Source organism: Pan troglodytes, chromosome 15, assembly GCF_028858775.2.
Source record: "Pan troglodytes isolate AG18354 chromosome 15, NHGRI_mPanTro3-v2.0_pri, whole genome shotgun sequence".
Taxonomy (NCBI): Eukaryota; Metazoa; Chordata; class Mammalia; order Primates; family Hominidae; genus Pan; species Pan troglodytes.
Genome location: NC_072413.2, coordinates 84,316,712 through 84,388,800, shown reverse-complemented (window position 1 = coordinate 84,388,800; position 72,089 = coordinate 84,316,712). Strand labels below are relative to the sequence as shown.

The 72,089-nt window shown below is 36.6% G+C and overlaps 1 long non-coding RNA gene across 1 annotated transcript; it reads right to left on the bottom strand.

Moving 5' to 3' along the window:
- Positions 1–36,923: 36,923 nt before the first annotated feature.
- On the bottom strand, positions 36,924–63,263 carry LOC107968322 (uncharacterized). Its single transcript, XR_001709421.4, has 5 exons — positions 63,198–63,263; positions 62,454–62,579; positions 58,403–58,477; positions 38,650–38,771; positions 36,924–36,998 (listed from the first exon to the last, which is right to left on the bottom strand). It is a non-coding gene; the product is annotated as an uncharacterized LOC107968322 (long non-coding RNA).
- Positions 63,264–72,089: the final 8,826 nt, after the last annotated feature.

Here is a 72,089-nt window from a genome sequence, read left to right as displayed (position 1 = left end):
TCTAACTCCCGACCTCAGATGATCCCCCCACCTCGGCCTCCCAAAGTGCTGGGATTACAGGTGTGAGCCACCGCGCCCAGCCTCTTTTGTTTATAAATTACCCAGCATCAGGTATTCCTTTACAGAAACACAAAAATGAACAAAGATGCAAAGCTTTATTGTGTCATTCCCAGCAAAAACTAGGAATACAAAGATTTGCATCTGTTACTGATGATTAAGAACCACTGAGAACACATATGGATTATAATGATGACTTCAAACAAACAGGAAAAAATAAACCTTAATGGCAAGTTTGATAAATTTTTTTTCCAGAAATTTTAAATTCAGAGAACTAATGTTTAGGAACATGCACATATTAACTTGTTGATTTTTTTTTTATTTCCTCACTGTAGTTTAACTAATGCTAAATTTTATTCAGGAACCCACCATGTCTGTAAATAACTTCTTAAATTAATCTTTTAAATTAATATATTGTTTTATAAGTCTTTCCTGGCTGTGATGTAAGTCAAATGCAAATATTTCTGATAGCTGCAGGTCCTATTAAATAGCCAAGAGCTAATAAAAATGTCATGAGGCTTAACACACCTCTGACTTGTATATCCTCATCACTCCCACTAGATTTTGGTGGCCTTAAATTAAATTAAGAATTAAATAAAACATAGAAGGAAAGAGGGAGAGAGGGAGAGAAAGAAAGATAGATCAAGGATTGAGAGAGATAGAGTGTATATGTGTTTGAGTTTACATTTGGGAGGTAGAAAATTTCTTCTCACCAAGTTTTAAGCCAACTTAAATGGTGGAACAATTTGTAAATTATGGAATTCAAATCAAATAAAAAGTTTTAATATTAGTTCAGACAAGTATTTTTCATGAACAATGTACTCAAATAATGTTAATTTTATTTTGAAGTTTTCTGGAGGTTTTTCATTTAAGATGATGGAATGAGGTGGTATGTTTCAGCTCCCCAACTTAGCCACAAACCCAAATGATGACAGATTAAAATAAAATAAATAAACACATGAGCTAAAGTAGAAGAAAGAGGAGGAATTGGAAAATAAGAAGAAGGAAGAGAAAATGATAGAGAATAAGAGGAAAGAAAGGAGGAAGAGAAGAAAGAAGAAAAGAAGAAGGGGAGCATGTAAGTCTTAAATTGGAAAGAGAGTTCGAAGCTGGAATAATCAACAAATACTATTGGTTTAGACTTGCTAAAGAACTGGGCTTGAAAAGTTAGCACCCATACTGATGTAAAGAAGAAGAGATGTCATTTTTATGGCTGGGAAGTTGGAATTTAATTTCCTTCAGATACCCCAGTTATACATATGGTTTCTGTAGACTGTTAGAAAGTAGTTTTAAAAATGCCACTTAATGGCCCAAAGAATGAGAAAGAAAGTTTGCCAATTGATTGCGGATCTGTGTGAGTGTGTGTGTGTGTGTGTGTGTGCGCGCGCGTGTATGTAGAGGGGGTATTAGTTGTTTCATGATATTGGAAAACTAAGTGCACACCTCTCCCAGAGTGGGGTGTGAGTTTATATAGAGACATACCTCATTTCATTGTGTTTTGCTTTATTGTGCTTCCCGGATATTGTGTTTCTTTACAAATTGAAGGTTGATGGCACCCCTGAGTGGGCCATGTCTATCAACACCAACAGGTTGTGCTCGCTTTGTGTCTCTGTGTCATATTTTAAAAATTCTCACACTTTTTCAGACGTTTTCATTATCATTGTATCTGTTATGATGATGTGGGATCAGTGATGTTTGATGTTACTCTTATAACTGTTTTGGAGTACCACAAACCATATTCATATAAGACAGGAAACTTAATAAATTTGATGTGTGTGTGCTGACTTCTCTGCTGACCAGCCATTCCCCCAGCTCCCTTACCTCAGGCCTTCCTATTCCATGAGGCAAAACAATATTAAAATCAGGCCAGTTAATAAGTCTACAATGGAGTCTATGTGTTCAAGTGAAAGACAGAGTTTCACATTTTTCACTTTAAATCAAAAGCTAGAAATCATTAAGCTTAGTGAAGAAGGCATGTCGAAAGACAAGACTGGCCAAAAGCTAGACCTCTTGTGTTAAAAGTTAGCCAATTTGTGACTATAAAGGAAAAGGTATTGAAGGAAATTAGAAGTGTTACTCCAGTGACCACACAAATGACAAGCAAGTAGAAGAGCTTTGTTGCTGATAGGGAACAAGTTTTAGTAGTTTGGATAAAAGAATAAAACAGCCCACAGCCTTCCTCCCTTAAGCAAAAGCCTAATCCAGAGCAAGACCCTAAATCTCTGAAATTCTACAAAGGCTCAGAGAGGTAAGAAAGCTGCAGAATAAAAATTTAAAGCTCTCAGAGGTGGGCTTATGAGGTTTAAGTAAATAAGCCATTTTCATAACATGAAAATGCAAGGTGAAGCAGCAAGTGCTGATGTAGAAACTGCTGCAAGTTATCCAGAAGATCTAGCTAAGAATGGTGATGAAAGTAGCTGCACTCAGTGACAGATTTTCAAGTTAGATAAAACAGCTTTATATTGGAAGAAGATGCCGTATAGTAGGTTTATAGCTAGAAAGAAGTAAATACCTGGCTTCAAAGAAGTAAATACCAGGCTTCAAGAAGTAAATATGTGGCTTCAAAGCTTCAAAGGACAGGCTGACTCTCTTGTCAGCGTTAGAAGTGGAGTCACATCTTTAGACCCCACTTCTAATTCTAAGATATGACTGAATTGATGCAATCAACATAAAACTTGAATGGATGAGGAGTTGCTTCTTATAGATCAGCCAAAAAAGCAGTATTTTTTTCGAGATGGAAGCTACCCCTCATGAACATGCTGGGAGCATTGCTGAAAAGACAACAAAGGATTTAGAATATTATGTAAACGTACTTGATAAAGCAGCATCAGGATTTGAGAAGATTAACCCCAAATTTGAAAGAAGTTCTACTGTGTGTAAAATGCTATCAACCAGCATTTCATGCTACAGAGAAATTATTCAGGAAAGGAAGAGTCAACTAATGTGCAAACTTTATTGTTCTCTTATTATGAGACATTGGCAGAACCACCCCAACTTTCAGCAGCCATCACTATAATCACTCAGTGGTTATCAGCATCAAGACAAAACCCTTAAACAGCAACAAATTACAACTTGCTGAAGTCTTAGGTGGTTGTTAGCATTTCTTGGCAATAAAGTATTTCAAATTAAGATATGTACATTTTTTAGAATAGTGCTGACACAGGATCCTTAGGGTGTTCCTTCATCAGCCGGAAACCTCTGTGGCCAGTGGCACCTCTGCTTGGGTTTTGCTGGCACCCACTGGGCTCGCTCCACCCACTTCGCCCAGCAGGCTGCATTCGGCTTGTGCTACCAGCCTGGATCTGATGCCTGCCAAGGGTGAGCCAGGAGCAGGGTGGCTAGGGGTGTGTGAGCAAGCAAGTGTGGGTTCTGGCCCCTGCATATAGCCAGGTACACCAGCTACAGCTAGGCAGGCAGCTCCAGGTGCCAGCATAAGCACTAGCTCTGTGCAAGGTTGCGGCTGGACCAGACATACTGCCAGAGGCTTTCACTGCGGGCACCTATGTCTGGACAAGGGGAACACAATGTTGCCCGAAAGCTCTGAGATTCTAGAAACCGCAGAGCTCCAAAGAGGGTTTTATAGCATGTCACGGTCATGGCTCCGGAAGCCCCAAGTTCTGGGCTCCAGAAGGGCTGCAGCTCTTCTCTCCTTCTCATTGCCCCAACATGCCAAGCAGGGGGTGTGTTTCAGCCTTTTTTGTGTTACCATTCTTTCCGTCCTGCTATTCAGTGGGTCCTGAGTCCTTGTCTCATGTCCAAGAAGAATGAGGTATGCAGAAAACTGGAGGGTGAGCAAGATGGAGAGGAGCTTCACTGAGTGACAGATCAGCTCTCAGGAGACCTGAAGTGGGTAGCTGCTTTCCACAGGCAGGTCGTCCTGATGAGTGCAGAGACCTGAAGTGAGTAAGTTATCCACAGGCAAATCATCCCAACGAGTGTAGAGGAGACCTGAAGTCTGTGGCTCCTTTCAGCAGGCAGATTGTCCTAAGAGTGTCTGAGTCTGGCTGAGTCCAGGATTTTTCTTGGCTCAAAAGGGAGGAAGTGCATTCTGATTGGTCCATGTGCAACCATGGGTTAGCCTGGAAAAAGCACCATAGATTCTCACTCCTGGTCGTGGACTCCACCCAGAACTGGCAGCCTGGCCCCAAGGCTTCTGGCCATCCCTGGCTTGAAGGTGGGATTTCACAAGGGACCCATCCCTTCCTGCCTAGGAAGCTGTCCGCCTCCTGCCATCTCAATATGTCATCTATGGTGCCCAGGCTGTTTGCATTGAGGGGCACCTGCAGGCTCATGCTGAGCCGCCCTCAGCCCACTGGCCTCCCTCCCGTGCTTGTCAGTAATCAAAGTCTGGAGGGGACCAAGGCAGCAGGGGGATCACATGCCAGCATCACTCTGAGCTTGTGCACACCTGGCCAGGTCATGGCAGTGTCTGGGCTCAGCCACAACTTTGCTCTGCACTGGGGCAGGCACTGAAAGCCAAGAGAGGCCAGGGAGCAGGAGCAGGCACTTCAAGCCTGCAGGGGCAGGGGCTTCTCAGGCTCCCGAGGGCACAGGGATGCCAGAGTCCAGACCCACTGCTGGCCATCTGTAGCTGTGCCCAGGATCATGGGGCTCCCACCCCATCAACTCAGTAAAGGATGAGGATCCTGCCTGTTCCTGGCCCCCACCAGCTCTGTGTAGTGCATGGCCTCGGCTGAGCCTCCCCTGCTGCAGCTGGCATCCTCACAGCAGCCACTCCAGATGTGCCACCACTGCCATCAGTACTGTTGCACACTTAATAGACTATAGTATAAACATGAGTGTTACGTGCATTTGGAAACCAAAAAAAATGTGTGATTTATTTTATTGTGATATTCACTTTTTTTGCAATGGTCTACAACCAAACCTGCGATTCCCCCCAGATGTGCCTGTAATATGTGAGTACATGGGTATCACCTAAATGAAAATAAATAAATAAATAAATAGATAATAGATAATTGATATAGTTAGATAGATAGATAAATGATTGATAGATAGATAGATAGATAGATAGATAGATAAAGATTTACTCAGAACCTAGGAAAAAAGCAATAAATAAACATTGTCGGGCTGCTCGCGGTGACTCACACTTGTAATCCCAGCACTTCGAGAGGCTGAGGCAGGCGGATTACCTGATTTCAGGAGTTCGAAATCAGCCTGGCCAAGATCATGAAACCCCGTCTCTACTAAAAATACAAAAATTTGCCAGGTGTGGTGGTGTACACCTGCAGTCCTAGCTACTTGGGAGGCTGAGGCAGGAGAATTGCTTAAATCCAGGAGGCAGAGTTTGCAGAGAGCCGAGATCATGCCATTACACTCCAGCTTGGGTGACAGAGTGAGACTTCATCTCAAAAAAAAAAGAAAGAAATATACATTGTCTAAAGGTATGCCCACTAATGGCAGATGTAAGCATATGAAAACAGCAATCAAGGTGAGCTCATAATTTTATAAAATAAACATAATCTGATATAATAATCATTAGCAGATTAAATAAACAGAAAAATTTATCCTGGAAAAGTTTGAAATAACAGAAAAATCTTTAAAAGTTTAAAAATGTGTTAAAATAATGTGTTTAAAATTATATGCAAATACTATAAATGAAAATAAACAAACTATAACTTTTTACACGTTAAAAATAGAGTCTTTACTATTGAAATTGAATGGGTGGTGAAAACATCATTTCAAGCACAAAGCAGAAGACAAAATTTGTTACACAGGAGATATGTATCTGTGTAATATTTTCCAGAATGCAAGACAGTTATAAACAGAAGATATGAAAAAAGAAATGAGTAGACCTGGAGAATAAATTATAAGATCCAATATATATCTGTTAGGAATTTAAGAATAAGAGAATAGAGAAAATAGTTAAGAAATAATGCTCAAGGAAATATAAAACGATAAAACAAAAGAAGTGGCAGGTCACATACCCTGAGATTAAACATATCACTTTAAGAACTACAGAGGAAGCAAATTCACAAAACCACATCCAGACATGTTGGAATGAAACTAAAAATACCAAAAATAAAATAAAATAAAAATCCTAAGTGACACCAAAGAAAAAAAGATGAGTATCAAACAACACAGATATATCATTAGCAAAATGTTGATGTCAAAGACCCAGTTATTTTCCACCTAACACAAAATGAGATGGTTAACTATTATAAATAATACTTGAAAAAATACTAAAGGCTTGCTATGGCTTTAATGTGTTCCCTCCAAAATTTAGGTGTTAAGACTTAATGGCCAATGTGATGATATTAAGACATGGGGTTTTTATGAAGTGATTAGGTCATTAGGATTCCTTTCCTCATGGATAGAATTAAGACGCTCGTGAAAGAGGCTTCATGCAGTGTTGGACTGCCTATACCTTCCGCCTTCTGTCATGTGAAGACACAGCTTTCCTTTCCACGGCAGCAAGGTGCCTCTTGGAAGCTGAGAGCAGCCCTTGCCAGATAACCAAACTTGATCTTGGACTTCTCAACCTATAGAACTATGAGAAATAAATTTCTATTATGTGTAAATTGCCCAGTCTCAGGTATTCTGTTACAGCAGCACAAAACAGACTAAAAGTTTCAACTTCAGAAAGTGGGGAAATAAATCCAGAAAAAAAGATATACAATTTTGGACAAAAAAATTATTAAACAATAATGAACCTAAGTAACCATTCATGGTAATATCCAAATCATTTTAAAAATCACAATTAATTTTCTGTGGATAAAGAATCCAAAGTGACTAAAACACTGAACAAAAATGACTTGGGTGATGTGAAGGAATATAATATTTACAATGTTTCAACAAAACTTATTTTGTTCTGGAGAAACTTCGAGATATTAACAACTTTTGAACTTTGTTTCAAGTGTACTTGTCAAAGATTTAATGGTAACTAATAAAGTAGAATGTGTAAGACACAATTTATTAGTTGTGAAGTGTGTATTAAGAAACTGAATAATTTGACCAATGAAGTGACCAAAGTTTATAGAAATAACTAAAGGAGGCATTTGAAAATGCTCCATCTAAAAATCAAACAATCAAAATACATAGGTGAAACTATATAAATGGTTAGAATAATTGTAAGTAGATAAAAGCACCAATTTTACAAATTATTTTTCTAATCTTCAGGAAATAAGTTTTGATATATATATCATATATATTCCTTGAAGATTAGATAAATAATTCATAATAATTGTTAATTCATAACAACATATATATATAGTATCTTAAGCAAGAAAAGTAAGGATCTTAGCAAATTTTAACCTCACTTTTTACATGTCTTTAATTTATTAATATTTTATTTAGATTTTTGCAATTATATTTATAAAAAAGACATAATTTTTATTTTAATGTCCTTTCTAGGGTTTGATATAAAGATTGTTTAAGCTAATGTAAACAGATGAGAATTATTTTCTCTTTTTATATTAGACAAAAGATTTTGCATTTAATTAATTTTCCTTTCTTAAATATCAGAAGAATTTGCCAGTTAAATCACCTGAATATAGAGATTATTGTGGCATTTTTAAAAAAATAATGGATTCAATATTTTTAACACAGGTAATACTGTTAACGATTTGCCTATTTATTCTTTCAGTTTTTGTGTCTTTTAAAAATGTGTTTACTTCATTCAAATTATTAGATTAATAGACATAATTTTTTAATATTCTATTTTTATTTCTAATGTATTTAAGATATGTAATTATGTCTCTTTTAAATTTCTGATATTAGAAATTTGTTAACTTTTTGGTTTTCTTCTTGATTTAATTTGCAAAGTTTATATTTAATTAATTTTTTTTCAGAAATCAAATTTTGTTGTTGATTTCCTCTACCGTACATTTGCTTTTAAATTCAGTAATGTTTACTTTTATATTTATTATTTCCTTTCTTTCTTTTTTTTTAAACAAATCTGTCTTTAAGCTGGTCCAGTATCACTTTACCTCCAACTGCTCCACAAAAATAACTCCTGAGAAGTTCTGCAGGACCTCCGCTTTGCGCCTAAAACTCTTGTCATTTCCTGAGTGATAAGGGTGCTGGTATCATGTTACATAGAGCTCCTAAATCCTTGGAAATTTCCTGAGTGATCGCATCTTTTGTTCTATGAGGTGACTCTTGGCAGGTTCCTGGATAGTTTCCGATGGGGACTGGTTACCAGAGACAGGAGGTCATGATTAGAAGCTTGGAACTTTCAGCACCACCCTGCACCTGTCCCTGCCTTCAGAGGGGAGAGGGGCGCTGAAGATTATATTGATAATTCATCATATATACATGATGAAGCTTACATCCATAAACTATGTGGTTTAGACAGATTCTAGATTGGTGAATACAACCATTTGCCAGAAGGGTGGCAGCCCCCAAACTCCATAGGGACAGAAGCTTCTGCACACAGGGCGCCTCTGGACCTCACTCTATGTACCTCTTCATTTGGCTATTTTTATTTTTTATAATATTATTTATAATAAACAGGCAAATGTAAGTAAATGTTTCCCGGAGTTTTATGAACCATTTTAGCAAATTATTGAACCAGAGGGTGGGGAGTGTGGGAAGCCCCAACTTTGTAGCCAAGTCAGACAGAAGTATGGGTATCCTGAGGACCCAATACTTGCAACTGGCATCTGAAGTGGAAACTTTCTTTCAGGACTATATTATTAATCCTGTGTAGTTTGACATTAAATCCAGATACTAACTGTTAGAATCCAATTAAATTATAGGACATTCAGTTGGAGTCTGGAGAGTGAGAGAACTGGGTGTTATGGGGAGAAAATACTCATACATTTGGTGTCAAAAGTTTTATGAGTAGAGAAAAAGTTTTCTTTTACTAATTCATAGAAAATAATATTTGTATATTGGTATTAAATACCGTGATCTTGATCTTGAACTTATTTGTTTTAACAGTTTTCTTGTGAATTTTCTTGGAATTTTTACATACAGTATCAGGTCATATGATAATAAAAGCAATCTTAGCTTTTCCTTTTCAATCCGAATCCCTTTTATTTCATCATCTTTTATTGCTGCTGCCCATTTGTCTGTTTGCCCAATTGCACTGCCTAGATTTCCAGGCCTATATTAGTATCTATTGATGTCTTTTTTCCCCTTAGTGATAGAATTAATAGTTGCCTCATGGAATGGGAAGTTGTGAGAACAGACATCCTTGCCTTTTTCTGATTTTAAAAGGAAGCATATGGTCTTTCACCAAACTTATGAGGATATTGTACAATTTTTGTAGATATCCTTTATTGGTTTAAAGAAGACTCCTTCTATTCTTGGTGTGCTAAATGTTATAATAAAAAATCATGCTGAAAACTGGGCTTTTCAGATAACATTTTGCAGCAACTTTATATTCTGATTCATTTTATCAGAGTAGATATTTCTTTTTTCTTTTTTCTTTTCAATTGACATTTATTAATTGTACATATTTATGGAGTTCAGTGTAATATTTGATACAGGTATACAATTGTAATGATCAAATTAGGGTAATTAGAATATCAGTCACTATAAATTGATTGTTTTTTTGTGCTGGCAACATTCAAAATTTACTCAGCCATCTAATTGAAAATATACAATAAATTGTCATTAATACAGTCATCCTGAAGTGCTATAAAACACTACTTTTACTTTTTAAAAATTTGTTTAGCAACTTGTTTGGACTAATTTGTGGCTTGTGTGGTGACTGATGCCTCTGCTCTGTTTTTGTTTTTGTTTTTGTTTGTTCGTTTGTTTTATTTAATTTGTGTTTTTATGTTTAAGGTTGGCTTCCTTTTGGAAGTTCTTGAATCAGTATGGCTTAGTCATATCCAATGCTGGTTTAGAGGCTGTACTTAAACCTCAGTAGAGGCTGTACTTATTGGGGTATTAAGTAAGGCTTTCAAATTTTGCCAATGGATCTTGGTAGTTTGGCGAATACATTCAACGTTTGGTAGTTTATAAGTCTATCCCAGGTTATACTTTTAAGGAGAATTCAGTAGCTCATTAGCACCCCTCCAATGTCTCCTGTCTGCACACAGCACTGTGTATGCAGACTTTCTGGCAGTGAAGTGTCATGCTATGCCCTGCACTTTGAGGTTGAACTTCTGGAACACAGAGCTGGGATGGGGTAGAATAGAGCAGCCCCAGACAACAATTCCACTGTACTTCACTATTTTTATTGAGGCTCAGTAGGTTTTCTTAAATTTGTGTATCTTATTTATCATATAATATCTGTCAATTTGCAGAATACTTAAATGGTTATCTTTGAAAATTTGTCCATTTTGTCATTGCTTTTGGGGAAAAGAATTTGTCAATTTTTTCAATTTGCCATTCTATAAATCCTACATTATTCTTTTAAAGCTGTTTTAGACTGATATTGTGTTTTTCTATATTGTTTCCTGGTATGAAATAGAAGTGTTCTTTGTAATTTATCAGTCATATTTAAATTCCAACCGTTGCATACATTGTAGTATCTACGTTGGCCACAGCATTTTCTTTTATAACAAGATATATTTAATTTAATAAAAATATATTTAAGTTCATTTTTCCTCACACACTTTGTATATAGAAATATGCCCAAACTCCTTTGACTTAATTTCAAGGTAACTTCACAATTTCTTTGGCTAAAAATGTCCAATTTCTCTTAATCAAAAAATGCACAGAGGACATCTATATAAACAATATATATAAGACAATTCATCAGACTATCCAAATTTGGAGTGTTAAGATAAATATCACAGTTTTTCAATGAAAACTGGAATTTTTTTTACCAGCCTCATCATTTTTCTAGTAAAATTTCTATCTTTGAAAAATGTGATATGAAGCTTGAGAGAAGTATGTCTTTAATAATCAAATGTATTAACATAACATTATTTTTTGCGAATATGGGTAGAGAGATATTATCTTATGATTCTATGGCAAAGGTTTGTTATATACAAATAGGAGTATAGCACAGTTCTGCCTGGAACTCTAATTTCTTGACTGATAAAAGAAATCTCATCATAATAATCTCAAGAATTCTGGTTGCTACCTAATAAAGATTGATGTTACCCCGTTATATTTGGTGTCACTCAAAATAGATTTACACTGACATTTTTTTTCTTGGCTTTATTTTTCCTTAACTAAAATTCTATGCCATTGTCAGAATTGGTAATGTTCAGATTCGCAGGAATTTGAGGTTAAAATGGTTTCAGTAAGTGACTGAGAATTTTACAACTAAAAATTTTGTTCAAGTTTAGTTTTCAAGTTTAATTGCCAAATTATTCAATCACCCAGTTATTCAGTCATCCAGTTCTTCATGCCATTTTTGATTATGTATAACTTTGGAAAACTAATAAATTGAAGAAAACTTTATATTTAAAATTAAATATGGAACTATCTGGTTCATTTGAGGACACATAAAATAATTGAAATCATTCTGGAAGGCATTTTGTCTTTAGAGCTTCCCTTTAAGCCTGCAGATAACAGTCTCTGCCTATTCTGAGGTTGTCTACACATGTTGACAACAGTCCAATTTTGCTACCATCTCCAGTAGACTTCTTAATTAAGCTGTCAATCCTGTCAATAATAGTTCACAGTTGTTTTAGAAGTGAGACTTTCAGTTTCTCAAAATTACTTCTTCAAAGATGAAAGAGGTTAATGTGCCTATGTTTTGTAAAGTGTAATTCCAGATTTTTTCACATATTGTATTTACTTATTTCAAATTGTCTTCTTAAAAATAGATTGTCTAACTGCAGAAACTGAGGGACAAGAAGTTAAATAAGCCATCTGAGGCCTAATAAATTTTCCAACTGGCATTTGAATTCACGCTTATCTGATTGCCAAACCCACATTATCCCTGTTTTCATGTTGCATTATAAGGATTAGTTGAGCTTCTACTGGGTTTAAGTACGTATGGTGGACTTTCTAGGTTTCCCTGTGTAGATCTCCTAGTCCATCATTGAAATAAACATTCAGATTAAAAATGATCTGAACTTATTTGTCTACTCACCTTCAAAATATACATTTATAAAGCCTGTGGAACTTTATACCTTGCCAGATTAATTTTAACAAAAGTTGGAACTATTTGTAATTATTTCAGAGTCGGATTACTCTGATTATTGTTTTATTCACTCACTTGTTTTCTTTGAAAACTGCTTGCCAGCAGTGATATGCCACCTTTATAAGTTTTTATTCTATTGCCTAGATTATATTGATAGTAACAACTTTTTCCCTGTTTGTCTGTATAGGCATATTACCCCAGGCATTCATTCTGGATTTAAAATTATAAGGATCTATAATTTTACACTAAATAAAAGATCATTCTAAAATAAATCTGTTTCCATTTGGAGTAGTAAAACCAAAGGCTTGTGTTTCAGCTTTACAATAAAATGCAGATTTCCCGTTAAGTGGAACATCCTACCTTTCAAAAGGCTGAATAAGATAATATTTAGAAAGTCATTCCAGTCAGTTAATTAGGGCAGGGGGTGAAGTTCAATACAAAAATACTGTTGGATGTATTGCATTTTTATTTGATTCTGAGCAGGATTCATTTTCACCTAATTTGCCAGCATGTCGCTCATTATTTTATTCTTAGATAAACAAGTGACTAGAGGCATGTTGAGCCAATTATTCTGATTCTGTTCCTGAATTGGCATTGATACAGTAGCTGAATGGAAATGGTCTCATGCTTGCTGACGCATTAATAGTGATCAAAATGAAAAAAAAAAACAAATCCTGTTATAGTCATACTTCTTTGTTTTTATGCTTTAGACTAATGTATTTGATCAGCTCCCTGCTGCATGTTGTTTTTCCTTTTTGGAATCTAGGTAGGTAGGATGAAAGTAGATTCCAAAAATGAAAAGCAACATAAAATAGTTTCATATGAAACTCAGCATCGTAACTGTGAGTTATATTGGATGCTGAGTTTTGGCACAGATAGGACAAAAACTTTTTGGTGATTGTGCACTGGTTCTGTATTTCCACTAATAAATACACTTAATGCTTGGAACAACATTCTAACTTCAGCATATTGTGACTTCTTTTTTTGGTGAGAGGAGGAAGTCTTCAGACTTGATATGTTCCATCAACAAGCCATATCCTCATGAGCTTTAATGGTCAAGTGCCTGATGATGACTGTCTTGTAGACAAAGGTTTAAAACTAAATTTTCACATTGAAGTTAAGAACTCAAGCCCTGGAGTAAGACAGACCTGGGTTTAGTCACAACTGTTCCACTTAGTAGATGTGTTAACTTGGACACATCACTTAAACTTCATATATGGTTTTTCATCGCTAAAAAAAGGATAATATTAGTCATTTGTATAGGGTTGTTGTGAGAATTAAATGAGATGTTTCACAGTATATATCATCAAATGAATCTTCTTGTTTCCTCTGTTATATCATACTTTGATTATAGTCATTTGAATCTTGTTTTGTTCTTGACATCAAACACCATTTTGATTCAATCAATCATGGGATTCAGCCCCCTCGTGATCAAGCAGCACTTTGAGTCTGTCCCAATTTTGTGTTCATTTTCCCTGAAAATGGGGCCCTGTGTTGCCTCCCCAGTATTCCTAGAGATCCCATTTCTACTTCTTTCCAACTTCTTAGGTGCTGTTCCCATAAGCGTTTCCCAATGCATGCAAATCATCATCTCAGAGTCAGCAGCCTGGGGAGATGACCTAAGACAATCCCCACCTTATAGCTTGAATCCCTACAGACTCTTTTATAATCATTATCTACCTGCTCAGAGCTATATTTATTCCTGACTTTTGCGGATCTTTAACAACAGATCTAGTGCTTCAGGACATCTATTAATTAATGCATCCATTACCAATCAATCTTAACATTTGTTCTAAATGATTTGTATGTACTGTTTCACTTAATCCTTATTATAATTCTATGAGGTGGGTGCTATTCTTTTCCCCTTTTCCAGATCAGAATGCTAAGGCAGAGGAGCCAGGATTTAAAATTTAATCTTCAAGCCTCTGACTTCAGAGGTGGTACTCTTCACCCCGCTCTATCTCTGTGAAAACCAAGCTGACTGCCTCCTCAGAATTCCCACAGGTCTCCTATTTTCAGACTCTTTGAGTGTTTCCCATGTCTCCAGTTGAAAAACTCTCTGAAGTACCACTCCTAGGCTCCCCTGAAGAAACTGGCTGAGGCTGAGACTTTATCTCCCTTGGCTTCTTTACTCCCTTCATTCCACACCCTTATGGGTCTCTGCAGAGAGTTCTTGCTCAGTAAATCACTTGCACACAGTGCTCATATCAGGCTCTGCTTCTGGCAAACACAAACTAAGCACAAAACGTTAATTACTAGAGAGAGATTTTGAGAGAAAGTAGAAGACCTCAGTGTGTGAATTGTGATGTTCTTTTTAACATGTGATAAACATCTCTACAGATGGAGGTGATGAGGAAGTGTATGTGGGGCTTGTGGAAACTGACCAATAAAATGACACAGTGGGAGAAATCCAATAGAAACAACTATTTCTGAACGCTTGAGAATATGCACATGAGGTTGACTATCTTATGTATAACAGAATTTCATTCAATGAATTTCACAATTTTCTTTCACTCTGCTCAATAGCTTGATGAACAGTTGCAACAACAACAAAATCTCTCAGTAGGTAGTAGGCAGAGACTCAGAATGTAATTCACATTTTGAAGGCATAGAAATAGAAAACTTTTAAACCTAAACTATCTTAATGTTGATAAAATCCCATCACATGCTATACACTTTCTTATTTAATTTTCATTGAAGAAGCAAATAAAAGTGGAAGAAACTGAGGTATAGTCAAGAAATAGTGTATAAATTTGTTTGATTGAAAAGGTACTTTCAATACAGAAATACTGAGAAATGAAGGTAGGAAATGACACTTCTTCCCTGATTTCAGAGGAGTATAAATATCCAGTTAAGGAGTTTTGAATTCTCTTTGAGGTTTTACTAAATCTATTTTAGTTTGAAAGTGACAATGAAGAAAGAAGATTAATTGTGGGTCATATAGTTTTAAGGATATTAGGTTAAGTGAATTTTTCAGTAATTTCAATGGAAAATTATAAAGGCCTCTCCTATACTAATGCTACATGGGTAAAAAAAGGCAAGCTATATTTTGAAGGAAAAGAACTATCAAATTAAACAAAAATTTCAATTAAATATATGCACACACTTAACAAACACTACTGAGCATCTCCTATAAACAAAATTCCATGATTACAATAAATGAATGGGTATCTATTCTTGCTGTCTCAAGGATGTTGAAATCTAGTTGGATAAAGGAAGAAAGCTTACAAATGTAATAAAATATGTTTTCTTATTTTTAAGAGTTTTGCACTTTTACTATTCTTGCCTTTCCCTCTCTTTTCTCCTTCCACACCCTTATGGGACTCCCTAAGATCGCTTCCGTAATAGATAAGTTACAAACAAGTCATCTACTTCATCCCAGGCCCTGCTTCTGACAAACACAAGCTAAACTCAAAGTGTTAGTTGTTATAGAAGAATTTTGAGGGAAGTTAGAGGACCTGAATAGTGAAGAAAATATCAGATATCATATAATTTCGACCAGAATTTCAAGAAAAGGGGGAAACATTTGTTTTAATCACACCTAAGATAAATTAGCAATAATGTATTTTTTTCTATCTTTATTTTTTATTTTATTTTGTTTCAAGTTTTATTTTAGATTCAAGGGATACGTGTGCAGGTTTCTTACATGGGTATATTGCAAAATGCTGAAATTTGAAGTACAAATGATCCCATCACCAAGGTACTGAGTGTAGTACCCAACAGTTTTTCAACCCTTGCCCCTTCCTCCCTCCCCACCTCTAGTAGTCTCCAGTTTCTATCGTTGCCATTTTTATGTCCACGAGTACCTGATGTTTGGGTCCCATTTATAAGTGAGAACATGGTATTTGGTTTTCTGTTCCGGTGTTAATTCACGTAGGATAATGGCCTCCAGCTGCATCCATGTTGCTGCAAAGAACATGATTTAGTTCTTACTTACGGCTGTGTAGTATTCCATGGTATATATATACACCACATTTCCTTTATCCAATCCACCACTGATGGGCTCTTAGGTTGATTTCACGTCTTTGTTCCTGTGAATGGTGCTGCAAAGAACATGACAGTGTGAATTTTTTTTGGTAGAACGATCTGTTTCCTTTTGGATGTATACCGCATAAAAGGATTGCGAGGTTGAAAGGTAGTTCTCTTTTATTTAAGAAATTTCCAAACTGCTTTCCACAGTGGCTAAACTAATTTACATTCCCATCAACAGTGTATAACTTCTTTTTCTCCACAGCCTTGCCAGAATCTGTTATCTTTTGGCTTTTTATTAATAGCCATTCTGACTGGTGTGAGATGGTATCTCACTATGGTTTTGATTTGCATTTTTCTTATGATTAGTAATGTTGAATATTTTTTCATATGCTTGTTAGCCGCTAGTATGTCTTCTGTTGAGAAGTATCTGTTCATGGTTTTGGTCATTTTTTAACGGGGTGATTTGGTTTTTGCTTGTTGAGTTGTTTAAGGAACTTATACATTCTGGATATTAGATCTTTGTTGGATGCATAGTTTGTGAATATTTTCTCCAAATCTGTAGATTGTCTGTTTATTAATAGTTAGTTTGCTGTGTGGAAGCTCTTTCATTTAATTAGGTCCCACTTGTCAATTTTTGTTTTGTTCAATTGCTTCTGAGGACTTAGTCATAAATCCTTTCCTAAAGCTGATGTCTAATATAGAGTTTCCAGGATTATCTTTCAATAGTGTTATAGTTTGAGGTTTCACATTTAAATCTTTAATCTATCTTGAGTAATGTTTGGATGTGGTAACAGGTAGGGGGTCTACTTTCATTCTTCTGCATATGGCTAGCCAATTATCACAGCATCATTTATTGACTAGGGAGTGCCTTCCCCATTGCTTATTTTTGTCGACTTTGTTGAAGATGAGATGGCTATAGATGTGCAGCTTTATTTCTGAGTTTTCTCTTCTGTTGCATTGGTCTGTTTGACTGATTTTGTATGAGTACCATGCTGTCTTGGTTACAGTAACCTAGTAGTATAGTTTGAAGTCAGGTGATGTGATTCCTCCAGCTTTATTCTTTTTGTTTGGGATTGCTTTGGCTATTTAGGCTCTTTATTGGTTCAATGTGAATTTTAGAAAGGGTTTTATAATTCTTTGAAAAATAATATTGGTAGTTTGATAGAAATAGCATTGAATCCATAGGTTGCTTTGGGCAGTATGGTCATTTTTATGATATTGACTCCTCCAATCCATGAACATGGAATGTTTTTACATCTGTTCATGTCATCTATGATTTCTTTTAGTGGTGTTTTATAGTTCTCTTTGTAGAGTTCTTTCACCTCCTGAGTTAGATGTTCCCTTGGGTATTGTATTTTCTTATATTTTTGTTGCTATTTTAAATAGGATGTGTTGTTGATTTGGCTCTCAGCTTGAACATTATTAGTGTGTAGAAATACTACTGATTTTTATACATTGATTTTGTATCCTGAAACTTTACTGAGGTCAAAAATAATGTCTTAATATCAAATAACCACTCAAAACTCAAATATCTAATTGTCTCATGAGTATAAGTTTTTTTAAATCAGTCTATGTGAAATCCACACATATAATTGTTTGATGTTTCTTTAAGTCTCTCTCATAAGCCCTGCCTAGTTTCTTTCTTTCTTGTGGTTTATTTATTGAAGATACTGGGTTGTTTGCCTTGTACATTTTCTGTGCTCTATATATTGTTGATTATATTCCTCTGCTGCAGAGTAATGTGTTCCTCTGTGAATTGGTAGCTGTTTATAGAGGCTTGATGAGAATCTGTTTTGTTTCTTCTTTTGTCAAGACTGCTTCATTTGAAGGTTTTGCTGTTAGGAAGCACACAATGCCCAACTGTCTCTCGTTTTTATATTAACAGTAGTTGATGATCAGTGCCAAGATTTAATAGTTCATACAAAAGTTGCAAAATGATTATTTCTAATTTTATGATATCTTCTTTATCAGATAAAAACATCTATAAGGAGAAAACTCCCTTCATCTAATGTTTAGCCTATCAATTGTATAGATAGTATCAAAACAGCAATATAAATGCTTGTTTTTTTTATTACCAGTTTGAAAATAATGAGCATGTTTTGTAGTATTTCCCAATGATGAATGATTTCTTTTTCTCATTTTGTTGTCATTATGAATTCGAGTATATAATCATATTTCATTTCTTTCATTCCATAACATTTATTGTTCTTATTAATGTTCAGATTGTCTCTTCTTTGGCCAAGGATGTCTTCTTCAAATTGACTCTCAAGTACTTTTTGATAACATGCTTAATTTATGATCTGATAAGATGTACCAGGTACATTTCCTGTCTTGGACCTGGAATCATCTATTTCTTCAAGAAGTCCTGTCTTTCTTCCCTGGGTCCATTTAACTTTTAAACCCTTTCTTGTGTTCTTTCCAATCTCCTCAAAATTAAACATTTTCTCTTACATGTGACCAGTGACTCAGCACTTATAAAAACAGTGACTTTTCTTTGGTAATTCTTTAGAATATTTTAAATTATTTTTGAAATATCCTTTGAAACTTTTTTCCTTTGAAGTATTTTGGTATCTCTACCAGTGATACTTCTCTTTTTTTTCATTTTATTCTTTCTGTTACCTTTTTTTTCCTGATATAATAAGCAGAATTAACATATACACATAAACATATGGGATATATATATACACAAAAATGCACATATGTTTATGGGAATATATATATATTTATATATAAATATATGTTTATGGGAATATATATATTTATATATATAAATGTATGTTTATGGGAATATATATATTTATATATATAAATATATGTTTATGGGAATATATATATATATTTATACCCTAAAATAAATCTATCATCTATCTCTATATATAATATATGTAATATATTTAAGAAATCAAGATATGTATATGCTATATATAAGAAATATATACAGAATGATTTATTTTAGGGTATATATATATATATATATATCCTGACTTATTTTATGGTATATCCTTTAGGGTATATACCTTTTAGGTGTATATAAATATATATATATTTATAAAATATTTATAAATATGTATACACCCAAAATATATGTATATGTTTATATACACCTAAGAAATATAATAGTAATTGTAATTGTTGGCATATCTGTGTATTGAAGGGAGGGCTCATCTCTATGAATCATTCCTTCCACAAATATATATTGAGAGGATATTATATGACAGATGCTATTAGGTGCTATGAAAAAGTGAATAAAACAGGCAAAGTCTGTGTTCGAGCATCAGGAGATAGAGGATAAACAAAATCTATAAATAAATGCCAACACATGTGCCTCACCTTCCATATGAGCTATACAGAAAATTATAATTGGAGAAAGATTTCCAGTGCCCACAAGGACTGCCACTTTACAGAGCAAGTTCTGAAGTCCTCTCTGAAAAGCTGACACTTTACCAAAGTCTTGGAGAGGTGTGAGGATCCAGGTATGACCATCTGAAAAACAGCCTGCCAGGAGATGGAGCAACAGGTGCAAAGGCCCCAAGAAGGATGTATGCCTAACATGTTTGGAAAATAGGGAGGAGTCACCTGTGGCTGGAGAGAAATGAACACAGGGAAGGTGAAAATAGACAAGGTCAGAACAGTAGGGAGTGGGAGAAGGAGAACAGAGAGAACTTTATAAACTGTAAGAACTTTGGCTTTCACTAATGAGAACAATTTGAGGTTGTTGAGCAGAGGAGTGATGGAATGTAACTTAATAAATTGAAGGGATCTCTTGGGCTCACATGTGGCAGATATATTGTGAAGAGGTAAGAGGAGTAGCCTGGGGAGTTTTTAGGAGGTTATTTCCATAATCTCAGCCACAAACCAGAGCATTAGCAGTGCTGGTGGTAGGAAGAGGATGCATTTGCCTAACTGAGAATCTATTTCCTGCCAACACCAGCATCTTGCACATTGCCCTAATGTGCCAGGGGGAGCCAATTGCACTGTGTCCAGGAGGTGCTGAATTTAAATAGATTTTATTCTTTCAAATTAACCCATTCTTGCCTCTTTGAGCAAGTTGTATTCTAATGAATGCAAACTCATCCACCTTGGTCAGCTTTTTGTGGGGTACCACCTTGATCCACTCTTTCACATGACTTTTCCCGTGAGCGGTTGCAGTCCACAGGCATTCCTCCTTCCTGCTGCAGGCCCTATGTCCTACATGATGGTCAACCAGTCATCTTCTATTTCATATCTATACTCAAGATTCTCAATTCATCCTTCCTCCTGAAATCCCAGCTCATTTTATATGTCACATCTATACTAAAGATTCGTGCTTCCTCTCCAAATCTCTTAACACCTAGCCCTTCTCTTCACATCTTATTCTTCCTATTTCATATGGGTACTTGCCAAATTACTCTGTCATTTATGTAATAATCTCATTCTGGACTTCAGACAAAGTGGTTCAGAATCACAAAAAAGTTCATGAGTAAAGGTCAAATTGTATCATGAATATCAGGGTCCTGTGATGACTATTTGTTATTCAGTCCCCTTGACTTTTGTTTAAGAGACCTGGAGTTGAACCAGTTTGGCAGGAATTCTAAGAAGTGATTACCTGAAGGGAAACAGCAAGCTAATGTAAACACAGGCTTTCTGCCCTCAGATGATATACTAACAAGGCACAAAAACACTTATTTCTACCCAGGAAGGAATCCCTCCAATTCAGAGTAACAAGAAAAAAAAATAAGAAAAAGACTAAATTTAGGAATTTTTATGAATACTTTTAATCTGAAGTCAGTTACCAGATGTATTAGTCCATTCTCATGCTGCTATGAAGAAATACCCAAGACTGGGTAATTATAAAGGAAAGAGATTTAATTGACTCACAGTTCACCATGTCTGGGGAGGCCTCAGGAATCTTACAATCATGGTGGAAGGCACCTCTTTACAGGGTGGCAGGAGAGAGAATGAGGGCAGAGTGAAGGAGGAAGCCCCTTATAAAACCATCAGATCTCGTGAGAACTCACTCACTATCATGAGAAGGGCATGTGTGGAACCTCCCTATAATTCAATCATCTCCACCTGGTTCTGCCTTTGATACATGCGGATTATTACAATTCAAGGTGATATTTTAGTGGGGACACAGCAAAACCATATCATTCCACCCCGACCCCTCCCATATCTCATGTGCTCACATTTCAAAACATAATCATGCCCTTCCAACAGTCCCCTAATGTCTTAGCTAATTCCAGCATTAACCCAAAAGTCCAAGTCCAAAGTCTCATTTGAGAATAGAAAAGTTCCTTCCACCTATGAGCTTGTAAAATTGGAAGCAAATTAGTTACTTCCTTAATACACTGACAGTACAGGCATTGAGTAAATACACCCATTCCAAATGGGAGGAATTGTCCAGAACAAAGGGTCTACAGCCCCCACACAAGTCTGAAATCCAGTAGGGCAGTCATTAAACCTTAAAGCTCCAAAATGACCTCCTTTGACTCCAGCTCTCACATCCAGGTCACACTGATGCAAGAGGTGGGCTCCCAGTAGTTTGGACTGCTAAACACCTGTGGCTTTGCAAGGTATAGCACCTCTCCAAGCTGCTTTCACAGGCTGGCATTGAGTGCCTGCAGCTTTTCCAGGCACACAGTGCAAGCTGTCAGGGGATCTACCATCCTTAGGTCTGGAAGATGGTAGCCCTCTTCTCACAGCTTCACTAGGCAGTGCCCCAGTGTGGACTCTGTGTAGGGACTCCAACCCCACATTTCCCTCCTGCACTGCCCTAGCACGGTTTCTCCATGAGGGGTCCGCCTCTGCAGCAAACTTCTGCTTGGACATAGAGGTGTTTCCATACATCCTCTGAAATCTAGGCAGAGGTCCCAAACCTCAGTTCTTGACTTCTGTGCACCCACAGGCCCAACACCATGTGTAAGCCACCAAGGTGTGGGGCTTGCACCCTCTGAAACAATGGCCTGAGCTTTACTTTGGCCACTTGAGCCACAGCTGGAGCTGAAACAGCTGATACACAGGGCACCATGTCCCAAGGCTGCATAGAGCAGGGGGGACCCTGGGAAGTGAAACCATTTTTTCCTCCTAGGCCTCTGTGCCTGTTATGACAGGGGCTGCCATGAAGGTCTCTGACATGGCTTGCAGGCATTTTCCCCATTCTCTTGGTGATTAACATTCAGCTCCTAGTTACTTATGTAAATTTCTGCAGCCAGCTTGACTTTCTTCCCCCAAAAATGGGTTCTCTTTTTCTACTGCATCGGTAGGCTGAAAATTTTCCAAACTTTTATAATCTGCTTCCTCTTGAACACTTTGCTGCTTAGAAATTTCTTCCATCAGATGCCCTAAATCATCTCTCTCAAGTTCATAGTTCCACAGATCTCTAGGGCAGGGGCAAATTGCTTCCAGTCTATTTGCTAAAGTATAGCAAGAGTCAAGAGTCACCTTTATTCCAGTTCTCAAGAAGTTCCTCATTTCCACCTGAGACCACCTCAGCCTGCACTTCATTGTCCATATCACTGTCAGCTTTTTGGTCAAAGCCATTCAATAAATCTTTAGAAAGTTCCAAACTTTTTCACATCTTTCTGTCTTCTTCTGAGCCCTCCAAACTGTTTCAACCTCTTCCTGTTACTCAGTTCCAAAGTTGCTTCCAGATTTTTGTGTATCTTTACAGCAGTGGCCCAGTACCCAGTGCCAATTTATTGTATTTGCCTATTTTCACACTGCTATGAATAAATATGTAAGGCTGGGTAATTTATAAAGAAAAGAGGTTTAATTGACTCACAGTTCTTCATGGCTGGGGAAGCCTCAGGAAACTTACAATCATGCTGCAAGTGGAAGCAAACACACCCTTCTTCACATGATGGCAGGAGAGAGAACTGTAGAGTGAAGGGAGAAACACATTTTTAAACAATCAGATCTCCTGAGAACTCACTCACTATCACAAGAACAGCATGGAGGTAACCACATCCATGATTCAATTATCTCCACCTGGTCCTTACCTTGACATGTGGGGATTATTACAATTCAAGGTGAGATTTGGGCGGAGACACAAAGCCAAACCATTCACCAGACATCTTTTTTAAAAGCCCATAAACTGGTAATAAAACAAGTCACACATATACACACATATAATCATACACATTCAAGTATGTTATATGAAGTATTGTCATTGAAAAGCTCATACTCAAGAGTTTATGTTAGCTGACTGTGATAAGCTCATTCTATCCCTAATTAGGCACAATGAAAGTAAGGACTTGCATATACTTTGTCTGTCTTAAGCTCATGTCTGAAGTCCATAGATCTAGAAAGTTGATTCACTTAAATTTAGAAAATCTCATATCCCTACTCATTTTATCTTTCCATTTTTTTTTTCTAACTACCAATATACAGGATGGGAAAGAATGCTAACCTGGTCTGGGTAAGGGAAGGGAGAGGAAAGATGATGCAGGTTACTGAGACAGATTATGTATATAGAATGATAGAGCACCCAGCTCTTTTGGGTACAAAATGTCACCCATCCCAACCTGGTATTATTCAGTCTGCCTCCTGTGTTATTGTCCTTTATGTTATTTTTTTAATAAAGTGGACATCTGCTGTAATCCAAGCACCATTTCCTCGTTCTTCCAAAGAGGGTATTTTGCAGTTTGGAGAACTGGCTATGGTCCAGAGAAATGGCTGAGGATGAAGCTGCAGCAGAACAGCAGTGCCACACAATTTGGGGTGGGCCCCTGATCCATGAGACTTTCAAGATAACCACAGTGTTCTGTTCTCAAGTATTAGATTATTACCTGACCTGCACATCTGCAAAGTCATGATGGCCGGTGTACCTTGCTGCACTTCTGACACAGTTTGTTGACTCTTCTGTATAGTACAAAATAGTTAACATGTGTTTGGTCAAGGTGACAGCTACTCAATCAAAACTGGCTTAAGGCCGGGCATAGTGGCTCATGCCTTTAATCCCAGCACTTTGGGAGGCCAAAACAGGTGGATCTCTTCAGCTCAAGAGTTCCAGACCAGCCATGGGCAACATGATGAAACCCCATCTCCACTAAAAATACAAAAATTAGCTGGGCATAGTGGTACACGCCTGTAGTGTCAGTACCTTGGGGGGCTGAGGCAGGAGGATTACTTGAGCCCAGGAGGTGAAGGTTGCAGTGAGCCGAGATCATGCCACTGTACACCAGCCTGGGTGACAAAGTGAAACCCTGTCTCAAAAAAAAAAAAAAAAAAAAGACTGGCTTAAGAAGGAGAAACATATTAAGGGGAACTCTTGGATTCAGAAATCAATTAATCCAATAATTCAAACAACTTTAGAGATTTTCTCTCATCTTTCCCCTGCTGCTTTTCATATATCTCCCTATGTGGCCCCTTCCCCTGTAGAACATCTTCAATGTTGGTTATGAAGTAGGAAGTATGGCTATGGATCACTCTTTCAGTACCCAAGGAATTAGTTCCCCAGCTCTGTTGGGTTCAAGGGCAGAAACCTTGGGAAAGAGTCCCGCTGGTTCAACTGGGGATTGGTTCCTACCACTGAATCAGCCATTTCGGGTAGCTCAGTATTGTTGGTGGCTAGAATAATCTTATTATCAGCCAAGTTTGAGCCATGGGTCTTCCTGGAAAACCAATCAACTCTGCTCAAGAAAAAAAGATTAGGTTGTAATATGGCTGCTTCTGTGGCAATAATAAGAATGGATAGAAGAAATGTAAATCTTAGAAAAAGAGATGCTGGGGGCATACTAAACTACACCCATATGTTGTGTATCTTTCCCTCGTGTCCGTCTCCTTTTCCCTTTTTCACATTACATATTATAAACCCCCAGCATTTCTTTCTAGATGCACAATTGTCAGTGCAGCCTCCCCACACTTACCCATGCTGCTGACCTAAGTAACTGGAAATTACCATCTACAGAAAATATGAAGATAATTTTATGCCATAGGTAATACAACTTGTATTTTCCTCTTAGTACATATAAAAAAGAAATAAATATACTGCAAGAATTTTTATTATTGAAACTTTGTAAAAATTAAAAGAAATAATTTTCAACTCAATAATAATTGTTTTTTGTAGAGAGTCAAGAGATAGACAAATAGGATTCCTTTTCAGAAAAATAAATAAAATAAGGACTATAAAGATTAAATTATGATTTTTATTACTATTAGATGTATGTACTAAAATGCATGTCAGTATTCTTTAGCATTTCAGCAACAAATGAATGTATCTATCTGCAAATATTAGTTTTCTAATCCCTTGGAAGATGACATTATTGAAAGTTCTTTTTTAATGTAGATTCTACCCCAAAACAATTTTATAGTTGCTAAGTAGCCAATGTGTCAAACTGGATACTAAAATATATGTAATGTGAATGGAGGCAAGAAATGGGAGTAGGTAAAGATGAGAAAGAAACACAAACATTTATACGTGATTGGAAAAGGAATTGATAGCTGGCAAAGTGAGAGTGGTGGAAAGCTAACCCTCCATCAGTATGAAATTGTTGCCAAACTGCTTTCTCTGTATAGCACTCTCTTCATGCAGTCTTGGGGCAGCTCTTAGTAGCAATATATGTGTTTCAACCTGGCTATCAGCACAGTTATTATTGTCTCATTCGTGCCAAAAACTGGCTCTGGTGTGTTAATTGGTTTGAGATTGAAATGGTTTTGTGTTTAAAAACCCATTTCCAGCAGGGAGGAACATCCAGTTTTCCTATTCTCATGGAGATAAAACATGCTTACTGGAGATGGAGCATTAAATTTTGCAAAACTCAGTCTAGGGTTGGTGACTACATGTCACCTTGGGGCAGGCCTTTACTTCCAAGAAACATTAATAAATTGCTTCCCCATGGTCTGCTTAATTAAGAAAATCTAAAGCTTACTAGCATCAGTTGCTGTGGGGAAAAGGTGTAATGAAAGGTTTTATGAACTAAAACAAGCAGTTTGAATTCCCCCTTGGTTGGCAGAGCTGGTCCCTGAGAAGGAGACAGACCAATTTGTATGTATAGGGGAATGACAGAACACAAAACCAGAAATGGGAGGGGAGAAATCCAGATTGATTCGGGCCTAGAACAAGGCCTACTTGTTCATGGAAGAGGCTGGATATTGCCCCTATGTGGCTGACGGGGAGTCCTTTTGAAGATAGGCACCCTGGTACCATAGGTGGGTTTGAGGTTTGTTGGAGGTGATGGTTAATTTTATGTGTCTACATGACTAGGTTTGGGGATACCCAAGTAGCTGGTAAAACTTTAGGTGTGTGTCTGTGAGGGTGTTTCCAGAAGAGATAATTAATTGAATTAGTAGAATGAATAAAGAAGATTCATGGTCGCTGTTATGGGTATTAACCAATCTGTTGAGACCCTGGACAGAACAAGAACAAAAAAAGAAGAGCTAATTTTCTTTCTCCTTGAGCTGGGAAATTCGTCTTCTCTTCCACTTAGACATTGGAGTTCCTGATTCTCAGGTCTTCGGATGCTGGGGCTTACACCAGAGCTGCCTACCTCACCCCCACTCCTATGTTGCCCCCGCCCCGACCCCAGGGTCTCAGGATTTTAAACTCAGACTGAATTACACTACAGGCTTTCCTGATTCTCAAGCTTACAGATGGCAGATTGTGAGATTTTCAGGCCTCTAGAGTTGTATGAGTCCATTTCCATAATAAATCTCCTCTTTCTTTCTCTCTCTTTAGTGTATAACATATATTTATATATGATATATAATATAAATATATTTCATAATTATATATAATATATAATTGCTTCTGTTTCTCTAGATAACCCTGACTAGTTAAGTGAACAACATATGTGTATCAATATACAGACCGCAACTGAAGGGGTGGATTAGGGAATTTAAGTTGGTATATGAGACACTTTTAAAAATCCATGCAGTGGCCAGGCACAGTGGCTCATACCTATAACCACCGCACTTTGGAAGGCTGAAGCAGAAGGATCACTTGAGCACAGGATTTCCAGAGCAGGCTTGGCAACATAGCAAGACATAGCCTCTACAAAAAATAAAAAATAAGTCAGATGTGATGGCTCATGCTTGGAGTCCCAGCTACTTGGGAGGCTGAGTAGGAGGATTGCTTAAGCCCAGGAGGTTGAGTCTGCAGTAAGCCATGTTCTTGTCTCTGCACTCTGGCAGAGCAAGACCCTGTATCTAAAATAACAATAATAATAATACTTGTACTACCTGTATTATGCATGGATTGATTCTTAATTTTCAAATAATCAGAGGCTATTGAGTTTTGCTCTAAAAATAGTCTCTATTTTTAGAGACTTCATAGTAATAGATTGAGACTTAAACACTATTCTCCCTCTTATAAACTAATGGCAATTTGACAAATCACTTAAACTTTCTGAATTAACCTAGTGCAAGTTTACTGTGAAGACTGAATCCACTGCCAAAGGACCACATATGCATCTCAATTAAAGTACTTAGTATGGTGGATTGTGTATTCTTGTTTCCTGGTCTGTAGGTCTGTACTCTGTATGTAAATAGTCTTACTTAATTTGTCTTTGAGCTCCAGTGCATCATAGTCTCTAAATATTGCCTGTTGAGTAAATGAAAGTACCTTCCCAATAGCAAAGAGGGCCATTCATCCTTAATATACAAATTTAATTAAATCATGATCAGTTTATTAGCTGGTGGTTAGAGATGTGGTTGTCAATACGGCTGAGCCTCAGGGCATCATTAAGAACATTCAATATTTCTGTACTATTGACACTTGGTTGCACTAGATAATAAGAACTGTACAAGATAGCATGATAGATGAACCAAGTTTTATCATTTATTTTACAAAGCAGGCACACCTTAATTTGCCTGCTTTGAGGGAAAAATGAACACTTTATGAACACATTATGAAAAACCAGAGTTCAAAGATGTAGTGTTACTCTTGTGAAAAAATATTCTCGGGGGTGATAAGGGGCATTTGGCACTGCCAGCCCAGTACAAGTGCTTCTCACTCCTGCTCCGTGAAAAAATATTCTCAAGCACTGCTTTTAAAACTTAAATGTATATCAGAATTATTTATTGAACATAGAAGTATCAAAGATAATGTATTGATCAAAAAAATTTCCTCCTCTCCCAAACTTCTCATCTCTGTCCATGATACTATCATTCTTAGCAGCACTCAAGACCTTCTATTATCTGAAATACTCATCTTTCTTCCATTTCCTCAAATCTATTTATGTTTATCTTCAGTTGGATAAGCCTACTTTCAGCTTTTTGTTATGTAAGCTAACACAAGTTAAGTGTAAGTTGTTTTAATTTCTTTCCTTCTTTATTTTTTCTTCCCTACTTGTCTTGCTCTCTTCTTCTTCCCCCCCTCCCTCCCTCCCTTCTTCCCTTCCTTCCTTCCTTCCCTCCTTCCTTCCTCCCTTTCTTTCTCCCTTCCTTCCTCCTTCCTTCCTCTTTCCTTTATTATTTCTTTTCTTCTTTCCTCTCTTGAAGCTGAAAGCATCCAAAATTACTTTACTTTCAATAATTTTGTATAAGTCAACACACATTATCAAGTTCTTTCCTTAAGCCTCCATGTAATATTAATCATTCTGGGAACACAAAGAAGTAAAAAGATTTCTTGCCTTACTATGTTAATCTTTCTTTTATATCACCAAGACCAACTTTTTTTTTCTTTTGAGACAGGATCTTGCTGTGTCACTCAGGCTAGAGTGCAGTGGCATGAACTTCGCTCACTGCAGCCTCAATGTCCTGGGTTCAAGTGATCCTAATGCCTCAGCCTCCCAAGTAGCGGGGACTACAGGCACATAGCACCATGCCTGGTTATTTTATTCTATCTTTTTGTAGAGACAGGGTCTCCCTAGGTTGCTCAGGCTCGTCACAAACTCCTGGTCTCAAGCATTCCTCTTGCTTCAGCTTCCCAAAGCACTGGGATTACAGACATGAGCCATCGCAACAGACTGCCAAAGACCAACTTTTGCCTTTAATGAGTTTTGTGAGTTTGTGTGTGTATAGGATGACTCTTTTTTGATTCGTTTTCACTTCATAGCAATCCTAGAAAGTCTACTAGGTCTAGTGAATTGTATTCCCTTTTAAAGATAAGGAGCCCAAGGCCAAGATGCTTTAAGGCTACGGTAATGGCAGATTTGGAAGTGATACCAAAACATATCGTGTTCCACCATGTCAACACTTAAGGAGTTGGATGTTAGGTCACTTGACATAAAACACAAAACTCAGAATAGATGTATTTTTTTTTAAGAGACGGGGTCTTGCTTTGTCACCTAGGCTGGAGTTCAAGTGGTATGATCATAGCTCATTGCAACCTCACCCTCCTGGGCTCAAGTAATCCTCCTGCCTCATCCTCTCATCCTGCCAAATAACTGGGACTACAGATGTATGCCACCATGCAGGATGAATTTTCTTTTATAATTTTTATTGTCTGTAGGGATTAGATCTCACTTTGATACCTAGGCTGGTGTTGAACTCCCAGATTCAAGCTATCCTCCTGCTTCGTTCTCCAAAAGTGCTGGGATTACACGCATGAACCACTGCACCTGACTGTTTTGTTTTGAGGTTTTCATTTTTATTTAATTTTTTTAAATTTTTTTTTTGTAGCAATATCTAGCAGTTGGTCATCATTATTGTTACTGTTCCAGGATCCTTGGGGTGAGGCTTTTCCAGATGGAAACCCCTGTGGCCAGTGGTGCCTTTGCTTAAGTTTTGCTCAGGTCTACTGGGCTTGTTCCACCCACTCAACCTGGCAGTCTATGTTTGGCTCATGCTACTGGCCTGGATCCCATACCTGTCAAGGGGGAGCAGAGTGCTAAGGGGTGTGTGAAAAGTGAGTGTGGGGTCTGGCCATTGCAAACAGCCAGGCACACTGGCTGTGGCAGGACAGGAAGCTCCAGGCACTGGTCCAGGTGCTGGCTCCCTGTGAGGCTGCGGCTGGACCGGGCATACCACAAGCAGCTTCCATAGCTGGCATCAGGGAACACAGTGATGCCAGGAACCACAGAGCCCCAAAGAGGGTGTTACAACCCTGGCTTGGGGAGCTCCTAGATCTGGGCTCCCCAAAGGGCTTCAGCTCCTCTCTCCTTTTTCCTTCTCTCCTTCTTGTCACCCACAACATGATGAACAAGGAGCATGTTTCAGCCCTGTTTGTGTTATAGCTCTTTTAGCCCTGCCATTCAGTGGGTCCCAAATTCTTGTCCTGTTTCCAGGAATAATGAGGTATGCAGACAAGTGAAGGGTAAGCAAGACAAAGAAAAACTTTATTGAGCAACAGAACAGCTCAGAGGAGACCTACGCTGGGCAGCTCCTCTCTGTAGGCAGAGTGTCCTGATGAGTGTTCAGCTCTCAGAAGAGAGGAGACCCTGGAGTACATAGCTCCTCTCCACAGCCGGTAGTCCCAACATTTGCTCAGCTCTCAGCAGAGAGGAGACCCTGGATTGGGTAGCTCCTCTCTGCAGCTGGTTGTCTCAGTCATCTCTTTTTGAGTCTGGCTGAGTTCAGGGTTTTTACGCGCTTCAGAGGAGAGGAAATATGTGCTGATTTGTCCATCGGTGGCCATGGGTGGGCCTGGAAAAAGCACCATAAGTTTCCATCCCAGTTTGTGGTAGTGGCAGCCCAGCCCCCAGGTTTCAGGCCTTGAAGGTGGAGCTTCACCAGGGACCTTCCCTTTTCTGCCCAGGAGCCTGTCTGCCTCTTGCCACTGTTCATGGTGCCCAGGCTATTCATGCTGAGGAGCACTTGCAGGCCAGCACCAAACTGTCCTCAGCCCTGCCTTGGCCTTCCTTCTGTACTGCTCAGTGCCCAAAGTCTGGAGCAGACTGAGACAGCAGGGCTGGCATGTCAGCATTGCCCCAAGCGTGTACACGCTCAGCTAGGTTGCAGCAGCACCTGGGCTTAACCTTAACTCTGCTCTGAGATTGAAGCGGGAGCTGGGAGAAGGAAAGGCCAGGAAGCAGGAGCAAGACACTTCCAAGCCTGCAGGGGTCGGAGGGTGTGTTTCCCAGACCCCTGAGAGTGCAGTGATGCCAGGGTCTGCAGCTGTGGCTTGGACAGCTCCAGCTATGCCTGGGAGGGAGGGGCTCCTGCCCGCTCCTCGCCCCCAAGAGCACAGGGATGCCCAGGTTCACAGCCACGGCTGTGCAGCTGCTTCTGCACCTGGGGAGCGCAAGGCTCCCCACTTCAGTAGGGGCGGGGCTTCCACCTGGTCCTAGGTCCTGCTGGCTTTTTGGATTGTGCAGCCCCAGCTGCACCTTTGCCAGTGCAGCTGGTGTCATGGCAGCGGCTGCTCCAGATGGGCCACCACTGCTATCATTACGGCAACCCTAACTAAGTGATATGGTTTGGCTGTGTCCCCACCTAAATTTCACCTTGAATTGTAATAATCCCCACATGTCAAGGGCAGGGACAGGTGGAGATAATCGAATCATCAGGGTGGTTTCCCCCATACTGTTCTTGTGGTAGAGAATAAGTCTCACAAAGTCTGATGGTTTTATAAATGGGAGTTCCCCTGCAAAAGCTGTCTCTTGCCTACTGCCATGTAAGACAAGTCTTACTTCCCCTTCAATTTCCACCATGATTGTGAGGCCTCCCTAGTCATGTGGAATTGTGAGTCAATTAAACCTCCTGCCTTTATAAATCACCCAGTATGTCTTTATTAGCACAGTAAGAACAGACTAATACACAAAGCTTCCACTTTTCTAGTCCAATATATCAGTTGTGACACAATGTAACTATGTGGTAAAAACCTAATCTTTCACAAATCAGCCCACATTCTTTATCCTAATCTTTTCCCACAGGCTGTATGCTCCTAACTGTGGTCTGCTATGGCCTCTACCTCTCCTAGACCATTAAATCTCTGGCAGAATTAGATTTATTTTCAATATTTGTTGATTAACTGTTTGAATAAAAAATGTTTGCTTGGCTAAAATCTTACCCCTAAGTCACACAGCTAACATGTAACAAAGCTAGGATACAAATGCATGTCCATCAGACTCCAATGAACATTATGTTTTATTTTGAAGAGAATAAAACGTAGGATACCTAACAACTATCTCTTCAGATAATGATGGCAGATTATTGCAGATGTTGATTACTTAATTTTGTTGAAACTCCCTCTATTACACCCCCAAACAGAAACCTTTAATGCCCGTATACAGCCTAATGCAGAAATTAAGGTCTCAGAATAGAAGAAAGTGTGTGGATGTGTGGGTATGATTTCCCTACTTTCTTTCTTTTTTTTTTGGCCATCTACCTCCTTGTCATTATTTAGTTAAATTTCTGTTCCTTAGTAAAGCCTCTCTTGACCCATCTAGGGTCATGCCTACAGACCAAGATTCATAAAATGTGTTGTCACACCATGACATTGATCATAGTTTATTGAATTTATTTGTATAATATATATTTTTGCCTGGAAATTTTAAGCCTTTAAAAGACATAGGATGTATTTATCCTCTTTGCTATTACTGCCCAGTGTGTATCCTTGTTTTCAGTATGTAATAGGTACTCACACACACACACAAATGTGTTGACGAAGGGAGGGTTGCCTAAAGAAGAAGCAAGCACAACTTTCCCTCTTCTTCCAGTTAACAAAGCCTCCAAAACTGAACATGTTAGAATACACATACACATGAAAACACACACAAATACAGAAGTGCAACAGATAGTACCTATTAATTAAAGGCAAAAGTTGCCCTTAGGTGACTGTATTTGTCTTCTAGCTAGGGTTGTCATAACAAAATATGGTAGAATGGGCAGCTTAAACAATAGAAATTAAGGTCCAAAATTAAGGTGCCAGCAGCATTGGCTTTTCCTGAAGTCTCTTTCCTTGGCTTGCAGATGGCAGCTTTCTGACTGCCTGTCCTGACACAGCCTTTCCCCTGGGTACATGCAGCCCTGGTTTCTCTGTTATATTGGATGAAATGATTTCATTTAACCTTAATTACCTCGTTAAGAGCCCTATCTCAAACAGCAATCACGCTGGGGGTTAGGAAGTTCCCCCCAACCAACATGAATTTCAGAAGGACACAATTCAGGCCAGGCACATTGGCTCATGTGTGTAATCCTAGCACTTTGGGAGGCCAAGGCAGGCAGATTGCTTGAGCTCAGGAGTTCGAGATCAGTTTGGCCAACATGGCAAAACTGCATGTCTACTAAAATACAAAAAATTAGCTGGGCGTGGTGGTGCACACCTGTAGTCCCAGCTACTTGGGAGGCTAAGGTGCAAGAATTGCTTGAAACCCGGGAGGTGGAGGTTGCAGTGAGCTGAGATTGCACCACTGCACTCCAGCCTGGACAACAGAGCAAGACTCTATCTCAAAAAACGAACAAACGAAAAACGACACAATTCAATCAGTGATAGTGACATGAAGAGATTTTTTTATACCCATGCTATTCTTGATGTCTGTATATTTAAAATATGAAAGTGTAGCCAATTTTGACCTAACCACGTTTGAAGAATAGGATGCTGTTTATACAAACATGTACTTAAAATATCAATATCACAGAATCTCCCTTGAATCATTTCCTATAGATGTGCAACAGGCAACTGGAAAATGCAATACAGAAGAATTTGTAATCCAAAACTTTATTAAGAAAATTTTCCACACTTTATTGGTGTGGGTACTACATTTGCTGTAATTGCCTAATATCCGCTTACGTATACTTAATCGCTTTTGTTCGCACTAACAAAATTGTAACATGATTGTAAAATGCCAGGCAAGCACATGAAAAACAGGAATAAAAAAGTTTGCTTAAGAAAGAATGGGCTATTTTACTTGTAAAATAAAACATTTATTGATTGCACCCATTCTGCATTTTAAGTGTAATATTTGCAGACTGAGAAGCAAACTTATAGAATAAAAGAAAATGCTGGTTCACATAGATGGCTATGCTGTATTCGATTCCCTGGTTGTTTCTTTAATATATTATTGAGGAATTTATTTAACAACTGTACTTACATATAAAACAATAATATTTATCAATTTTAGTGTAGTTTTTATTTTCTGTAAACCAAGCACATTTTTAAAAACTCTATGGAATAGATACTAATGTTGTTCCTATTTTGCAGGAGAGGAATCCAAGTTCAAATACTTTAAAAAGTTTCCCTGAGTTACCTAGCTGGCATGTGATGAAGCTGGGATACACATATAGATCCATCAGACTCCAGTGCACATACTCAGAATCCCTCCTGCTATACACTCCTCACTTTCTTGCTGCTTGTTTTTTCTCCTGTTCTAAATTCCATAAAACTTTTTATTTGTTTACTTTTTTAAAAATTATATTTCTTAAAAGTTTTCCTCCAAATAAGTGAAAGAATTAAAAGGAATCAAAAGCATCTTTTCTTATTTTTATATAGTAAGAGAGGTAAGTGGTGGCTCATGCTTGTAGTCCCAGCTGCTTGGAAGGCTGAGTGGGAGGACTGCTTAAGCCCAGGAGGTCGAGTCTGCAGTGAGCCATGTTCTTGTCTCTGTACTCTGGCAGAGCAAGATCCTATATCTAAAATAACAATAATAATAATACTTGTACTACCTGTATTATGCATGGATTGAGTCTTAATTTTCAAATAATCAGAAGTTATTGAGAAAAATAGACTTCATAGTAACAGATTAAAACTTAAACACTGTTCTCCCTCTTATAAACTAATGGCAATTTGACAAATCACTTAAACTTTCTGAATTAACCTAGTGCAAGTTTACTGTGAAGACCGAATCCACTGCCAAAGGACCACATATGCATCTCAATTAAAGTACTTAGTATGGTGGATTGTGTATTCTCATTTGCTGGTCTGTAGGTCTGTACTCTGTATGTAAATAGTCTATCATTGTAGTATCTATCATTGCAGTGTCTATCATTTGTAACATTTCTAAATCTAGAGCAGGTTCACTACAGCAGAGAATTTTTAAAGCTCACTAAATATCCAAGAGTTTCTTACACTCCCCTGATGCTTGCGTTCGGTTTTAGTCACATATCTTGGTCTGGCCAGTGGCCTGCCAGTGGCTGTCACCATCATTTTGAGGAAGTGAAAAGTCTCTGGGAATGCTCCATCTCTCTCTTGTTCAGTGACACCCATGCATGCAGCTAGCAGAGGTATAAGATGGTAGCATAAGAAATCCCTAAATCAATATTTAAAGTTTACCTGGAAATCCACTAAAAATGTAGCAGAATTAATGTGGGTAAAAATAAACTTTTTTTTTCTTATTCAGCCTAATCTGATTAATGCAGTCGTAGGAAGAGACTTAATAAACATGAATAGTGATTGATCCAAAATCCTGAAGTTAAAGTGAAGTCAGTGGACTTTCAGTTTGGAGTATCAGAAAACCTGACCGTAAATTACTTAAATGGTAGGCAATTTGTTATCTCATACACAAATATATTCTGGAGGTGGATTATTCTAGGATAGTAGCTCAGTGATGTGTCTGTGGCAGCTCCAAGGATGCATGACATTATAAACATTAGAAGAAAAAGAATTTATATTATAAATTTCCCATCCTAGAAAAACAACTCTTTGTATTTAGTTGTCCAGTGTTGTATTAAATCCTTCTTCCTAAACCAATTACCACAATTGAATTGAACATAATAGGATTGGTTCCCTAGTCAAATAAATATTCATTACCCAGGGCTGAAAGAGCCCATGAAATAAACGGTTGTCCAACTCTTGAATAAACTCAGAATTCTGCTAGCGAGGAAAAAGTAATACTGTCTATTGAGTAGACAATAAAAAAGATGTTCAGAGAGTGAAAATGTTCTCTCAACATTATGCATCCAAATTCAAATGCAATTTTAAGTTAAAAATATGGCTAAGATTATTTTATATTTAAACTTTATTTTTTGCCAGGTGACCAATGTTCTATGGTAACTTGAAACATGTTATCCCTGAGTTTATTAACCCAACATAAGAGTAGAAATACTTTCAATGGGAGTAAAAATTTCTCACAAATACTCAACTATTAACTCCGTTTCTTTTTATATCATAAGTGGGTCCCACTCTTGGGTTACTGGTTTTAAAATGTTATTTTTATTTATCCTACCTAACTTTAAACTAGTTGTTCTGGCATCAAGTAGATAATACCAATTTTTAAAAAAAAAAATATTCACCTTGGAGTACTAGAGATTGTGGGTATTGTTAAGCAGGAGCTCACTTAGGATTAAACATGGATTCTCCTTACTGTCCAATAGGCTTTAATGTCAGGCATTAAGCAAACTTGACTAGAGGAGATTTTTTTAATTTAATAAAAATAATATTTGCTTATTGTGAACTCAAGTATAATTACATATTATAAACATGTAACAGAAGCTCCACAAAAGAAACATCACTGTATGTGTGAAGGGTGGTCAGGAGCTAAATTAAGGAATTCTACTTTCTGGCTCCACATTTCATCATTTTCTGAGATTATTTCTAAGGGAATTCACTCTCAAAGTCCCCAGTGCATATGCTTTTTGAGAATGTGTATGATCATCTCCACCTCCCTACACTATGAATTTAAATGATTAGTGCTAATGTGCACACACAAGCAGGTGGGTTCTTGGCTCTTCAGAGTCACTGGAGCGAGGAGTTGAATGATGTGTGAAATGAAAAATCCTATCCAAAGCTCAGAGGGAGTTGAGAGAGGACTGTGCTGTGGGTTCCTGGCAGCCCGGGTTAGCATCAGTGAGAATCACATTGATGCATAATAAAAGCTCCTGAGCCTCCCACCACTCTGGGTGTGGGCAGGTGAGTGGGCTTTAATGAGCTATTTTATGCCTGTCCTTGTCTCAGTACATCTCTCTTATCTCTCCAGCTACCCAGAGTTGTAACAATTAATAGTCTCTATCGCAAAGTGAAGTGTTAGGTGAGAAAATTACCTGGACAACTTGAGCTAAATGATTCAAATTACCTCTATTTTCCAGAGAAATTAAGGGGAAAGAAGGAAGAAATTGGAAGAAGGAGGTGGTCTTTAGAAATAGTAACTTCAGTTATTTACTTTGGTTTTTTAAGGGATCAAAGGTCTACGCTTAGAAGTATCACATGCTTCTCTTTATTAGCCTGTGCAAAATAAAATAAAAATAATAAATTAACCTCATATACACATGCACACACTATATAATGATAACAAAAATGATAATAAAACACACTCCTGCACAATGAGATAACAAGTAAAAATGTACAATAGTATCCCCTCAGCCACAGTGTCACTTTCCAAGGCTTCCATCACTTGTGGTCCACCAGAGTCTGAAAATAAAATGGAAAATTCCAGAAATAAGTAATTCCTAGGTATTAAATTGGGAGCTGTTCTGAGTATTGCGATGAAATCTCAGGATATTCTAGAATGTGAATCCTCTCTTTGTCCAGCCTCTCCATATTGTCTATGCTGCCTTCCTGTTAGTCACTTAGCAGCCATCTGTGTTATCAGTTTTACAGATCACAAGAAGACGGAAGAGAGCAGAACAATAAGATATTTTCAGAGACAGAGAGAGAGAGGGAGAGAGATCACGTTCATATAGCTTTTATTAGAGTGTCAGATTGTAAATGTTCTATTTTACTATTAGTTATTGTTAACCCCTTACTGTGCCTAATTTATAAATTAAACTTGATTGTAGGTACAGATGTGTAGGAAAAATCACAGTATATATAGGGTTTGGTACTATCTGAGGTTTCTGTCATCCTCTGGGAGTCTAGAAACATATTTTCCATGGATAAGAAAAGACTACTTTACAAAAGTATCTAAGCTCTTTGTAAAATGTGAAGATTTTCAATTAACTTGTGACAAGTATTAAGTGACAAGTTTTCCAGGATTGGCTGGCTGACTATAGAAGGATTGGGGTTTGGGGAGAAGTGACAAATACCTGTAATAGACAAACAAACCAAAACAACTGAATTCAGGGTGGCTGGACCCTCTTAATCTCAGAAGAGATTAATCTCAGGACTTCATTAGATCTGACTTGTAACATTACAAGCAAAAATTAATCTGTTAGTTTCAGTATATCCCCAAACTGAACCACCAACTATCACGCAAAGGTTTCCCTGGAGCGCAGAGGATCTGATTTTTAATTTTGACAGTTACCCATTCGTTTTGGTGTGTATTTGATAAAAATACAACTTCGGAACAAACATGTGGTCCTCTGAACACTATTCCTTAGGAGGAGACTAACTTAGAAAGTATATCATATAGGCCAGGCATGGTGGCTCACGCCTGTAATCCCAGCACTTTGGGAGGCTGAGGCGGGTGGATCATGAGGTCAGGAGTTCGACTAACATGGTGAAACCCCGTCTCTACTAAAAATACAAAAATTAGTTTGGCATGGTGGTGTGCTCCTGTAATCTCAGCTACTCAGGATGTTGCCGGGATGTGGAGGTTGCAGTGAGCTGAGATCACAACATTGGACTCCAGCCTGGGTGACAGAGTGAGACTCTGTCAAAAAAAAAAAAAAAAAAAAAAAGAAAGAAAGGAAGGAAGGAAAAAGAAAGAAAGAAAAGGAAAGAGAAGAAAAGAAAGAAAGAAAGAGAAAGAAAGAAAGAAAAGTAAATAAATACCAGCTGAGCGCGGTGGCTGACGCCTGTAATGCCAACACTTTGGGAGGCAGAGGCGGAGGCGGGTGGATCACGGGGTCAGGAGATGGAGACCATCCTGGCTAACACGGTGAAACCCCGTCTCTACTAAAAATATAAAAAATTAGCCGGGCATGGTGGCGGGCACCTGTAGTCGCAGCTACTTGGGAGGCTGAGGCAGGAGAATGGAGTGAATCCAGGAGGCAGAACTTGCAGTGAGCCGAGATCCTGCCACTGCACTCCACCCTGGGCGACAGAGCCAGATTCCATCTAAAAAAAAAAAAGTATACCATATGACAAAACTGGTGAAAGCAGTACCTAAATGACAAATCCAGGAAGCACTGAGATACAGCAATGCCAAGGGCTTAAGGGCTTAAAGGGTTTTAAGTAAAGAAGTATCACAATTCTTAAATATTTTTCTAAAATTAATAACATGTTTAGCTTTCTTTTCAAGTGATTTTCTCCCCTCTAACCTGCACATTATCACCGTCATTCCACCATTATCCCTGATTTTATGCCTTTTTATTCGGCACCACCATCATAATAGCTCAATTTCTCAAGTAGTTGCCATGTGTGAGGCAGCAGGGTATTAAGTGCTTCAAATGAACTATTCCACTGAATCTTCAAAATAATTCTGTGGAAGACACTGTATTTATTCCCATTTTCCAGATGAAGAAACTGAAGTTTCGAGAAGCTACACCTAATCTAATTTGTTTTTGAAGCTTATTTTTTCCTTCTGAAATTCCCACCTCATTACTTGTATCTCCTGTATATTAATGGTATAATTAAGAGTATCATAATAATAGCAAAGACTTACTGACCACTCATATCTTTAGGACACTGGTTTAAATGGTTACAAAGATTGCTTTATTGGCCGGGCGCAGTGGCTCACGCCTGTAATCCAGCACTTTGGGAGGCCGAGGCGGGCGGATCACGAGGTCAGGAGATCGAGACCATCCTGGCCAACACAGTGAAACCCCGTCTCTACTAAAAATACAAAAAACTTAGCTGGGCGTGGTGGCGGGCGCCTGTAGTCCCAGCTACTCCGGAGGCTGAGGCAGGAGAATGGCGTGAACCCAGGAGGCGGAGCTTACAGTGAGCCGAGATTGCGCCACTGCACTCCAGCCTGGGCGACAGAGCCGGACTCCGTCTCAAAAAAAAAAAAAAAAAAAAAAAGGTTGCTTTATTTAGTACGCACAGGAACCTCTCAAGTAGATACTGATATTATCTTTGTTTCACAGATGTGAGAATGGAAGTAGAGAGAAGTTAAATAACTTCTCCACTGTTACATAGCTATGGAGTGTAAGAACTGGGGTTTGACTGCAGGCAGCCTGACCTCTGAATATATTTCCAAGAAAAGGCGTTTGCACTCACCCTTAGTCGTGCCTGTGGGGTGGGACAGACAGAGAGTGCACCAGAGTCAGGGGAAATCAGTCAGGTTATCCTGGGGATGCTTGCCTGTGAAAGCCTCGACAGAGTTGTTAAACCCTAAAATCCTTGTTTCTGCCCCAAGTTTTTGTCACATGTGCTAGATTTACTTGTAGGAAAGAAAGGGGAAGAAAAGAGCAACAAGAGGGCAAGAAATAGGGAGAAGAAAGGAAGAGAAAAAGAGAATTGAAGCAGAGCAAGTTACATTGATCTTATTCTCCACTTATGTCTCCAGTCTTGAATACATTTGGAGATTTACAAATTAAAAAGTTTTTCAAAGAGCTTCTTGGCTAAATTGACCTCAGTGTTCTGAGACATTCCAAAGCAACGGTGGGGCTCTGTCACACCACCTCTAAAGACAAATCTGCTTAATAAGCTGAACTCTTCAATTACAGATAGTTAGAAGCCAAATTATGTTCACAATGCCCTTTAAACAAAATCCTCCATTCTCAGATTCAGCAATCAGGTTAATCTTATGAATATAAACAAGAACCGACATGATTAAACTCTCTTACATCAAATGTATTAATCTAGTACCAAAGGGATGCAGACTTTTTGTAAAGTGCTTTCTGAAGACTTCTTGGTTCAAACTACTTAATAATTTATCCCTAAAAATTTCAATGTTATTTATTTATGGTAAGAGAATCCAAATGCTTTATAATGCAAAACACGTGATGAATTTAACGTGGTGATATAAAATAATTAATTTCTAGCTTATAAATTTCAGAGACTAAGGGTGGCAACCCAAATCATCTGTAGGTGCATTCTTTACTTACTTACATGGGGGCAGTTCCATACTTTCCTTTTACAAGTTAGCAAAGAAACATTTGTTTTTCTGTTCAACCAACAGTTATCTCTAGCAAATCAACAAGTCATGCGATCTTTAGCTTCACTTCTTGAGTTAGGCTATTTCTATGTTCCTTGACAAATAAGACTTGAGATAAGTAATGGCTTTTAAAACTATTAGATATACCAAAATGCAGTGATAACACCTATAAAATTTATTAAAAATAAATTATACAGCTTTTAGTCTATAGGAAATGGTATTATCAGCTGACAAAACAGAATGCCACTTCTATCTAAGGCTTCAGGCAACCTGGCTACAATTTTCCTTAGGCTGATTGGAAATAGCAATTACAGAAAATCTGATCAGTGCAATTGCTTAAAGTGGATCAATTGCATACAGAAGTCCTAAGGAAGAGATGACATATTTAATTACACAGCAAACACACATTAGCTGAGCTTTTAGGAAAATAATGATAGCTAGGTACAGAAAAATAGACATTATAATATTTATAAGAAGAAACATGTTAATAGTGACAGTTGATAGAAAGGCAGCCACTGTAGTATCCAGGCTTTTCTTGACTTAAATTTTACAACACAGAGAGAAAGATGCAATTAATAACCCCACATTAAAAGGGATTCAAATAAGGCTAAGAGAATTCATGATTTTCACCCAATATTATCCATCTGAGGAGTAACAGAGACAAGATTGCAACCCAGGTCTTTATATCGCTCAGGTCTGTTCTCTGAATTGCTGGGTTTGACTTTCTACCAGCACCATGGGAGGAATGGTGAGAATATAGATAATGGAATATATGATAATTGTGCAGATTTTCCATCAGTGATAGGCAAGTAAAATTTATACACATGAAAAACTCCAAAAATACAATAATTTCTCTTTAATTCAGTATGACTATGAGACTGCACAAATGGAACATAGCAGTTACATTTAATGAGAGAAGCCTTAGTATTTATGACATTTCCCTGCTCCTGGTCTGAAAGGTGGGTGACATTTTGGACAGACAGAGAACATGAGGAAGCCATTGCTGACTAAGAAGAGATCCTAAAACAAGTTGTAAAGTAAAATATACACTTGTATTGTCCTTTAGAGTTAAAAGAAAATATGTACATTATTTTATCTAATGTTTACTCAATTCCTCAAGAGTAGGTGAGCTGGAGATTATCATCTTGATTTTAAAGATAACATTTTGAGGCTCAGTGAGGCCCAATTATTGGAAAAGCCTGAATGGAGACTTAACTTTTCTGCTGACCAGCAGACTTTCTAGTATATCCAAGGCGGTAGAATAAGCATGCTGTGTGTGGTGAGGGATAACAGATGAGGGTGGGTGGTTAAGAAAAAAAGATCATAGTCTTTGATGAGAGTAGAGGGAGGTGAATATGGATATACAAATGCAACCAGATAATGAAAAATTGTACAGAGTACATGTAGGAGTTTAAATATGATTGAGATAGAACGAGAGATAGTGTGGTTTGTTGAGTATAGTAGGAAATATCTCCTATTGAGTTTGGAGTCATGCAAACCTAGGGTGAATAGGATAAGCTATCTTACCTGTCTAGCCTGTAGGTTCCTTACCCTTAAAGTGAGACTAGTAATACCTCTGTGACTAGGGATTTATGGTGACAATAAAAGATTTATTTCATAATGTATATAAGATGTATTTGGCAAGCTCTCCATGGAAAACAGTGATTGTGATTACAACTATGAATGAAGTGAAAATGAAAACTGTATTTGAAGTTGCTTAACCAGGAAGCTGGGTGGGAAAGTAGAGAACAATGAGACCTGGAGTCAAGGGGCAAAAAACCATGTGACATTATTTTTAGATATAAAACCCTACCATCCTCCATGAAATTCTTTACTGGTTTCCAGTTACACTTGGAATAAAATTCAAATTCTAAAGCCCTTCTTACAAACACATGCATAATGTGACTACTGCATGTCTCTTGAGGCCTTTTTTATGTTCTTTAATCTCCACACACACTGGGGTTATTTAATTTCTTGTTAAATCAGTCTTCCTAGAATATCATTTTCCCAACTCAACACTTGGCCCCAACTTACAGGTTACATCAGTAAGCCTTCTCTGACCTATTGTCCTATCGCATTTCATTAATTAATTACTAATGTTTAAATTTTTATATATATATATATTTATGTTTGTATTCAGGCAATTGAATTATTGACAAGGAAATAGAGAAGTAATGTATTAATTAAGCTGAGCTGAAGTTCTCTGAAGTATAGTACTCTAGACAATATAAAGAAGAAAAAGGAGAAGACCCTCTCCAGGGAGATTTTCAGTATGCTCAAAGTAGAGTCATATATATTACATTTAGAGATATCAACACAAGTAATTCCAGATATGATCATAGTGATTACTCGCCAAACTAAAGGGAATTTAAAAAATCTCTAAGTGCTAGAGTTGAAGAGGGCATGAGGCAACTGGCTATTCTAAGAGCTCTAGAGGAAACTATCAAGGATTTTACCACTTAGAAACATGAGAAGTCTAAATACTGTTACAAGTTTTCTCCGAGCTGAAGAAGCTTTGGTTTTAAGCTCTTCGAGCCTGTGGATTAATGCTGTGTACGTGTGTGCCTGCATGTGTGTTGAGTGTGTCTTTCATCTTCTGTGCATTTTTGTGTATCTGTGGTTTGTTTTGAATGTTTTTTGGTGAAAGTCATATGTGTGACAGTGAAGTCAACAAGTTGACAGCAATGGGAATTGTGCCACTTGATGGAGGTCATTTCATTGCATGTGGCTTCAGCCTTATAGCCCCAGGCTCTGTCATGGCAACATCACTACAGTATCAAGGGTTAGATTGTCAGAGGTCTTCTATGTCCAACTAAAAATGTCCCTTGCAAGTAATTCATTTGTTGAAGAAGACTATCATATTAAACCCAAAATAAAATTTTAAAATATTGCGCAATAAAATAAAACAAATTTATGATCCCATATAATATTTCAAGAGGCATCTAGTTGGTTATTTATGTATTTTCATTAGATAGATACCCTACTTATGTTATGGAAAAGGTGAGTAAGAAATAGACCTGACAGGTTAATATTATTTAAGAGATGTAATAAACCTGAATGTCATTATGAAATTTGATGAACATTTTTCCTAAAGTTAAAGAGATACTGGTTTACTTCACTTCATCAATTTCAACCATTTTTGTTTTAATTTTTGACAAGAAGTACAAATGTAGAAGACAAGTATCCCACTGTGCCCATGGGTCTGGCATCACTGAAAAACAGCAAACATGTCACCAATTGACTAGTGGAAAGAAAAAAATACATTTAACAATGTCATAATAAAGAATCTTGAAATCTGACAGCATTGGGAAGACTTATGAAATAAAGAGTGAGCATAATTTTGAAATTCCATCTCCTAAGGAATTCTTTAAAAATCAACCATGAACGCTGGTTTTTGGAGATCATCAAGGTGGGAGCGAATCTAGAACCAGGAACCAAAAGTCCAGATCAGACTGACAAAGGAATGTTTCTAGACCCTGTTGCTCTCCAGGACAACAATTTATCCCTTCTTTAAATAGACTTTCCCTGATCACCTATTCAAAATAAGAAATATCATTTACCTTCGTCATACACCATCGGTCCTTCTGTTATTTATTATGCTTGAAATTACATTGTTTATATGTTTGTTCATTTAGTTACACAAGTCATACAATAGTACCTGACACATAGTGAACTCTAAAAATATTTACAGCAAATGACGTGAAAACAAGATAAAAAACACAAGGAAGATGGAAAGGCTATGGCATTATAACATGTTAGTTATCTGCTCAGAATTTATTTCATTTTTTTCTCCCATAGCTCAACACATTTTGTAATATAACTATAGTAAAATACAGTAATTAAAACATTTAAAATCAAAAAGTGCTGCATTCATTCATTAAAGGGTTATATTAATTATCATCTTTCATTAGAATTACAGCACTATGTCTTCAAATCAGAATTAGATGGAATAACTGTGAATATCAACATGATTTTATCCTTGGAGGAAAATTAATTTTTTTACTTTTATGTATTATCATTTATGTATACATTTTTTTTTCTTCTGAGGTGGAGTTTCACTCTTGCTGCCCAGGCTGGAGTGCAATGGCACGATCTCAGCTCACTGCAACCTCTACCTCACAGGTTCAAGCGATTCTCCTGCCTCAGCCTCCCTAGATGCTGGGATTACAGGCATGCACCACCACACCCAGCTGCTTTCAATTATTTATTCCTGTATTAATATTTATAGAGTAGCTAGTGTCTGTTATTTTCCTAGTATGTTCCGTAAAAGACATAGATAAGTCCTGCCTTCTAGGGATTTAGAATCCAAATTTAGTAGGCAAAAAGATAAGGAAACCAACATACACCAGTGCAATATGGCAATAAAGTTAAGCACAGTGAACTATGAGAGCACAGACAAGCAGACCCCAACCTGGCAGAGGTGGTCAGAGAAGGCTGACAATAGAAAGGTGGATGGACACCAAAAGGTAGAGGTTAGGTCAGGCTGAAAAAGTAATTTCTATAGCAAACAGAGAAATTCAGCCTGTTGGTATGACTGGGCAGAATTTATTTAGGAATTATGGGAGATAAAGATGGAGGGGCTCATATCACAGGAGCCTTTCATACCATACACACTACAGATAACATACATTAAAAAGCTATTTTCCATCCAATATGACTGAAACTGGAACTTCCTTTCATACCACAGGAAGCAATAGTTTGCAAGAAGATGAGCTGATGTGAGAAGCAAGGCTGGGATCTCCAGAGACATAGACAAATAGAATAAATACATGAGGACACTTATTATATAAATCAGAGGCAGAAAAGTCCCACAACCTGTTGCCTGCAAGCTAGAAACCAAGGAAAGCTCGTGGTGTAATTCGGTCTGAGTCCAAGGGCCTGAGAACCAAGAACACCAACATTGGAAGACAGGAGAAGATGGATGTCCAAGTTCAAAGAGAGAAAGTGAATTTGCTCTCTTCTTCCTTTTGTTCTATTTGGGTCCTCAAAAGATTGTATGATGCTCACCACGTTGGGAATTGCACATCTCCTTTATTCAGTCTACTGATTCAAGTGGCAACCTCTTCTGTAGACACCCTCACAAACACACCCAGGAATAATGTTTTACCAGATATCTGGTCATCCCTTAATGCAGTCAAGTAGACATATAAAATTAACCATCACAACCACCAATGTTCTCACATTTACAGATTCAGAAATTTAATTTGTTTAATTCATCCAGAATTCTGGAGAGTTTAGAATGACAAAATTCATAAGAGGCAGATACTATTATGTCCAAGTATAAAAGAAAACTTAAATCAACTTGTCAGTCCATTTTCTCCTGGGCAACAGCCTAGAAATTGGACAAGAATGGGATAATCTTATTAAAAATATATTAAAATAAGTTATTATAATAAACCCATTCCACTGTGGAGAGGAAAATAATAGAAAATTAATTATGTGCATGGTCAGAGTCACTCAAAAGGACTAAAAATAAATTCATGTTATATATTGTCCTTTGAATCTCCTTTTCTAAATTTCTACATTACATACTTAAAAAACTATTTCTCCCACACTTTTCAGTGATATATAATAAACTACTTTTTAAGCTAGATGCCTCAATGATATTTCAATATATAGATTATGGTCTGATTTCTATTATTTTTCCTTTTCAGAGGGTGATTTTCCCTCCTAATTCTAGGTCTTTTTATTGGAGCAACATCAGCATTTATAAAGTATTATTGGAGTCCAGAAAATACATTACCAAACCCCTTTTAAAGATTCCCAAACTTCCACAGGGTGTATTTGAGGAAAATGTGGATATTGAGGCTAATTTTATCTTTAACTCAATGCTGGGTATGCCTTCATCACTATTAAAACCAGGGCCAAGATTGTGCTATAAGCAGAGGGTCAGCATCAGCCGTATCAGGAGCACTGCAGTCATGAAGATGAGGGCTTTTGCTTATCTTTCTTGTTCATGTTCTATTCTGTTCTAATCTAACTTGTAAAAATGGGAACTTATTTACCAACAAAAAATAAAAAAAGAAAGATAAAAGTACCCTAACTCTGGCACCTCAGCTAGTTACAGACTTGAGAAATAATACAGCCTGTGTAGACAACAACCTTAGCTTACCTTATCCTGTGTACACTTTCCAGGAGACATAATAAAAGGCTTTACCATAGTCATAACTACCTGGAGTTTTCATCAAGGTACTCTTTAGACCTTCAACACAAATTTAATTTGAATCTTTTATGCTCATAAAGCTTCAATATCTACTCTTCCTACCCCATATTTTTATTTTATTTTTGATTGCCTCTGCCCTTGCTCTTTCAAACAAGATCTAAATGAAAAGTGTCAGAATATTATATCAAAAGCCATTTAGATTGTTTTTGAATAAAGTGCTGGAGTGCAGATAAGTATTCAAACTTCTGAGTGCTTGGTCTAACCTATTATGCCTTTCAGTGTGCCTTCAGGAAGCAATTTCTGAACTGTGACAAATGTTTCTCATCACTGTAACTCGCAAATGAGTCTGAACTCCTAGAGGTGTAGGACAATTGTTGACCTTAAGGATAAACAGGAAAAATTTCAAGTAAATGGCTTGGACTGTCATTATCAAGACTGATATTTGGTGACTGCTCGGTCCCAGCCCCTGCTGAGTGATGTGCTACATCATTCCAAGACCTGCATCATTTTATCAGAAAGAACGTCTTTGAAAATTCATCTCACAGCAGAGTCAATATTGCTTCTGCATGTGGATTTTTATTATCATCTATCAAAAACATAAAAAAGTATTTTTTTTGTTATTATTTGAAAACAACTAAAACTGAAAACTCCTCTCTAGGTTTATTCATGTTTGGTATTTCTAAACAAATAGAGTAAATTGCTGGGTGTAGTGGCTCATACCTGTAATCCTAGCACATTGGGAGGCCGAGGCAGTAGAATATCTTGAGCCCCGGAATTTGTGACCACCCTGGGCAACATGGCAACACCCCATTTCTACCAAAGGGAAAAAAAATTAGCAGTTCCTGGTGGTGCATGCCTGTAGACCCAGCTACTGTGGAGGCTTAGGTAGGAGGATAATTTGAGCCCAGGAAGCAGAAGTTGCAGTGAGCCAAGATCATGCCATCGCACTCCAACCTGGGAAACAGAGCCAGGCCCTGGTTTAAAAAAAAAAAAAAAAAGACTAGGATAAATTAACTTAGTCTTTCTTATATCTAATTCAAGCCATTTGTTTGTTTGTTTCTGTTGTTTTGTTTGTTTGTTTTTTGTTTTTGAGATGGAGTCTTGCTCTGTCACCCAGGCTGGAGTGCAATGGCAGGATCTCAGCTCACTGCAACCTCTGCCTCCTGGGGTTCAAGCAATTCTTTTGCCTCAGTCTCCCAAGTACCTGGGATTATAGGCACCCACCATCATGTCTGGCTATTTTTTTGTATTTTTGTAGAGACGGGGTTTCACCATTGTTGGCCAGGCTGATCTTGAACTCCTGACTTCAGATGATCTGCCCGCCTCAGCTTCCCAAAGTGCTGGGATTACAGGCGTGAGCCACTGTGCCTGGCCCCAAGCCATCTTTTTTAATTGTGTCATTTACATATATTGACTACTTTGTGAGTGATTTTTATATTTACGTAATATTTCAAGGTGATTCAGGTGCTGTGCAAATATTACATTCTTTAAAGATTGCTAATTTTTTTGGTCTTTTTAAGGAGAAAGAAATGTATTACATAGACATTAAAGGTCATTAATCTTGAGTGAGGAGGTGATGTCAGCAAGATGGCTAACTAGAGGCACCTATGGCTCATCCTCACACAAAAAAGGGACAAAAACAACAAACAAACAAACAACTACATTTTGACTACAGGGTCTGAAGGAACGTGCTGAAGTACAGAGAAGGAGTGGCAGAGACCCTGTGGAACATACAGACTCAGGATGGCCAAGAGAGAAGAAAACAAAACACTCTGCTCCTGCCACCCCATCTCACCAATCAGGATCAGCTTGAAACTATGAGGGACATCTCCTTATAGGGAAAAGGCAATCAAAAGCCACCAGAATCCCCTATTGACACCACAGGCATCTGCAATCTTTGCGGCTGGAGAATCCTACAGTTTTTTACAGGTCATGAGGCCAGTCTGGGGAGCTACCAACAGTTCACATAGTTGTGTTGCTCTTGAGAAGGGCCACATTGTGCTCCTCCCCCTGTGACCCAAGCTGCTGCTGCTGCATGGTGTCGTGTTGTAACCAGAGGCACTGCTAAAGTGTGTTCTGCTCCAGGGGCCAGTAGCCACTGCCTCTCCCAATCACCGAGGCTCTGTCACCATTGTACCATACTCATATATGATAGTGCACAATTCCCCAGCTGTACTGCTACAGAGCCCTACCCCTGGGAGAATACTGCTTAGGAAGCACTTCATCTATCCCATTCCAATGGCTGCAGCACTCTGACTTTCTGCACTTGGAGCCTAAATCCAGTGAAACAGCCATCATCTTGGTGTCTGAGTCCATGTGGTGCCTTGCCTCCCAAGGAACAGTTGGACAGTTGGTCCTTCCCATGGGAAAGCTGAGTCCAAACTGGCACTTCTTTGGCATATAAAACAGCTCACCATCCTCTCACCTCAGGAGCCCCACCCAAGATGCTGGAACAGCTACACAAATTCCAGCAGCCTAGGCCACTGAGGCAATCTCAGGCATTGCTGACATTGACTACAACTGAAGAAACTTCATGGAGACTACACTACTGTGTCTACTTTAAATGAAAGCCAAAGCACACTACCTAACCAACACCATAGGACACATCTATAGGTAAAAGTCTTTCTCTACAAAAGCCACTTCGTAAAATTAGAAAGAAAACCATTCTACCAGATGCACAGATATGAATGCAGGGATACAAGAAACATAAAAAAGCAAGGAAACAAGACAGCACCAAAGAAACACAGTAATTACTCAGTAACTGACTCTGAATAAAGAAAATTTAACAAGCTCCCTGAAAAGAAAGTGAAAACAATAATTTAAAGAAAACTCACTAAGATGTAAGAAAACACAGACAATTCAATGAAATCAGGAACAAAATATCACACAGAAAGAGATAAAAAGAGCCAAACATAAATCTTGTACCTAAAGAATTAAATGAATAACATTTTAAAAAATACAATCAAGAGCTTCAACAGCAAATTAGATCAAGCAGAAGAAAAATTTCTGAACTTGAAGACTGGTCTTTTGTGTCAGAAGAACACACTCAGAAGAAAAAAAATTACCCACTCAGGAGAAAAAAAAAAGAAAAAGAATAAAAAAAGTTGAAGAAAACCTACAGGACTTGTGGAATGCCATTAAGTAAAGAAATTTCCACATCATTGAAATTCCAGGGGAGAAGAGATAGATGAGGGCACAAAAATTAATTTAATAAAATAATAGTTGAAAACTTCTGAAGTCTTGGAAGATGTATGGTAATTCAAATCCACGAAGCTCAAAGAATACCAAACAGATTTAATCCAAAGAAGTCTTCTCAAGAAACATTATAATAAAAGTATCAGAAGTCAAAGCCAAAGAGAGAACTCTAAGCAGCAAGAAAAAAGTGTCAGGTCACATATAGGGAATCCCCATTAGACTATACGCAGGTCTCCCAGCAGAAATCTTTCAGGCTAGTAAAGAATGGGATGATATATTCAAAGTGCTGAAGGGAGAAAAAAAAACACTGCCATTCTGCAATATTATATCCAGCAAAACTGTCCTTGAGAAAAGATGGAGAAAGAAAGTCTCTTCTAGAAAAGGAAAAGCTGAGGGAAATTATCACCAGCAGACCGGCCTTGCAAGAGATGCTTAGGGAGTGCTTCAGCTGGAAGCAAAAGGGCAATCATTACTATCATGAAAACACGTGAAAAGATAGTCTCACTGGTAGAGGAAAATTCATTAGCAAATTCAAAATACTTTGTTACTATAATGGTTATTATATAAACTTTCAAGTATGTAGCATGAAGGTTAAAAGTCAAATGGTCAGTGATAACTATTTATAATAAGTTGTTAAGAAAAAACAATATAAAAAGATATAAACAAAGAAACAATTTATAAATTGGGAGGGGAAGTTAAAAGTGTAGGATATATACATATATGTACATATATAATATGTGTAACAAAACTTAATTTATTATTGGCTTAGTTTATTTTATCTAAAATATTTTCATGTAAGGCCATAGTAACAATGAAGAAAAAAATTATGACAGATACACAAATGAGAAAGACAAAGTTATCAAAGCTTATCACTACAAAAGAATCACCAAACCACAAAAGGCAAAATATAAGAGAAGAACAAAGACTATATAAAACAAACCAAGCAGAAAACAACAAAATGGAGAGAATAAATCCTTACCTATCAAAAACAACCTTGAATGTAAATGGAGTAAATTATCCAAATAAAAGATACAGAGTGTCTGAATTCATAAAACAAAAACAACAATAATCAACTATATGCTGCCTATAATCACTTCACCTGTGAAGACACACAGATTGAAAGTGAGGGGATGAAAATTATTAACCCATGCAAATTAAAACCAAAAGAGAGTGAGAGTATCTATGTTTATATCAAATAAAATAGGCTTTAATTAAAAACTATAAAGAGATAATAGAGGTCATTATGCAATAATAAAGGGGTCAAATGAACAAGAGAATAAAAGAAGTATAAATAAATCTGAACACAGCACAGTGAATATATAATGTAAATGTTGTTAGATCTAACGGGATAGAAAGACTGCAATAGAGTAATAGTAGGAGACTTTAACACCCTGCTTTCAACAATGGACAGATCATTCAGAGAGAAAATTACCAAAGAAACATTGGATTTTAACTGCATCTTAGGCCAAATGGATCTAGTAGAGATTTACAGACCATTCTATGTAATAGCTACAGAATACCCATTTTTCACAACAGGACATGGAACTTTATCAAGAATAGATCACGTATTAGGCCAAGTAGAGATTTACAGAACATTCTACGTAATAGCTACAGAATACCCATTTTTCACAACAGGACATGGAACTTTATCAAGAATAGATCACGTGTTAGGCCAAGTAGAGATTTACAGAACGTTCTATGTAATAGCTACAGAATACCCATTTTTCACAACACCACATGGAAGTTTATCAAGAATAGATAATGTGTAGGCCACAGAAACTCCCAACAAATTAAAAAAAAATTATCTCAAGTATTTTTTCTGACTTTCTGACCATAGTGGAATAAAACTAGAAATCAATAATAGAAGGAACTTTGGAAGCTATAAAAATACATGTAAATTAAACAGCTTATTCTGGAAAAAAAAAACAGCAACAACAGGTCAATGAAGAAATTTAAAAGAAAATTTAAAAAATTTCTTGAAACAAATGAAACTTTAAACACAACATACCAAAACCTATGGGATACAACAACAGCAGTTCTAAGAAAGAAGTGTATAGCAATAAACATCTACTTCCAAAAAGCACAAAGATCTCAATGAACCAACTAAAACTATACCTCAAAGAAGCAAAATGTGAGAACAAACTAGATCCAAGATTAGTAGAAAGATCAGAGTGGAAATAAATAAAATAGAAAATAAAAACAATACAAAGGTAAACAACATGAAGAGTTGGTTTGTTGAAAAGATAAAAAAAAAATTGACAAACTTTTAGCCAGATTAAAAAAAGAGAAACGACTCAAATAAAATAAATCAGAGTTGAAAAAGGAGACATTAAAAATAATATTACAGAAATGCAGGATCACTGGAGACTATTATGAATAACTATTCGCCAACAAATTAGAAAACCTAGAAGAAAGAGATAAATTCCTGAACATATTCTACCTACAAAAATAGAATCATTAACAAATTAAAAACCTGAATAGAACTATAATGAGTAACAAGATTGAATCAGTAATAGAAAACATCTCCCATTAAAGAAAAGCACAGGCCCTAATAGATTTATGAGTTCTACTAAACATTTAAAAAACAATTAATAACAACTCTTTTCAAACTATTCCAAAAAATTGAGGAGTAGATAATTCTTCAGACTTATGATATGAGACCAGCATTACTCTGATACCAAAACCAACCAAGGACAGAACAACAGCAACAACAAAAATAGGCCAATGTATCTGATGAAAATAGAGGCAAAATTCCTCAACAAAATACTAGCAAACTGAATGCAAAAGCAAATTAAAAAGATAATTCACTATGATCAAGTGGGATCTATCCCATGGATACAAGGATGGCTGTATTAGTCTGTTCTCATGCTGCTATTAAAAACATATCCAAGACTGGGTAATTTATAAAGGAAAGGGGTTTAATGAACTCACAGAACCACATGTCTGGGGAAGCCTCACAATTATGGCAGAAGATGAAGGAAGAGCAAAGGAATGTCTTACATGGCATCAGGCAAGAGACCGTGTGGAGGGGAACTCCCCTTTATAAAACCATCAGATCTTGTGAGACTTATTCACTATCATGAGGACAGCATGGCAAAGACCCACCCCCATGATTCAATTACCTCCCATTGGGTCCCTCCCATCACACATGAGAATTATGGGAGCTACAGTTCAAGATGAGATTTGGGTGGTGACACAGCTAAACCATATCAATGGTTCAACATATGCATATCAATAAACATGATGCACTAACAGAATCAAGAGCAAAAAGTATATGATTATGCCATCTCTGATTTCTTTGAGCAGAGGTGTGCGGTTATCCTTATAGAGATCTTTCACCTTCCTTGTTAGCTGTATTCCTAGGTATTATACTCTTTCTGTGGCAATTTTGAGTGGGAGTTCCTTTGTAATTTGGCTCTCAGCTTAAGTGTTGTTGGTGTACAGAAATGCTAGCAAATTTTGCACATTGCTGCTGTATTCTGAGATTTGCTGAAGTTGCTTATCAGCTTAAGAAGCTTTGGGGCTGAGACAATGGGGTTTTCTAGATATGAGATCATATGATCTGTAAATAGGGATAGTTTGACTTCCTCTCTCCCTATTTAAATGCCATTTATTTCTCTCTTTTCCCTGATTGCCCTTGCCAGAACTTCCAATACTACATTGAATAGGAGTGATGAGAAAGGGCTTTCTTGTCTTGTGCCAGTTTTCAGAGGGAATGCTTCCAGCTTTTGCTCATTCAGTATGATCTTGCCTGTGGGTTTGTCATATATGGCTTATATTATCTTAAGATATGTTTCTTCAACACCTAGACTATTGAGAGTTTTTAACATGAGGGAGTGTTGAATTTTATCAAAAGCCTTTTTTGCTTCTATTGGGATAATCATGTATTTTTTGTCTTTAGCTCTGTTTATGTGATGAATCACATTTATTGATTTGCTTATGTTGAACCAACTTTGCATTCTGAGCATGAAGCCTACTTGATCTTGATGAATAAGCTATTCCATGCTCATGGATAGAAAAAATAAATATGGTTAAAATGGCCATACTGCCCAAAGCAATTTATAGATTCAATGCTATTCCTATTAAACTAACATTGACATTCTTCACAGAATTAGAAAGAACTATTTTAAAATTTGTATGAAACAAAAAAAGAGCCTGAATAGCCAAGGCAGTCCTGAGCAAAAATAACAAAGCTGGAGACATCTTTCTACCCAACTTCAAACTATACTACAGGGCTACAGTAACCAAAACAATATGGTACTCATACAAGAACAGACCCATAGATTGATAGGACAGAATAGAGAACACAGAAATAAGCCAATACACCTACAACTATCTGATTTTTGACAAACCTGACAAAAACAGGCAATGGAGAAAGGATTCCTATTTAATAAATGGTGCTGGGATACCTGGCTAGCCATATGCAGAAGATTGAAACTGAACCCCTTTCTTACACCATATACAAAAATTAACTGAAGATTAAAAACTTAAATGTAAAACCACAAACTATAAAAACCCAAGACAAAAACCTAGGTAATACCCTGCAGGACACAGACATGGGCAAAGATTTTATGATGAAGACACCAAAAACAATTGTAACAAAAGCAAAAATTGACAAATGGGATCTAATTAAACTAAAGAGCTTCTGCAGAGCAGAAGAAACTACCAAGAGAGTGAACAGACAATCTATAGGATTCAAAGAAAATTTTGCAAACTATGCATCTGACAGAGGTCTAATATCCAGTATCTATAAAGTACTTAAATAAATTTACAGGAAAAAAACAACCCCATTAAAAAGTAGGCCAAGGACATGAATGGACACCTCTCAAAAGAAGACATACATGCAGCCAACAATCAAAAGAAAAAACTCAACATTACTGATCGTTAGAGAAATGCAAATCAAAACCACAATGAGATGCCATCTCACCCCAGTCAGAATGACAATTATTAAAAAGTCAAAAACAACAGATGCTGCTGTGGTTGTGGATAAAAAGGAACAATTTTACACCGTTGGTGAGAGTGTAAATTGTGGAAGACAGTGTGTCAATTCCTCAAAGACCTAGAGGCAGAAATACCATTTGACCCAGCAATCCCATTACTGGGTATATTCCCAAAAGAATATAAATAATTTATAAATAATTATGTTATAAATATACATGCATGTGTATGTTCATTGCAGCAATATTCATTATAGCAAAGACATGCAATCAATCTAAGTGCCAATTAATCATAGACTGGTTAAAGAAAATGTGGTACATATACACCATAGAATACTATGCAGCCGTAAAAAACAAAGAGATCCTTTGGAGGAGCAGGAGGCCACTATCCCTAGCAAACTAACACAGAAACAGAAAACCAAATACTGCATATTGTCACTATTAAGTGGGATGTAAATGGTGAGAACGCATGGACACATAAAGGGGAACAACACACACTGGGGCCTACCAAAAAGGTGGAGGGTGGGAGGAGGAAGAGGATCAGGAAAAACAACTAATAGATACCAGGCTTAATACCTGGGTGATGAAACAATCTGTACAACAAACCCCCATGACATATGTTTACCTACTTAAGAAACCTGAACATGTATTCCAAAAGTTAAACTAAACGTTTATAAAATTTTAACAAAGTATATGATTATTTCAATAGTACAGAACAAAACATTTGATAAAATTCAACATTCCATTATGTTAAAAGCTCTCAACAAATAAAGTATAGAAGGAATGTTCTTCATCATCAACATAATACAGAAGTTGAAAGTGATCCCTCTTAGATCTGGAACAAGCAAAGTTGCCCATTTTCATCACTTTTATTCAACATAGTATTGAAATTTCTATCCAGAAAAATTAGGCAAGAGTAAGAAATAGAGCATGTAAATTAGAAAAGAGAAAGTCAAATTGTCTCTTTTTGAAAATGAAATGATCTTATGTATAGAAAAAATTGAAGGCTCCAGCAACAACAAAAAAAACTGTCAGAATAGATATACACATTCAGGAAAGCTGCAGTAAACATAATCAACATACAAAAGTAACTAGTATTTCTACATGTCAATAGCAAACTCTGAAAAGTAACCAAGAAAGCAATCCCATTTGCAGTAGCTACAAAAAAATCCCTAGGAATAAATTTAACCATGAAGATGAAAAATCTTTACAATGGCAATGATTAAAGATATTTCTATCAAAATACCAATGACATTCTTCAGAGAATTAGGAAAACAATCCTAAAATTTGTATGAAGCTACAAATTCTTGTTGTAGCCAAAGAGATTCTGAGAAAAAAGAACAAAGCTGGAGACATTACACTGTCTGACTTCATATTACAAAGTATGAACCAAAACAGCATAATGAAGACATAAAAACAGACACATAAATTACTGGAACAGAAAAGAGAGTAAAGAAATAAATTCACAATTTTACAGCAAACTGATTTTAGACAAAGGCACCAAGAACAACTATTAGGGAAAGGATAGTTTCTTCTATAAATGTTGTTGGGAAGACTGGATATCCACATTCAGAATAATGAAACTAGACTCCTATTTCTCACTGCATACAAAAAATCAATTAAAATGAAAGACATAAATGTAAAACCCAAAACTATAAAGGCACTAGAAGAATGAGAGAACTTAGTTGCAAACTATACGTGTAAAAAGAGATTAATATCCAGAATAAATGAAGAACTCAAACAACTGAATAGCAAAAAAACAAATAACCTAATTAAAAAATGGGCAATAAATATAGAGTAGAAGGATAGTTACCAGAGGCTGGAAAGGGTAGTGAGGGTAAGGTTGGAGGGGAAGTAGGGATGATTAATGGGTACAGAAAATAGAAAGAATCAATAAGACCCAGCATTTGATAACACAACAGGGTGACTATAGCCAATAATAATTTTAAAAATACATGTAATAAGTCTACATATGTATGGGGCACAATGTTATGTTCTGATACATGTATGTATTGTGTAATGATTAAATCAGGATATTTAACATGTTCATAATTGTACATTTTAAAATAACTGAGTGTAATTGAATTATTTGTAACACAGGAGTAAATACTTGAGGTGATGGATACCCCATTTACTCTGATATGATTATTACACATTGCATGCCTGTATCAAAATGTCTTAGGTACCCAATCACTATATACACCTATTATGTACTCACAAAAATGAAAAATTTAAAAAAATTCAATGGGCATGATACCTAAATAGATATTTCTCCAAATAAGCTATACAAATGGTAAATAAGTATATGTAAAAATGCTCAACATTTGTAACATCAGATAAATGCAAATTAAAACCACCATAAGATATCACTTCATTCCATTTCTAATGACTCTTATGAAAAAGATAAATACCAAATGCTGGTAAGCAAATTTAAAAAGGGAAACTCTTGTACGCTGTTTGTGTGAATGTAAACTAGTATAGCCTTTATGAGAAACAGTATACAGATTCCTCAAAATATTAAAAATAAAACTACTATAAGATCTAGAAATCCCAATACTGAATATTTATTCAAAGGAAATGTAATCAGCATGTTGAAGGGAGGTCTGCACTCCTATGCTTACCGCAGCACTATTAACAATAGCCAAAATATGGAATCAACTTAGTGTTCATCAACAGCTTGGATAAAGAAAACTAGTACATATACACAAGGAAACACCACAGCCATAAAAAAGAATGTTATTCTGTCATTTGTGGCAGCCCAGATGAATCTGGATGACATCATGTTAAGTGAAATGACACCATGTTAAGGCATGGAGAAACAAATAGTGCATGATCTCATTTATATGTGGAAAAATTGAAAAATATATAAGATCATGAACATGTTAAATACCCTGATTTAATCATTACATAATACATACATGTATCAGAACATAACATTGTGCCCCATACATATGTAGAATTATTACATGTAATTTTTTTAAGTCATGAAACATAATGGTCCTAAGAGGTAAGAAATATTTTTCAACTATGAAGGATCAAACCATCCCTTCCATTTTGGGGAACAAATGTCTACGTTTGCTTAGTGTGCAGTACAGCTTCTTACAGTTTATAGTTTCATAAACAGAGGTTCATGGATTCTATGTTTTTGCTAAGAATGTAAAACCCAAATAGGAGATTCATCCAGAAATGTATCTTGTTTTTGTTCTAAATAAATTGGTTTAAACTAGATACAAGTAGACAAATCTTGTTTTCTGAGTCAAAAGTTCAAAGAGGATATTAAAGACCTTCACAATTCATATAAATAACTAGAAGTACACTTGAAGTGCCCACCTGCTAATTGGTCCATACTTACCTCCTTCCCTAGTGCCTTCTGAAGCCAGGGAAATGTTAAGCACTTTATAGCCTGTGAGTTGTCTCTGTGGAAAGACTATTAATCAAGTCAAAAAACAATCATTCTAAAGTCACATTGTAACATTTAGCTTGAGACCATTCTAGTATTTTCAAAATAAAAATATGAGCTGTCTGTTTATGCTAGAGATTTAAAACCTTAAAAAAAACTACTTTAAAAAAGGTGAAAATAACAGTCAATTTTGGCTTGGCTGAAAGGTGATTTCATTATTTTTAAATATTCATTCGTTGATTCATGCAACTATTTTTTAAAAACTTATTCGTTGAGCACTAGAACCACGTGCTGTTAAGTTAGACTTAGTCTGCAAAGAAGCACAATATTGTCGTCCCTTTTGAGAGGTGAGTCTGGTCTTATACAAGGTCTTTCCTTTGGAGAGATATTATCTTAAGCAAGATTTTACCTTAAAAAAGAAACTGAAAGAGAGCTAGTTGAAATACAAGTTGATATTGGTCGCAATGTTTAAAGCAGTGGCACCATGGTGCAGATTGTGAAGGGTCTGGCTTTAATTCTGTTGACCTTGGACAAGTTGCATAATCTCTTAAAAAGATTTCCTTCTCTGAATAAATGGGAATCATAAAAGAGGTAATCTTACCTTATGATTATGAATATTAAATGAAGTATCTTCAGTACAATTAAACTAGCATTAGGAAATGTTCAATAAATATTACCTATTGTTACTGTTATTCTTTCAAAAGTATATTCTTTCTGAAGCAAAGTCCTTAGTAGGTATAGAATATAAAGCTACTAAGTCTTTATGAAGGAATAGAAAAATCCCACAAAGAATGGTGTAACATGGTATGAAATCCAGCTGCTTACTAGTTTTGCATAGTAGAAATATTTTTAGAAGTGTCCTTTGTAAATTAACCCCCTCCTGTCCATGGTCTAATGAGATTTAGAAAGGATGGCAAGTATTTTTGGTTATCTCAAGCTGTTACTCAATTCTTGGTATAAAATCACTATTAGAGATAATTTCCTTCTAATTTCTAGCAAATTATTATGGGGCTTAAGTATATTTATGATGGAAAATGATGTAAAGTATATATTTTAATCTCTTTAAGAAAAGAACAAACAAAAATATAAGCATAGAGTTAACATATTGTCATCTGCCCTAGTTAATCCATTGTTGAGTTTCCTTTGACTTTAAGCTTACAAATATTACAGTCCAGCTGTTAGCTGAAACAGGTCTCCTTCTGTCAGAAGTTTGTAAGAAAGAAGTTACTAGGATGTTATACCTCAGTTCCCATAAACTTGAGTGTGATAACAAAGTGGTCTACTCTCAGTTGTGATATCTTTGTAATAATGAATGAAGATGTTCATAATGAGGACGAAATCATTTATTGAGAATTACTGAATCCACATTCTTTAATGAGAATTGTGATTATTCTGTTCATATATAAGAATGTGGAAGGGCAAAAAAGTTTCTATTATCAGACTTCAAGTCCTTTTTACTGAGCATCAGGTAAAATTTTGACCAGTGGTTGCAATCTGAAACTTCTGTACATCCCACAATATATCTGAGGCAAGATGTATTTCTCGGGCTTCAGTGCCCAGTCTTTGCCTCTGCACTTACTCAGTATATAAGATGAATGTATTGATAGATATTGTTCATTAAATCCTCAAAGAAAGTGATATGATTTGGCTCTGTGACCCTACCCAAATGTCATATCCAATTATAATTCCCACATGTTGGGGAAGGGGCCTGGTGGGAGGTGATTTGATTATGTGGGTGGTTCCCCATGCTGTTTTTGTGATAGTGAGTGAGTTCTCATGAGAGCTGATGCTTTAAAAGTGTGTGGCAGTTCCCCCCTTGGTCTTTTTCTCTGACTCCTGCTTTTTCGTAGTAAGATGTGCTTACTTTCCCTTCACCTAATGCCATGGTTGTAAACAGTTTCTGAGGCCTCTTAGCCATGCTTCTTGTTAAGTCTGCAGAACTACGAGTCAAGCTTCTTTTCTTCATAAATTTCCCAGCATTGGACAGTTCTTTATAGCAGTGTAAAAATGAACTAATACAGAAAGCTTTGTTTCCCTCCAATGTCTGCAAAATTCTGTCATTATTTAGATGATTATTAAACTGACTCTAACTTGACTTCATCTTCATTTGCAACTAAAATGCTTTAGCAACTCTAATCTATCTGTAGGATTAGTATTTGGAGATGTAGGGAAAGTGTCAGATCTCTTAAATATTTTCTTGTTGAGAAGATTCATTCTGTGCTTAGAGTGTGTTGTGAAAATGGATTCTTAATTTTTGCACAAACGTGAGTATCATAATAGTTTCTAAGCAGCATCATTACACATATTCTCTACATGGGACACAAGAGCACTTCACAATTTAATCATATTTTGGGGGGGTTACATTTATAACACACTAATTTGCGATTGTTGCTAAGCTATAACATTTCTCTATTTCATGTTAATCATAAATCCTCAACTAGGTCATCAACCCACAAAATTCAGTCATAATGCTTTTAAGATGTGTACGTCTGAAGTAATAAAATATTTTTACATTATTTAGGAACTGATTCTGAAGATATTTTGGAAAAAAAAAACCCCAAAAAACAAAAAACAAGGCTTCCTAAAGAGCTTGAGAATTTTGAGAATTAAAGGGCATTCCCTGGAGCCTTCTGTGAAGATGCAGATGAAAAAGTCACTCATCTGGCAGATTGTTTTCAAAATCAGTTGCATGACTTTATATCCAAACATTGCACAATGAGAAGTATTTGATAATAGTTCCTTTGATTGGGTAACTGAAAATAAAATTTGAAACCATAATTCTATCTCAATGGCATGACTAGACCAAAGATGACAGCATGTACCTCTTTCTCTGCTAAAGACAGTAGATTCTTCTTCCTGTTTTTTCAAAAAATTATTCAGGAATTTTCTGCAAGGCCCGCCTTTGATGCAGCTTTTGTGTCAGACTCTGAATGTCTAGAATTACCTTCCTGTAGGCTAACTCCTGATCGTGTGGTCTTATTTCATTATAATTATCATTATAGTTCTGGCTACAGGGTTCTGCTTAGTTTTCCAGAGTTACAATTCCCTCTTGACTATGATTAAACTGTCTATGGATTCATGGACCTGGAAAATTTAAACAGTCCAATTTAATGGAAAACAATTTTCATAGGCATCTGGCAATGGTCTGAATATTTCTATAAGTTAGCTTTTTGCATATTAAACTTCTAAAAGAAATAATTAAATCAACTTTCATAATAACCCACTTGGAGAAAGTATGTTCTGTATGTTTCCAACAGCCCACTGATTTGTGTATCAGTGTACTTCCTCAGTAGTTTTGGAGAGAAACAGATAATTTATATAAATTATAATCGATAGGGGTCTGCATTGCTGAGCATTTCAGAATAGCCTCTTGGGTATATTATGTAATTAGAGACTAAGAAATTAATCTTATCTGCTTGGATTCTTTCATTAAGGCAAGATTTAAATCAATTAATTATACTTTAGAAAAATGTTAAAGCAAGAAAGCTTTCAGAATGAAAATTGTATTTGCGTAATTATGAAGAAAGTTCTTTTTACTTCTAAAAGATGGCTTCGCAAAATGCCATGTTGCAGGTTCCTTAAGTTGCTTATAAACATTTTCATTATGTTTTTATTTTCCATCTCATGAGCAATGTCAGCTGTGAAAACTAAGCATTTATTAGTGATGGCATGCTAGTTTGCTAAGAAAGATACCTTAGACTCACTCAGAAACAAGCAGATAAACTTTGTAGTATTTTGAATCTTTCAGGCCTGGGCATGATTTGTTTAACTATTAAATAACACGATGCTTTCTGGGAGAAATTCAAAAAATAAAACAAAACAAAATGAACACATAAAAAACAACTCCATTGAGCCTTAAATGTGATTTTGATTTTAAATTATTAGTTGAGGGAGGGGGTAAATGCCCCCTTATGTATTTTGTCTGGCTTTTTCTGGAAGTCTAGATAAATAAGAATTTGGAAAAATTGCTGCTACCCAAATATTTTTATTGACAAACACTTACCAGATGGTAAAGCCAGTTGGGAATGGTGTTTGCCTTTCAGTCAAACTTGATCTGGGTCTCTTCTATTGCTGGTTCTTCTATTTCTCATAGGACAATAAGCCACAGCCCATATATGATATTAACTTTCTGTATATGTAAATAGATAATACCAAGATAGATTTGTGAGTCAAGTAATATAATGAACGTTTACAAGGAAGTATAGATGCGTATCTTTAATACATAACCCTTGAATATCTTTCTATGGAATTAAGAACACTGATTGATGTTTCATTCAAAAGCAAAACCCTATTCAAAAGAATATGGTTTATACAAACAAAAAATTACTTGCTTTAGAACCCAATTCTTGATAAACCTAATGAAAATTAATGCATTTCATGATGGCCAAATATAGTTTATCTCTGTTTTAAAGTTGAAGGTATTTGTAGTGCTAAAAATTCACAGGTAGTCAATAACTACAATAATGATGCTGGTGAATCTAAATCACAATGTACATTTGGAATCTTAATACTAAGCAATACTAATAAAATATTTGATTAAGCTGACAAAACATTCACTGTTTAAGTAAGTAATTAAGCTAGTGCAATCAACAGAAAACTATTTAAAGAGTCAATGGCCTTTCACGAAAGAAACAAATCTACAGTTTTATCTTGTTTTATAATATCTGCAGGCATGTTTTTCTTCCACCCACACCTCCCCCCCCCGCCTGTTTTTTTTTTTTTTTTTTTTTTTTGCTTTCCCTCTTACCAAGCTAATAATCCTTGGGAAACAACAAAAAAAAAAGGACCTTATTCTGTCCCTGCTGTTTATCACTTTCCTGAAATCATAATCCTCTCAGTGTAACTATAATCATCTCTGCAGGAATTAATTGTGATGTCACAGAAGATTATGACATTAAGCGGGACAGAGGCAGCAGGAAACTGAGCATTATGAACAGTAAAGATCTGTCTTATGAAAATATATGTTGTACATATTTCACGCCTCTCTTTAAGAATGGCATCAAGTTAAATAAGAGTAACTAAATACTTAAGACTGTTAGGTTTTTTTACAGTGTATTTTTATAGAAATTTAAGGGTTAAGCTTTAGTGCTTCATTAAAATTTATTATTTTTTCATCAATTGTATCAGAAGGGTAATTTACAGTTACGTATCAGAAGGGTAACATACAGTAATATCAACATGTTTCAGTCAACCACGGACCACATATGCAACGATGTCCATAAGATTGTAGTGAACTAAATATTTCCTGTTATTTAGTGGTGTCATAGTCATCATAAGCTCACTGTGCAAGGTGTTACTCATGTGATTGCTGTCTCATGTGTTTGTTGTGATCATGGCGTAAACGAACCTACTGCACTTTTATTCATATAAAAGTAAAGCATGTATAATTACAGACAGTACATAAAATTTTCTAATGATAATGAAGAACTATGTTACTGGTATATATATTTACTATACTATGCCCTTAATTATTTTTGAGTGTACTCCTTCTACTTATTAAAGAAATTAACTGGCTTGACGCAGTGGCTCACGCCTGTAATCCCAGCACTTTGGGAGGCTGAGGTGGGCGGATCACCTGAGGTCAGGAGTTTGAGACCAGCCTGGCCAACATGGTGAAACCCCATCTCTACTAAAACTACAAAATTGGCCGGGTATGGTGGCGCACCCCTGTAGTCCCAGTGCACCTGGGAGGCTGAGGCAGGAGAATCGCTGGAACCTGGGAAGTGGAGGTTGCAGTGAGCTGAGATCGCACCACTGCACTCCAGCCTGGGCAACAAAGCGAGACTCTGTCTCAAAAAAAAAAAAAAAGAAAGAAAGAAAAGAAAAAGAAAAAAAAAATAAAGACGCATCCTGGGCAACAAAGCAAGACTCTGTCTCAAAAAAAAAAAGTAAAGAAATTAACTGTAAAACAGCCTCAGGCAGGTCTTTCAGAAGATATTCCAGAAGAAGGCTTTGTTATCACAGGAGATGACAGCTCCAAGCATGTCACTGTCCCAGAAGACCTCCCAGTGGGACAAGATGTGGAGGTTGTAGACAATGACATTGATCCAGACCCTGTGAAGGCCTAGGCTAATGTGTGTGTTTGTGTCTTAGTTTTTAACCATGAAGTATAAAAAATTTAATTTAAAAAGCTTATAGAATAAGGATATAAAGAAAGAAAAAATATTTGTACAGCTATACGATGTGTTTGTACTTTAAGCTGGTATTACAAGAGTCTGAAAGTTAAAAGTGAGAAAGTTAATAAAGAAAAAATGTTACAGTAAATGAAGATAAATTTATATTTGAAGAAGAACATTTTAAAATTAGTGTAACCTAAATATATAGTATTTATAAAGCCTCGAGTAGTGTATAGCAATGTCCTAGACCATCACATTCACTTAACACTCACTCATTGATTCACTCAAAGCAGCTTCCAGTCCTGTAAGCCCCATTCACTGTAAGTGCCCTATACAGGTGCACCATTTTGTATCTTTTATACTATATTTTACTGTACATTTTCTATGTTTAGATATATTTAGGTACACAAATACTTACCATTGTGTCACAGTTGCCTACAGTATTTACTGCAGTAACAGGCTATATAGTTTTGTAGCCCAGGAGTGACAAGCTACACCATATAGCCTAGGTGTGTAGTAGGCTATGTTATCCAGGTTTGTGTAAGTACACTCTGTGATGTTCCCACAATGACAATTCACTTAAACATGCATTTCTCAGAACATATCACCATTGTTAATGGACTCATAACTGCATGTCTTTTCTATTCTGATATTAAACTGTGTTTATCAAAATTTCTTTGGTTGTATTGCAAATAAAATGGTACATCCATCAGAGGCTCTAAACCTTAGCTTCACTTGGGAAGCTAAGATTTTGAACCACTCACATTACAATCATTTGGGAAAAAGTATCGACGCCCTGGCTCCACCCCCAGAGCCTCTGATTTAATTTTCCTGGGATAAGATCTGAGTATTAGAAATTTTAAAAAGCTCTCAGGTGATTCTGATGTGCAACCAAAGTTGAGAACCATTGTTCTGTATCATTTTGCTCACAGTAGCCTGCCATCAGGGGAAACATTTATTTTATTTCTTATGGACTCTTCAGATAGAATTTTAGAGAGAACCATATTTTCTGAGCATTGTTTTACTATCTCAGCATAATTCCAGAATATATCTCAGAATTTAATTTTTAAAAAGTTCACCATCTAATGGACTATTTTGTGTGAGAAGAAGTTGATGTGTGATCTTGGGCCCTGAAATGCTCGTTAATTACCCGGAAATTTGCAGAGCAGCAAAGCATAACATGCTGCGATATTCCTGCAGAAGAAAACCTTCTCCAATGAGTGGCTTTCAGTTCCACAACTGCAGCATCTGGTGAGCTTGATCATGAGCATTTGTGGGACACTTTCCAGTGGCTTCCTAAAATATATGGGATACAGAAGATTTGAGAGGGAGAGACTGGGATGAGAGCTAGGTTTCCCTTTATAGTTGTTATGGTTAATCAACTTTAGTGTGTACCACATAAAAGGTATTTGAAAATATGGGAACCTCAAAGGAGCATGAGAAATATTTCCCTTGCCATCCCTCAATTAAAAGCTAAGAGAGGGAACTAGAATTATATACTCCAGCAGTAAATACATACAGGTATATGATTAGGAAAACATTCTGGGCCATAGATTAACTCCAGAGAGCCTCTGTGGGAATTAGAACTGGAACCTCCTCCAGGTGGCTTCAGGTTCACAGACACAGGACCCATGGTTTAAAGAGTGAGAGCCATACTTCAGCCCAAGTCACCCCCAGGCTTGATGATTTGATGCAGTTCACAACATCTCAATTTCTAGGTACAGAGCTGCAAACTATGGGAATAAAAGCAGTTAAGTCATTGCAGAACTCCTAGTAGGGGGAAATTCTTCCCCAACCTTTAGGAACTCTGCCCAAGTCTATACCACTATAGGAGATCCAGGCAGGATGAGGACATGCAGACAACACACTATTCAGAAAGAACGCTGTGTTCAAATAGCGAACCTGATCACTCTTCCTCTGGACCATATTTTCTCCTGATAGTTTGAGCTATAATGAACAGGGACCAACTTAATTAGGCTACTTATGTGGAAATGGATTTATTTTGCAATGGATATGGATCAAGCTTGTCTTATGACTAAGCACAGAATTGCAATTAGATACATTTATTTTTCTGAGTATAGCAGTGAAGCTGTGTGTGTGCATTTGTGTGTGTGTTTAATAATTTAAAATACAGCAGTTCATCAGAATGTGTGTGTATGTATATTTACATAAATTGTTATAGACGAAGCAGAAATTTTGTACACTAATTTATAAGGACTATTGAATTGCCGGACACACATCAAGCCCAAAGATGTCAGCTGAACAAGGAATGAGAAGACCAGGGGACAAAAAAATGCAAGAGGCAAAAAAATCCAAAAGAAGAGCAAACAGGAAGGGAGAAGTAGTAAAACATGCTTGAGCAGGAAAGGATGAGGACTGAAAAAGCCAGGATATTTTAAATTACATGCACATATTTAGTTGTAATGTATAGTGATATAACCTCTATTATCTCCAAAATAGGATTAAAAGTGGATTGCAAATAGTGATCTGGGTAAATTATATTTTGAGGAAATCAAAGAACAAAGATTTTATTCTTGAGCCCTTGCAGGATGGAGAAATGAAATAGCCACAAAAAGCTGAGGTAAAAGAGATTGACAAATGAGCAAAAGTATGAAATCACAGTTGGCAATGACTACAATGAACCGCACGGAGCTCTTGTCTGTGTGAGATAATAGACTGCAGGTAAAGTACTTGACATAGCACTTCGCATATAGAAAACATGCCATAAATGAAAATATTATCACTATTAATTCCAACAATGATAGACTGGATTAAGAAAATGTGGCACATATACACCATGGAATACTATGCAGCCATAAAAAATGATGAGTTCATGTCCTTTGTAGGGACATGGATGAAACTGGAAACCATCATTCTCAGTAAACTATCGCAAGAACAAAAAACCAAACACCGCATATTCTCACTCATAGGTGGGAATTGAACAATGAGATCACATGGACACAGGAAGAGGAATATCACACTCTGGGGACTGTGGTGGGGAGGGGGGAGGGGGGAGGGATAGCATTGGGAGATATACCTAATGCTAGATGACGAGTTAGTGGGTGCAGCGCACCAGCATGGCACATGTATACATATGTAACTAACCTGCACAATGTGCACATGTACCCTAAAACTTAAAGTATAATAAAAATAAAAATTACAATTAAAAAAAATAATAATAATAATTTGTTATTATTAGTGACAATAGATAATAGTTTTAAGTAATCTCATACAGTGTGAAGATTCATTTGAAGGGATATGATATCTAAATTTAGATAAGAGTAAGTTATGGTGTGGTTTAATATTCTGGAATACACTGGCTTAATTAGAAGTATATTTAGTATCTAAGAACGTTTGATTCCAATAGTATTAAAAAGGAAGATCCTACTGATCTGTTTTGTTCAAGCTTCTACTTACACCCATTAGCAAAGAAAACCAAAGTCAAATTTCCCTTGAGCTTGGTGTTATGCTCAATAATAACAAAATAAGCCATGCAGAAGAAACTTGGTATAGAAACCTAGATTTCTGAAGACATCTATATTTTTCAATTTCAATGTTTGTGCTTATGAGAAATAAAAAAGACAAGTAAATAAGAGATTGGGGAGTAGGGATGGGAATGGATCCATTATTTCACTTAATTCTCCTGGGGAAATATCCCTGGCAGGATGCATGTTCATTTTTTGCACTTTCTGCAGATTGCTTTTATTAAACAACTTTTTAAAAGCCTATGCTTTTGATATATTAAAACAATAAGGGTAAATCTACATCTACTACTGAGATAAATTACCCCCAGATCTAATCTAGAGAAAATGCATTTTCACCCTCATAATAACACTAGAAAAGGAGCTAGTGATCAGATTTCCTATTAGTGAAAATAAGCACTTTAATAAACTGCTTGGTATCTCCCAGGTATTATAAATGGCAGCTGCTATTAGAATTGGTCTCAATAATGTAATAGATCACCAAATAAAACCACATACCTTAATGGAGCATAAATTAAATACAGTCTTTGGATGGCTTCAACATGTAAATGCACTTTTGGAAAAATGTTTTAATTTTCCATTTAATAATCTTACCAGCTTTGCACAATGGAGAATAGTAAAGTCTCCATCCCTCCTGACCTTTATGATATAAACCATAACCAACAACACTTTCTGCTTTAATCTTACTAATTTTAAGGCAAAGGCTCCTGATACTAAGTTCATTAAAGTAAAATCTTATAAGAGCATACAAGTGAAGTATGAATAATGATAGAGCTTATTTAATATTTTGTCTTGTTACTATTTTTAGATAAAATACATTTAGATTTTAAAAGCTGTATTTCATGTGTATGTGTGTATATGTACGTGCATTTATTTCTGCATTTCAATATTAAGCTACCTGCAGTTTATGTATCCTAATTAAGGCACAGTTAGTAATACATTTAAAACTTTAAAAAATTAGAGAATGATCATTAGTAATTTTAACCATATCTAATGTCTGTATTCTATTATTATGCTAATATTTTTTTATAGCACACTTATTTTATTACTAATATCCTCTTCCTTTACACATGATGACAAAATATATGTGTATATGTATATATTTACTTATAGGCATATCATAATAATTAGCTGCTCTAATGTCAAATATTTATCACAAGAAATATCATAAGCATAGCCAAAAATTTTATATATCTGTATGAATAACACAAAGGCTTTTTAAGAAAAACAAATTGTCATCTAGAAGTTGTCATTAGAGAAGCAGATTCAAATAATCCATCTCATTAAATCAGGCACTCCAATATTTACCAGCAAAGTCTCAGATGTTTGGTCATAAAATATAGTTCCATTTTTTTAAATAATTGAAATTATTAGTTATGTTCTCAATTGCCAAATAACCTAAACCCACATGACTAAAAATGGACCAAATTGGAGCTAACTAAACTATTGAGACAAATAAAGAGAAACATTTAGTCAGAACTGGAGGTTGCACTACCTAAACTTTTGGCAAAAATAACATCTCCCAGTCTTACATTAAGAAGGGAAGGCCTAAAGGAAGACTTTTGTTGAGGCTGTCGAAGTTTGTTTGCTAAAATGTTGACTTAGATTGTGTTTTGGTTTGCTATATTTTAATCTCTATATCTAATGGATCTACCAACTATTTGACTACAGTTTTCAGTGTCCTCCTATTTCTCTCTACATATGCAGACATTAAGACAGAGTCTCTTAAAAAAATAGTGTCTCTTTGGTCTTTATGGTCAAACAAATATTATAGTAACAGTAATATATGGATGTACACATTAATGCCTAAGAAACTATGTAGGGTTTATTAAATTTATTTTCTAAATTGTATTATTAGAAGTACAGCATATTTTTATAATGGTTCTTAATTATGTCTGGTTATTAACTGCAGTGACCTGGTTTGCACCTATATCAAGACTGGTAAAGTTGAATAGCTCTATTTCATCTTCCCCTGTGACACCCCCAGTGACAAAACAGACAAACAGACAAAACAGTCTATTTGATTGATTTCAGATGATTATTAAAGCAAAAATGTCAATTTTCATCTATTGTATTGGGTTATTCAGCATAATTTTATAATCTGACAAAAATTTGAATATTAAGCTGAAATGTAGTTATGAATACACAAAGTAGCAGCAGATGATACACAGTAGTATTCTATTTAATTATGCATTTCCTTGGAAAAAGAAGAAGAGAGAAAAAGGGAGAAATTCTATAAACAAATGAGAAAATTATCAGCTGCAGCATTTTTTTTCCCATTTACCCTGGAATTTTCAGTGGTCACCACTCTTAGCTATCCTCCTTTTACTCAGTTATCTGTAGTCCCGCAGACTACTCCGTGAGCCTGACTGAATGATGAAGCTTATGAGTCCTGGATCCGTACTCTGGAAAAGCTGTGTCTGACCAGGTGGTCCACTGCAGCTCCAAACTCCTATGAGCTGGCTGTGAAACCAAGACTGAGAAATCCCAGGGTTACGGTATTTCTACCTTGCCAGCAAGTCTTTCAATTCCAGGGGTCATGTTACCTTTCAATTCTGCTAAATCTATTAGCTTTATGGGAGTATTGCCTGATGTAGTGCTGAATGTTCTTCCTTTAGCATTCCAGGAACAGAGCAGGGCAATTAACTTCTGCTTTAGCTGAATTATATATCTGTGCAGCTAGAAAACCATGGCTCACATTACAGGTAAATTGGGTATTTAATTTAGACTATAATATAGTCCTAAACTCCCTGTGATAGTTCCCATTCCCATTCTTCTCTCCTTGGATGAACTGGCATAGGTCTAATTTTTAGAATGAAAAGCAAAGAACATACTCAGTTTAGGCTGTCACAGCATAGAGACAAAAATATAATTCAGAATTATCTTCTTTTAAAATAAGTCTTTAAATTGACAGTGCAGTATTGTATACTACATAACACAAGCCTTTTATGTGTCATATTAATATACTACCTTAAAATCTTGACAATTTACACTGATATTTTGCATTAACATTGCAGTTAACTACTTCGTAATACAGCAGCCACAGAATAAGATAGTATTTTAGTGGCTTATTTTTTTTTCTCTTGCGGTATTATTACTGCAAATTATTGCAGAAGTAATAATTTGCTCACCATGACATTTATTGTATCTTAGGATCTTTCACTAAATACCCAAATGCATGATTTTATAAGGGTCTGCATTTGTTGAGTAAGTACTGCTATAAAGATTCTTTTTCTCTTTGACACCCAAAGTGCAACATGGACATATTTATTAGGAAAATATATAATCATACCAGGAAAGCTCTTTTGTAGATTTGTCTAAGATCTAAGTAAGTTTTTCTGATTCTTGTTTGGAATCAGAAATTTGCTTTTGGTTCACATAGTGACTGTGAAATTGCATTTTAAATATGCTATATGATTAGAAAGTCTTATTTTACTTACAAAACATGATATCAAGAGAAAAGGCAGGTAAGTCAGTCAGCAACTCCAGGGCATCATTTTTGACTTGATTTAGGATAATGCTTTTCTTGATGCAAAAATATCCATTTTGATCTCCTTTACCGGGCTACTTAAGGTGACTTTATGATTCAGCAAAATATGTATTTTTAACAGAAATATACACTTATAGAAAGTAGTAGCAGAGTATGTACAACTGTATTTTATTTAATTACACATTTCCAAAGAAATAAAAGAGAAAGACCTCTTATGAACTATAAAAATTGTTTGAGAAAGTAGAAACACCCACAACAGAAAAACAAAACAAAACAAAAAACATATAAACTAAATTTTCTTATTCATCTTTGGTTTCCTAAAGCAGTCATGTCCTCATCATGCCCAGGTTTACTTCTTCTAAACAAGAGGTGCCTAATATTCTACTTTTCTTTCAATCGTCCGCAGACTATTTCACATGTGTTGTTCCAGTTAAAACAAAAGTCCATTCCATTTATCTGTTAGAGAATATTAGTTAGAGAAGTTTTTCCCAATTTGTTTTGAAACAAGCCTTCTTTATTGTTTGTTCAGACAGCTGTGGTTCAAAAATGTC